Source organism: Triturus cristatus, chromosome 8 (assembly GCF_964204655.1).
Source record: "Triturus cristatus chromosome 8, aTriCri1.1, whole genome shotgun sequence".
NCBI lineage: Eukaryota > Metazoa > Chordata > Amphibia > Caudata > Salamandridae > Triturus > Triturus cristatus.
Window position 1 is genome coordinate 42,969,975 of NC_140591.1, and position 60,948 is coordinate 43,030,922.

Genomic DNA, 60,948 nt, shown 5'->3' on the forward strand with positions numbered 1-60,948 from the left:
AACGAAGGCGAATAGCCTGTAGGAGAAGGCAGAGGAAAGTTAACGAATAGAGAGTGATGAGAGGACAGAAAAACCAGGAAGAAGAAAGAGAGCTAAGACAAGGGGGCAAGAACAGATAGAGCGAAACAGGGGGAAATAGTCACATTGCTTGTGGATTCAAATAGTGGGTGTCAAGGCAATTGCGAAAAGGAGGAGGGTGGCGGGCTGGGGGGGTAGGAATGGGCAGAGGCATTCAATAGTCGGGTCTCCGCCTGAGGCACACCAAGGACGACAAGGGGCAGGGCCAGTGTGATTATGCAGTTAAACTATCAGGTTCAGGTGGAATCACAGCATCCTCAAAAAGGCGTAGAGCCCGGAGCTTCGGGGGCAGAAGACGCGTGTGTTCCATTTTACAAAGGTAAGTGACCAGTGGCTGCCATATTTTGGTGAATCGGGTGTCGCGGGACTACAAGCATGCAGGAAAGAGTTCCATAGTCACTGTGTGCCACAGGCACGCGAACCAAATGTTAATGGGGGGTCTCTGCCTTTTTCCAATACAAAGCAATGAGCTGTTTAGCGGCCCCCAGCATGTGGAGGGTGATATGCCAATCACTACGGGTGAGCGCTCGCAAGTTGTCGGGCTTGAGTCCTAGAAGAATCGTGACTGGGGATTCAGGCAGGGGGAAGCCAAGTACTACTTTAATATGACCAAGTACCTCTTTCCAGAATAGAGTCAGGAGCGGACAGGCCCACCACATATGAATAAAATTGCCCGGGGAGCTCGAGCATCTCCTGCACAGCGGAGAGGAAGCGCTGAACATCCTGTGCAGTCGAGAGGGTGCGTAATACCACTGCGTCATAATCTTGTATGCGGTTTCCCGTTGAGAGACACTGCGATAGACCTTCGGTATGTCCCGCCACAGACAGCTCCACTGGGCGAGTGCAATTACGGCGGAAGACGCCGACTGCCATTGACGTTGATATGGGTGAGGGGCTACCAGCAGAGAATGTTGTAAGATCTGATAGGTCCGAGAGATAAGTCCCTTTGAGTCGTCAAAGGAGCGCACTAAGCATTCAAAGGGGGTGAATGCTCAGGTGGCGGCCTGCATTATAGCAGACGTGGACAACCAATGATGAAGCTACACGTACTGAAGCCTGGCTCCCTCTGGGAGTCGGAACTCCTCCTTGCATTGAGCAAAGGCTTTGAGTGTGTCCCCTGTGAACAGATCTCGGATCGTTCTGCAGCCACCCTCCAGCAAATTAGAGAACACCTGCGGGTTAAGAGCCGGCGGGAATAGCGAATTACCAGCAATGGGGTGTGGGGGGAGGGAAAGGTAGTGAGCCCCTTAGAAACGGCAACCTTGTCCCAGATGTCCAACACCGTCTTGGTGGGTATGGCAATGTAAGCGCTACGGGAGCGTGCGGTCCGGTGGAGCCAGGAAAGGTCCCTAATGGTTCGTCCGGTTACCGCCCTATCTACATGGAACCACACCTTTTCGCTCTCTCTCACCGTCCACTCAGAGACAAAGCGAAGATGGGAGGCCCAGTAGCATTCTAGCAGGTTGGGGCATGCAAGCCCACCCCTGTCCCGCGGAGCATGAGAATTTTGTTGGAGAATCGTGGTCTACGCCCGCCCCAGATGAAGCTAGTGATGTCTCGCTGAAAACTTTGGATCTGGTGCTGCGGAATGGGGGTGGGGAGACATTGGAATAAATATAAAATTTTGGGGAGCACCGACATTTTGATGGCGTTTAGGCGGCCCAGCCAGGAGAAGGTGAGAGGTTTCCAAACCCTCAGGTCCTCCAAAACTGACCTCCTGCAATCTCGCCAGTTCGTTTGGGACCATGTGGCAAGTGAGGGGGTCAGCTGAAGTCCCATGTAGCGAATGCAGCTAGTAGCCCATTGGTAGGGGACAAGGGATTGTAGTGCAGGAATCTCCTCCTCAGGGATCGTGAGGTTCAGGGCCCAGGACTTCTAGTGGTTAATTTTGAGACCAGAGGCCAATTCAAAGGACTGCAACAAAGAGAGAAGTGCCGGGAGAGAGGTGTGCGGGCGGGATAGCGCGAGGATAAGGTTGTCCGCAAAGAGAGCCACTTTGTGTTGTCAACCTCCAAGGGGGATACTGTGTACGTCCGGTGCCTGGCGAATCTTCATGGCCAAAGGTTCCACCACAAGGACAAACAACAGGGGGGAGAGGGGACAGCCCTGCCGCGTGCCCCTTCGTATGGAGATGGGGTTCGTGAGTTGGCCATTGACTTGCACCCGGGCTTATGGAGCGAGGTAGGGGGCCAAGATCCTGGCTATCATGGACTGGCCTAGCCCAATATTGTGCAGTACAGCTCGGAGGAAGGTCCAGTCCACTCGGTCGAACGCCTTTTCCGTGTCGAGCGATAATAAACATACCGGCATGTTCCAATGTTGGGCCTTCCCTACGAGGTGAGCGATTCTACGCACATTGTCTGCTCCCTGACAATGCCGGATTAAGCCGACCTGATCCGGTTCTATAAGTCCAGGCAAATGCGGGTCAAGTCGCTTGGCCAATATTTTAGTGAATATTTTAAGGTCTGTGTTCAAGAGGGCTATAGGGCAAAATAAAGAGCATAGGGTAGGATCCTTGCCCGGTTTGGGAATGAGGGCAATCGCTACCAGTCCAATAGAGGGAGACGGACCCTCCGTATCGGTAAAGGAGTTAAACAGTCGTAGGAGATAGGGTTGGAGCTGTGGCAAGAATAGGCGATAGAAGGACAGTGGGAGGCCATATGGGCCCTGTGATTTCCCAAGGGGCAAATCCTTCAGAAAGCTCGCAAGCTCCCTTTGAGTGAGGGGTTCCTCCAGCTGTTGAGCATGATATGGACTGATTGGAGTCCAGGAGCAATTGTCCAGGATAGCTTGTACCCGGGCCTGGAGGCGGCCCGTCCGCAGCGTAAAGTGTCGAGTAATATGCGTAGAAGGCTTCGCGTTTAGCCGTCTCTGTGGTGGCCTGGGGTTTCAGGGATGTCATTAGTTGCGAAGTAGGAGTCAATGGCAGTTCGCAAGTTTGCCCCATCAACTGGGTCCCGAAGAATGTGCGGAGGCAAGTGTCAGCGTGCGATCCGAGGGGCGCAAGCAGACGGTTCTTTCAAGAGTAGTTCGAGATGGGCGTGATCTGAGACAGAGATGTCGGACATGGAAGCCGAAAGTGATTCGCTGATCAAGGCATGGGAAATAAAAATGTAGTCGATGCGCGAATACGAGCGGTGCCGTGAGTAGTGCGAATATTCGCGCGTATCAGGAGAATGGTAGCGCCAGGAGTCTAGTAGGCCAAGGTCCGATAGCTGCCTCCTGAGAGCCAGGGACATAGCTTCTGTCCCATGGAAGGAGGCATCACTGCGATCCATTGCAGCATCCCACGCCATGTTAAAATCTCCCCCTATGATTAGTGAGGGGTCTGCCTGTGGGACATGTTCCCGCAGGATCGCCCGGAGGCAGGAGTCCTGCGCCTGATTAGGCATGTAGATATTACACAGTGTAAAGAGGCGGTGCCCAATCCTGACCCCAACCTTGACAAAGCGGCCATCCTGGCTACGGAATACCCTAGATTCCCCCTGCCTGATGCCAAGTCTACAGAGTATCGCCACTCCAGCTGTTTTAGTGGGAGCTGCAGCCCAGAATTGAAGAGGATATCGAGGGTGGGCCATACGAGGGATATCAGCCTTTATAAGGTGGGTCTCCTGGAGGAGGATGATGTCTGGGTTCTGTTGCAAGAGGTAGCGCCATATTTGGTGTCGCTTGTTGGGGGAATTAAGGCCGTTAACATTGAGGCACAGGATCTTCAGGGAAGGTGCAACAGCCATGGTTGTGTCAGAGCCTGAAGCAGTCCATCACACCACTGTAAAGAGCAGGGTGGTTCATCAGGGGAGAAGGGCAGAGAGATGACGCTCCCGTTGAAGGGGGAATATCACCTTGAGGGGTACCTCCACCCGCCATAGAAAGGGATACAGAAGAGGTGAAAGAAGGAGGGAGAGAGAAAAAGAGATAGGCAATCAAAATATATACAACCAACATTGGCCAACCGGGCCACAGTGTCCTGTTCCAGTCGTGGGTCAGTCGAGGCCCTGAGGCACAAGTGATCCCAGGAACAGGGAGGGGGCGGGCCTCCAGCCATAGGAGGTGTCATCCGGGTGGACAGTCCAGCACCGTCAGCACTGCAATTGGGGAGCTGGGGTGAGGTCAACTCAGGAGGCAGGACGCCAACACAGCAGGTTCATGAAACAATTACAGAGTTCAATGCACTCTGCCACCGGTGGAGATGGGAATCTGGTCAGTGAAGGAGTTGAAGGCTGGGAGCTGGTTGCAGAGCGTTCCCCCTCCATGGAGCGGATGTGCTGAATAATGTCATTCTTAGCTTGCGAAGACGAATGCTCCCCAGGATGTGAAGGGCGCCGATTGCGGCGTATTGTAGACCAGGATGGTTTGGCAGGGGCCCGAGTGAGAGGTGGTAGACGTGTAGGGCTAGATGGTGGCATTAGAGAGAGGTGGAGAAGTTGCGCCGCGGCCTGGAAAGATCTCACCATCCGATGTTTGGACTCCCACTGGAAGATGAGTGCAAAGGGGTGGCCCCACTGGTATTGGATATTCAAACTTCTCAGCTTGTCCATCAAAGGCCAAAAATCTTGGCATCTCCGGAGCGTGGTTGGCGCGAGGTCCTGGTAGATCTGTATTTTGGTACCGTCATAGGTAAGCTCCGGTTTAGAGCGTGCCGCTTTGAGAATTGTCTCCTTTTCCGTAAAAAAATGGACCCGGGTCAGAATATCAGGGAGGTGGCCCATTCGGTTGGGCGGGCCAGAGACTCAATGTGCTCGATCCAGAGCCAGTGGTGAGGCGTCATCATCGCCCCAGACCTCGTGTAGGAGCTGCACCACATATGTCATGATGTCTGTCCCCTCGGCCCCGAGAGGAACCCCCCGGTTGCGGAGGTTATTCCGGCAGCTCTGATTCTCCAAGTCCTCCTGCTTCAATTGCAGGTCGATATGTTGCTCCTCGAGGGTGGCCAGGCACTGCCAGAGTTGCTCTTGGTCCTCTGTTCGTGCATCCACAGTCTTCTCAAGGCCATCTACTCTTTCCACGAGGTCAGTGACCTCCTTTCTGAGCTCCCGGACACAGGAGTGAACCTCTGTACCCAAGGAACCAATTTCAGTTTTGAGCTCCGCCATGAAGCTAGCCATGAAAGCCTGGGTGACAGGTGGCGAGTCCCCCCCAGTCTGTGAGGCCATCTCTCCAGAGACTGCAGTGCCTGATTTGCCCCACAGCGCGGTAACAGGGTTGTCCTTTGGGGTGCCGCTGCGTCCTTCACTTACTTGGTGCGTGTCATCTCCCGTCTGGGTCCAGTACCCACCAATGCCGGGCGTGGTAGTTAGGAGTGGACGAGGGGCCATGAGAAAGTAGATGAGGGTACCGGCTGCACCCACTCTAGCCCAGATGGCGAGGCACGGGGCGCATCATGTGAGGTCCCACAGTCAATATAGCGGGGGGAGGGAAGGCGGTGGTGCGAAACGCTGGGTTGTATCCAGGTCCTTGCCTGTAGGGCGATCAAGCCCCAATGGTTGGGTCGCGTAGGCCAAGGCCACCCCAGGCAGCACATCCAGCACACTACAGGCAAGCCAATCATGACCCAAGGGGCAAGGGCCAGCTCGAGGCCACCAGGTCCACGGTAGGGAGCCAAGCCGCAGCCACCAGTGGCTTCACTGTAGGAGATGAAGGGAGGGTCCGTCTTCATGTGCCGGCCTGTGGCTCTAGGGGCGTAGACGGCCCGTAGTGATATCACTCCTCCACTATGGCTCACAGGGGCTGCACCTTAAGTGTTGCTCACCTTACATCCACCTCAAAGTGCGATGGGGCCACCCCTCGCTCACGCCTAGGGCCCGGTCCGCGGACTCAAGATGCTGCAAGGTACCATGTCCCACGCCTCGGGGTCAGGATAGCACAGGGTCCCCGAGACCACTGAAGGAGATCAAAAGCCCGCTAGGGCTGCAGCAGTGCAGAGTAGCTTCCACAATGCCCCCAGCCAGCGGGTCAGCGAGGGCCCAGACGGTCCGATGCCAGGATGAGTCCTCCCTGTAAGGTGGGTACGCCGAGGTCAGGCCAGTTCCCCTGTAGGCCTCAACCGCGTGGTCTGATATGGCTGATATGACTGGGAGATGCTTCAGGCGGGCCCCATGTAGGAGAGCCACAGGAAGGCAGCCAGGCAATCAAGCGGGGTGTTTGGCTGCAGCATAGATCGTCTCCCAGGGGCAGTAGTCAGGCCCCCGGTCCCCAGCGCCTCTATCAGCAGACTCTCAGCGCGCCGAGTCCCAGGCACGTCGCAGCAGGGTCAGAGCTGGGCTCTCCTCAGCCGGGGCTCCTCTGCTCGCCACTACTGCCCATGGCCAGCCACAGATTAGCGCCACTCACCGCAGAAAGGCTCAGGGGCCAGGGGGTCTCTCTACCGATCTCCCACCCCGGGCGGTCTCAGTCTCGATCGGGGCTGCGCCTGGGCCCAAGATGGTGGACAACCGGAGTGGCTGGAGAGGGTCCTTCTCCGATCATCGGCGCCACAGAGGTGTTGTCTGTCTCAAGTGCCCACCAGAGCCTCTGTCAGGATAGCGCAGCACTAGGGGTGTCCAGGGAAGTGCAGGGCAGCGCTCACCGGCCACGAGGGAGGCCCAGGCCTGGGAGGCACAAGATGGCGGCCAACGTGATCTGAGCCGGGAGGCCAAAGCAAAGCGGCTGCACCACCGCAGCAGGTGAGCCAAAGTCATCATCCGCTCATCAGGGGGATCCCTCACACTCCGCCACAAATGCGCCGCGAAAAACGGCTCCGCTATAATTGCTTTAGAATGCAGCGAGCAGCCGGAGCTCCCGCGGCGTGCATCTCACTCCATTCGCAGCGAGACCACGCCCCCTGAACTGATTCTTTTATAAGGGTAACAATGAAGGACTTGATGTCTTCCCCTTCCCTCCCTTCCAGGATGTTCAGGAGACGCAGATTATTCCTCCGTGAGTTATTTTCTAACATCTCTAGCCTGTCCAGGAGCATAACCTCCTCGTTCTTGAGCAGTGCGATATCTGTTCTGGCAGCACCCAAGTCGTCCCTGATTTCTCCAATAGAATTCTCCAAAACCGCTGTCCTAGAATTTAGGAGACTCACAGAAGAGCCGTATCTCCCCTTGGTTTGCCTCAGAAACAGAAAATCCCTTCCTAATATCCATCGATAAGGAAGAGAAGAGGGCCTCCAGAGAAGCCGCTCAAGACCTACCAATTCCCTGCTCCTCAGAAACTTTGCCCTTCTCTATGCTATCATTGTCCACCGTGGCTGAACAGCCTGGGCTTACCTCTTGCGGAGAAACACTGTTTGTGTCCAAAGTCATAGTTGGGGCCAATCCCAAAACTGCTGATACAGTTTTAGGAGGAGTCCGCAAAGCCAAGGAGGGGCTACCCGCCGCCTCCATCCTTTCTGGAACAGGAAATAACTCCAACTACCCTTTCGAGCACCTCCTTAGAGCCTCCCCTTGTTTAATCACGTCCAGCTCTAATGGTTGCACTTTGAAGTAAGACCGCAGGGACGGTGTGATCTTAATTCTCGATTCGAAGGAATAGCTTTTGGCTCTACCTGCTTTAATAGTCCTACCCTTTACCTCACAGTGCTGAAAAGTAGAGTAGCTACTGTCCACCGCTATATCTGGGGACGTGTTAACCTTCCTCTCCTTCCCCTGAATTGTACTGCAACTTATGCTGCCACTTATACCAGATTTTCCGACCTGAAGATATTTGTTGTTTTTGCCATCAGTTTTTACCTTTGCAGCCCCCGTGCCCCACCACCACACCTCTTGCCTCTCCTACTACCAGTTGTTATAGGTACTATGGGCAAAATGTCGTTACCAAGATTACTGGTAGGGTTTACCCCCTCCCCCTGACCCTCCAGTGCCTGATTCAGTGGTTTTAACTGCAACTGTGACTGCTGCTATGTGGGAGTAAAGACCAGCTTACCACCCTCGGTGGTCAGCGTAGCACTAACTGGAACTACAGTGGGGTAAACCCCCCCTACATGTCCCCCTTGCACCTGTTCTTGTAGCGGTGATTGTTGTTGATGTTGCCGAGGCGGCTGTAACAGGAATGGCCAGGTACATCTGTCTTTGGAAGGCAAAAACGCGCTCGACTGCTTCAGCGGAGAAAGTTGTCCTCTGCTGCCTCTGCCTGTGTCAGTGCGGAGGAGCCCACAAGCCACTGCTCTGTAGCCCCTCCTCAGCTCCAGGGCGGCAGCAGACCAGCGCGGCAAGTCGGCGGATGTGCCAACACACATCGCCCAGAGATAAGAGGGCGGAAAAACACGAACCTTTGCCCAAGGACGTCAGGGAGAAAAAAGAAACAAGGCCAATGGAGGAAATGGAGGAAACCTCTAAAATCCACCAACAGGGAGACGGAATTCTCAGCCTCATCTCACATCGATCGCGGGACGTAAGTGCCTCCGGCGGCAAGCAGCAGCTCAGCTAGCGGCCGCCAAGTTCTCCTAAGGACTTGCACCTTTGTCCAAGTAGGGACCCTTCTTCCTAGTCAGGATAAGGGAGGTACACTCCAACAATAACCCCAGCTCGCCCCCTTGGTAGCTTGGCACGAGCTTTCAGGCTTATCTTAGAGACAGTTTGTAAAGCATTTGCACATAACCAACAGTAATACAGTGTATGCACTACAAAAGGACACCACACCAGTTTAGAAAAATATCCAATATTTTTATATACTTAAGACAAGACCAAAAACGATAAACAAATCCACAATACGGTACTTAGAAATCTTCAGTTATCAAAATAAACTTGAAAAACAGTTCCTTGAAGTCAATAGCTCCGTCTAGGGCTATCACGGCGTTGTGAACAACAAATCCAAACAGTTCTGGCTCACCGTGGTGTTGTGGGCCAGCTACGGTGTCTGGTCGACATATGTAAAAGAAACAAGTGATGGACAGAATGCTGGACAATGCAAACATTCACCCCCAGTCACAAGGATCTGGGTTTAATCCATCATTCTTTTGCTCACCACACCACACCAGTTTGGACCAAGCCATATGCAAATCAGTCTTAACCCTGTTCCTTGTGGGAACAGTCCAGCCCAAACTGCCAAGCCAGGTCCTCCCTGGACCAGAAACAAGCATCCTGGGACCGGTTTCATGGCATCACCCTTCATCAGCCAGGCTAGCTTAAATCCAGTGGCATAGTGAGCACAGGACCCATGTCTGGGCATTCCCTTCCCACTCATGGCGACATATGCAGAAGAAACAATTAATGGGTGGAATGCTGGACAATGCAAACATTCACCCCCAGTCACAAGGATCTGGGTTTAATTCATCATTCTTTTGCTCACCACACCACCCCAGTTTGGACCCAGACATATGCAAATCAGCCTTGACCCTCTTCCTTGTGGGAAAAGTCCAACCCAAACTGCCAAGCCAGGTTCTCCCTGGACCGGAAACAAGCATCCTGGGACCGGTTTCAGGGCACCACCCTTTATCAGCCAGGCTAGCTTGAATCCAGTGGTGTAGTGAGCACGGGACCCACGTCTGGGCATACCCTTCCCACTCAGGGCGACATATGCAATAGAAACAATTGATGGACGGAATGCTGGACAATGCAAACATTCAACCCCAGTCCCAAGGATCTGGCTTTAATCCATCATTCTTTTGCTCACCACACCAACCCAGTTATATGCAAATCAGTCTTGACCCTGTTCGGGCTGGACTGTTCCCATTGGGCACAGAGTCAAGACTGAATTGCATATGGCTGGGTTCAAACTGGAATGACATGGTGAGCAAACAAATGATGGATTTAGGCCCACATCTCTGTACTGGGCTGAATGTATGACATTGTTCTGCATTCTGTCCATCAATTGTTCTTTTTGCGAAAGTCGCAGTGCAGGCAGCGGCTCGGTGATGGTCGTCCAGTGGCGTCGGCGAGACCTGAGCTGCGGTGTGAAGTGATATGGTGCTAGTCGCGGTGCTGGCAGGTCACGGTTCAAGCAGCGGCGGCATCGTTGCTGAAGCGCTGTCGTCGGCTGAAGAACTGGAGTCGATGGTGGCGGCGTCGGTAGGCCAAGACTGCGGTGCGGGAAGAGGACGGTGTGTCATTTAACTTACGAGCAGTGCCCTCGAACCACGGTGCAAGCAGTGGCGTTGATGTGGGCGTTAAGCAGCGTCGTCGGGAATACCAGGGCAACAGTGTGAAGCGAGGCGGTGCGGAGTGCGGCGCCCACAGGTCACGGTACAAGCAGAGGCTTGGTGGCGACGTCAGCAGGCGTCGTCGTTGAGACCATGGTTGCAGTGTAGCATTGCGGCTTTGCGGCGGTGCCCTCTGCGATGCCTTCAGGACACGGCGGCGTAGACAGCGTTAGGTTGCTTTTTCTTCTGTTGCAGCACAAAACAGACAGTCCCCAGTGCTGAGGGCAGAAAAACTTGAAGTCTTTGCTGTTTCTGAGACTTCTTGAACAGGGGGCAGTCTCTACCTCAAGCCCTTGGAGAAACTCACAAAAAGAGATTGCAGAAAGTTCAGTCCAGTCCTTTCACTGCCCAAGACAGAAGCAGCCACTGTAGGCCAACACAGCAAAGCACACAGCAAAGTGGTAGTTCCTCCTCACAGCTTCTCCAGTTCTTTTTCTTGGCAGTCTTCTTGGTCCAAAAGAGTTCTGAAGTTCTGGGGCCTGTGCCCCAATATTTATACCACCAAATCCTTTGTTCTCTGAAGGCAGAAAGTGTCTGTACCCAGCCAAAACCAGTTCTGTCCTCACTGGTGCAGCTTCCTGGCAGGGGTGCAGATGGCATTGTGCAAGGCAGACCAGGCCCATTCAGGTGCAAGGAAATCTCCTCCCACTACTCCAAATGCAATCCAGGTATATTCAGCCCAGCCCTGCTCCATCAGACTTCTGGAGCCGCTGCCCATCTCAAGTCCCTGTCATCCAAAAGCCAGACATGCAATACACAAATCTAGCAGAGGCCCACTGGATGGTTAGGCAAGAAAATACCTACTTTATAAAAGTGGTATTTTCAAACACAGAATGTAGAAATCAGCCTCACTAAAAGATGCATTTTAACATTCTGAGTTCAGGCACACTAAACTTTATTTTCCTACCTTGTTCCCAGGGCCAGTTATGTTTATAAGATGTAATAAACATACTTCCCATTCTGTCCTATGGGAACAGGCAGCCTTGCAATTGTGAAACACTAAATACACTGTAATTCACCACCAGGACATGTCACACACTGTAGTACATGTCCTAACTCTGACATACACAGCACCCTGCCCAGAGGGGTACCTTGGGCCTACCTTATGGGTGACTGACATGTAGAAAAAGGGAAGGTTTGGGCCTGGCAAGTGGGTGCAGATACTTTGGTTTGACTTAACAAGGGATGCTGTCTCCACCCCCCATCCACGATAGATATGTTAAACTTCAGTTTAGTCAAGCAGCCTGTTGCTGCTGACACTGGTCATGGTTCTGACTTTGCCATGTTGTTCCAACCATTTTTCATCCCTACCCTAAGTTTACTGCTTCTGAGGTACCCGTACTTGGAAATGACATGATGGAACAGCACACTCCTTCAAACACTGGACTCAGACTGCACAGCTAGCTCACGCTCTTCCTTTTCCAGTCAATCAATCAATCAAGTGACTTGCAAAGCGAGATTGCTAACCCATAAGGGTCTCAAGGTGCTAGGGTGGTGCTGCTGATCTGTCGAATGCACTGTGGTTCAGTCGAAGAGCCATGTCTTGAGGTCCTTCCAGAATTGAGGCAGTGAGGGGGGAATGCCTGATGGTGCGGCAGAGTTCAGGGGCGATGGAGGTGCCAGCTCTGTCTAATTTGTGGTGCAGGTAGGGGTCCGAGGGTGCTCCGGAGTGGATGCTGTTCATGATCTTAAGGGTGTTGTCAGTGGTCAGGGGAGTCCAGCTGAGCAGAGTTTGCTGGTATTCGATGTTGTTGGGTGCAGTGGTTGTGGGTGCGGTGAGTGGGTCTTGGGTAGCAGGGCTGTTGAAGCAGTCATAGATCTCCTTAATATTGTGGAGGAAGAAGATGCTGAGGTGGTTGCAGAGGTCCTGGGAAGGTGGTATGTCTGCTGTTTCTGTGCTAGGTTTGGTGAATTCTTTGGCCAAAGTGAAAAGTTTTTTGCTATTGAGTGCTTTGGTATTGATCCTTTTCTGTAGGGCTGCTTTCTTTGTTGTTCTAATGAGATGGTGGTGTGCGGCGACAGCGGTTTTGAAGGCTGAGTGGTCTTCCGGGGTCTTGCTGCTCCTCTATCTCTTCTCAAGCCGTTGACAGGTACATCTGGACTCATGAAGGGTGGGAGAGAACCAGTTGGCTTTTTTGGAGTACTGCTTGCCTGGGTCTTTCTTGAGGGGAGCCAGTGTGTCGGCACAGTTGGAGATCCATCGATGGAGGTTGCGGGCTGAGGTATAAGCATCCGCAAATGTCAGTACTAGAGTTTTTCTGAGGGAGGTGGTGAACTGTTCTTCGGTGACCTTGTACCAACTTCTGCCAGGGTAGCGGTGGGTGTGGTGGTGTATGGTGAGTTTGGTGAAGGAGAAGTGGATGCAGTGGTGGTCAGTCCAAAGGTGCTTGGAGGTGTGGCTGAAGGTGATGTCGCTGGCGGAGAAGATGGGGTTGAGTGTGTGTCCTGCTGAGTGGGTTGTGGAGGTGACCCGTTGTTTGAGGCCAATGGTGGTGAGGTTCTCCAGCAGGGACAAGGTGTTCTTGTCTCTAGGGTTGTCCAGGTGAAAGTTGAAGTCACTGAGGACGATGTAATCTGTGGAGGCGAGAGAGTGGGGTGTGATGGAAGTTGATGATGCAGTTGTTGAAGAGTGGACGAGGTCCAGGGGGTATGTAGATGAGGGTCCTGCAGAGGGTGATGCTCAGGTTGGTCTGGACCTGGAAGTGGAGCTGCTCCATGTTCAAATGGTCGTATGAGTAGGTGGTGAGGTGGAGGGTGCTTTTGTGTACGATGATGATGCGTCCACCAAGTTTGATGTGGTCCTTGTGAAATGATCTTGTAGCCGTCCAGGATGGCGGTGGCGCTATCCGGGGCAGAGGTCGGGTTCATCCAGGTTTCCGCAAGGAAGGTGATGTTGGGTTAGACCAAGTCGAGTAGGTCCCAGATCTCTACAACATTTTTGTGGAAGGAGCATGTGTTAAGCAGGATATAGCTGAGACAGTTGGGTCTGGTATTTGTTGGCCGTGTGGTGGGTGGAGCTGGTGTGCGGTGTCAGTCGAAGGTGTAGCTGCAGTTTCAGAAGGGAAAAGGGTCCTGGATGTCATTTGACAATGCCCGGTGGCAGACGAGGTGGCGTCCGGTGTCGAGGGCGTGGAGGGTGCTGGTGTTGTAGTGGTGGATGATCCAAGGACCAGGGTCAGTGGTGCTGGGCACAGTCCAGGTCCCTTCTGCACACCGGCGGTGCGCCCACTGAGCGCAGCCACCATTAAGTAGTGTGAAGGGGAGGGCTGGACAGCTGGGAGGTGGTAAAAGCGGGAAGTGGGAGAGCAGCACTGGAGGGCAAGGTCGCAGGGGACGAGTAGCAGTTGGGACATGGTGAGAAAAAGGCGCAAAAGTGACAAAAGGAAAAGTGGAAGAATGCCAAAAGTGAAAGAAAGTGACAGAAGAGCAGAAAAATGCAGAACGTGACAGAAAAGCAGAAAATATGAGAGGAGAAAAGAGATCAGGAGAAAAGGCAGAAAGGCAGAGAGACAGAAGGCTCATGATAAAGCAGTCAATGGTAGGCAGTCCCAATCAGCACGCCCCAGCCGCGCGAGTCAGCAGTCACTCACCAGCAGTGGTGGTCTGTGTATGACTTAGGCCCCACTATGCTCCCATTCTGACCTCCACAGGGGACCTACCGTTGGACTGATGTGTTCGTGTTGCCTTATGACAATTCTGATAAGCATGTTATGTTTTCAATATCCTGCCATGCCATATTGTACTGGTAAAATGCATCAATAAAAGAATTTGAAAACGTAATGAAAGTATTATACTGGATAATTTTTGATATAGGTTTATTTTTTTAAATACCATTGGAATGAACTAGCCTTGACAAGCATGAGCTTGTATCCCCAGCACACCACTGATGACAGAAAGAAGACATTGACACAAGACAGACCAAACTCTATTTGCAGTACCTGTACTGGAGCTGAGGAACAGACCCATAAGAAGGAATGCAAAATCTGCTGCCCCATTTTTTTGGGGAGGAAAGACCAATCACTCAGTGTACACGTTCTACCCCATATTATAATGTTGGGGAATCTTTGACTGATAGGCCATAATTAGTGTTTGAAATGTCTGCTTCCAATTGAAAACGTTTTTTCAATGCTCCATGTGCGATCGCCTTAGACATTTTCTGCACTGTGTGAGGTGTTTGGCTAAGATTGTGCAAGAACTTTCTACCTAAATAAGCATATGTCTTTACATATTTCAAATTGTCATTGACCAACAAGCAGTTAAGTTACTTTTTTCTGTCCTACGTTAAACATTAATATTTAGCTTTTTGTGCATTTATCTTGAGAAAATGTTTAACATTGAAATAATCTAATGCCAGTAAATGTTGTTGCTGGCCAATATGTGTGAGATTGAATAAATTCAAATTGTTAGCATAAAAAAGTGCGTAGGAGAGGACAGTCCCTAATTGTGGGGGGTGGGGATTACTTACATTGAATAATATGTTCTGTAAATCATACACATCTAATGAAAACTAAAGTGGAGCCAAAATTCCTCTTTGTTGGAGACCATTCTGTAATTATCTTAGAGGAGAGGACTCTATCTCTTCTTAACAGCACTTTGCACCAGGTGGAAGAGCTATTAGTAAACTCAGCAGAGTGGATGGCATGCTAAGGTTGGATAGTTTTTTCCCAAAGTAATGGTAGATCCACCTGGTCAAATACCATTGAAACATCTATAAATGCTTTACATACACACTGTTTTCATAGCCAAACATATTTATCAAGAATAAATTCAAGAACTGCTATATTATCAGTTGTTAAGCAACTGTGTTTTAACCCAGATTGTTCACAAGCAATGACGTTTTTAATGGGCGGACCCTGAGCCGTGTCTCCCTGATTTTTCAAGCCACAGACTCCAAGAGAAAAGGAGAAAAACCAAACTGAATCGGGGAAGTGACAAACAGATCTGAGAAGCAGATTGACCAGGGGAGAACCTATGTGTAACACGGAGTGCTCAATTGTTTGGCAATCACTTTTGAAAATGTATGCCAACAGAGAACGTGAAAAATTTACTGCTATGTGCCTCGGGATCTGAATTGGCCATGTAAATGAAGAACTGCAAGGAAGGGAGATATTTCATCTGTGCATTGACTTGTTCTCAGATCAAATTAAAGGTTTCTGTTGATCCAACAATGTTTCCAAAATTGGTTCTTGTTCACAAATACATATCTATATATATTTTAGAGGATATGTGGTCATCACAGGAGGAAAATGAGGAATCGCAGAATGATTTTGGAACCAAAAAAGCATTCAAAGTGTGGAACAAGAAAATTTGAATCTGGCAACTGGAGGGATCACCCTGTTTCGACCGAAATCAAGGTATATTCCTCAGATGATAAAGGAAAACTTGGATACTTTCTCGGACAATGTCATAAGAGATTTAAGATATTTTTATCAGACAATTGGGAATACAAAAAAACAACTAAATTTAAAGGAAAGAAAGATATTCCAAACAGTTGATAAGATTAATAACATGTCTGAAGTAATAGTGAAACCGTCTGACAAAGGGGGAAATATAGTCCTTTGGAGTAAAGAACTGTATAAAATGGAGGCATTTACCCATTTAAATATTAGGAATTGCTACAAAAGGATAACAATGGATGAATACGAAGAGGTCAAGGAGAGGTTCACAAGCAGATTAATAACATGGAGAAGTCAGAATCTTTCAAGTTGGGATGAGTTTTGTTTCTTAAAACAAGAGAGTCCAGTTCTGCCTGTATTCTACATGATTCCAAAAATATATAAGGATTTGAACAAGCCACCAGGGAGACCTATAATTTCAGCACAGAATAGCATTTTTGAAAATGTCTCCAAGTATATCGATTTTTTCTTAAATCCCATTACCACTACTCTTCCATAATCCATAAAAGATTCAGCAGACTTTTTAAAGTACTTCTATGATGTTAAGTGGGAGCAAAATATGATGTTGATGACTTTAGATGTCTCAACCCTAGATATATTTATAAGCCATCAGGATGGAATAAGAGCAACTAAGCATTTTTTACGCATGAAGCCTATTAGATTTGCAGAGCATCATAAAATGTTGTTGGAAATGATTAAATGGATTTTGACAAGAAATATATTTCGGTTTGAAAATTAGTTGTTCCAACAACAGGGAACGGACATGGGCACCTGATTCGCCCTCGGTTATGCTAATTTACATCTAGGCTGGTGGGAGGAGCAGGTCCTCGGGGGTCCGAAAATGGAGCACTGGTCAGAAAAAATTGGTGTGACTAAGATTCATTGACGATGTTTTTGTACTGTGGCAGGGCACAGAGACAGAAGCGGATCATTTCATTTCAGAACTAAATGTCAATGATTTGAATCTGAAATTTGTAGAACACAAAAGTAAAATATCTATAGAATTTCTCGACATTAAAATCTGGGTAAATTGGAAACAACAATAATTAGAGAACCAACGGCAGGAAATACCTTTCTCCATGCCAGTCGTTCACATCCAACTGCATTGATAAAGAGTATACCGTTTAGAGAGTTCTGCAGAGCAAATAGGGCATGTAGTACAATGGAAGGGTACAATGAAGTAGAACAGAAGATGAAAACACAGTTTTTACAAAGCGGCTATCCATCTTCAATTTTGGAAGCAGCCTCAAAAAAAGTAAGTGGATTGAATAGGGAGAGTGTATTATTTAACCCTTTAAAAACTGCCTGAAAAAGGAAACATTTGAAGATACACAATGTGTGACCCACTTGTGGAACACCCCCGCGCCGCACGGCCACCAGCTGCTGCGTGTGCCCATTGCCTGCCCTCTGCCTCGCTGCCTGCCTCGCTGCCGGCTGCCGGCTGACTCCGCTGTTGTGTGTTTTGGTTTGTTTTTGCCGTCATTTGTGCCTGTTATTTTCTTCTTTGTGCCCGTGTTAACGTACTGATCTCCATTTGTGCCTGCTGTATTTTTATTGTTGTTGTGTGCCAGTGCCAGCGTTTTCCTTCCTGGTTGCCCGCCTACCTCGCCGCCCTCCGTCTTCCCTCCCCGCTTCCCGCCACCACCGCTGACCCCGCCCCTTTCTTTCCTTCTGTTCCCTCCCCGCTCCCGCCTCCCAGCTGCTCCGCCCACCCGCGCACTTGGCCTTATATGGCGACCGTGCGACGCAGGTGAGTGTGACCCACTTGTGGAACACCCCCGCGCCGCACGGCCACCAGCTGCTGCGTGTGCCCATTGCCTGCCCTCTGCCTCGCTGCCGGCTGACTCCGCTGTTGTGTGTTTTGGTTTGTTTTTGCCGTCATTTGTGCCTGTTATTTTCTCCTTTGTGCCCGTGTTAACGTACTGATCTCCATTTGTGCCTGCTGTATTTTTATTGTTGTTGTGTGCCAGTGCCAGCGTTTTCCTTCCTGGTTGCCCGCCTACCTCGCCGCCCTCCGTCTTCCCTCCCCGCTCCCCGCTTCCCGCCACCACCGCTGACCCCGCCCCTTTCTTTCCTTCTGTTCCCTCCCCGCTCCCGCCTCCCAGCTGCTCCGCCCACCCGCGCACTTCGCCTTATATGGCGACCGTGCGAACGCGCAGCGGTCACGCGCAGCGGTCACGCACAGCGGGCGCGCCGATTGTGCGCCGGAAGCGCGCCAAAGGCAAGCCCGTCTACGCCCGTCCGCGCCTGGACCGCGCCCAGTGCCAGGACCCCTGGACCTCGAAGACCCCGGCCGACCCGCCAGACGTACTCCGCCGCCACCCTCAACGCACTCAACACCGGCCGACTCCCAGATTGCCATCAAGCTACACCACGACGCACCCACGGACCTTTCAGCTGCCACGCCTGCAAATTCACCTGCATCCGGACCTGCCCCGCACCAGCAGCCGCCAAGTCGAACACCAGCAGCACCCACCTCAAGTGCATCCTGCTCAACACCCGCTCCGTCCACAGACACGCCATCGAACTCTGGAACCTCCTAGACGCCACAGCCCCTGACGTTGCCTTCCTCACAGAGACCTGGATGAACGCCTCTTCAGCTCCCGACATCGCCATCGCTATCCCGGAGGGCTACAAGATCGTCCGGAGGGACCGCAACGCCAACCAGATGGGAGGAGGCATCGCCATCATCCACAGGAACACCATCCGCATCACGACCAGCACCGACGACACCCTGACCACCGCCGAACACCTGCATTTCCAGATCCACACCGACCCGAAGACCACCCTCAGAGGCACCCTGATCTACCGACCCCCGGGACCACGCACACAATTCAGCCAGGACATCGCCGACTTCGTCAGCCCGCATGCCCTCCCCTCCGCCGACTACATCCTCCTGGGGGACCTCAACTTCCACCTGGAGAAGAACAACGACCGCAACACCAGCACCCTGCTCGACAACCTCGACAATCTTGGACTCAAGCAGCTGGTGTCCACCCCCACCCACCTCGCCGGACACACACTCGACGCAGTCTTCTCGTCCTGCACAGACATAGACTTCAGCCACGCCACAGAGCTACAATGGACGGACCACAGCTGCGTCCACTTCACCTTCAAGAGAACGACGACTCACCACCACCAGCAACAGGCCGCCTGCAGAAGCTGGAACAAGATCACAGCAGACCAGCTCGCCACCTCCCTGAGCCAGCACCCTCCTGCCAGCTCAGCGAACCCCAGCCAGGCCGCCGACAACCTCACGAAGTGGATCAGCAACTGCGCGGACGAACTCGCCCCGCTGAGGACCCCGCCCAGCAGACCCGGCAGCAAGAAAGCCCCGTGGTTCACCGACGAACTCAAGAGCTCCAAGAAGAACTGCCGAGCCCTCGAGAAAGTCTGGAGAAGGGATCCTACACCGGACAACAGAACCACCTTCAAGCTGGCCACCCGGAAGCACCACCAGCTGATCCGCGCCGCCAAGAAAACTGCTTTCAAGGACCGGCTGGACAACAACGCACACAACTACAAGGAACTCTTCAACATCGTGAAAGAGCTATCCAACCCCAGCGCAGGAAACAACGACATCACTCCATCGCAAGACCTCTGCAACTCCCTCGCTTCATACTTCCACAACAAGATCGCTGACATACACAACAGCTTCAACAACCAACAAACGCACACCAAGCCCGAACAACCACCCCTCACCACCACCCTCCACGCCTGGACCCCGATCAGCACCGAAGACACCATCCGCACGATGAACTCCATCCACTCCGGATCACCGACCGACCCCTGCCCTCACCACGTCTTCAACAAGGCTGACGCTGTCATCGCACCCCACCTGCGAGACATCATCAACACATCCTTCGACACCGCCACCTTCCCGGAAAGCTGGAAGCACGCCGAACTCAGCGCTCTACTCAAGAAACCCACAGCGGACCCCACCGAACTCAAGAACTACCGCCCCATCTCGCTCCTCCCGTTCCCAGCCAAAGTCATCGAGAAGACCGTCAACAAGCAGATGGCCGCCTTCCTCGAGACGAATGGATCCCTCGACCCCTCACAGTCCGGCTTCCGAGCAAATCACAGCACCGAGACCGCCCTCATCGCCGCCACCGATGACATTCGAGCCCTGATGGACAACGGAGAAACAGCGGCCCTCATCCTCCTAGACCTCTCCGCAGCATTCGACACTGTCTGCCACCGCACCCTAGTACAGCGCCTCAGCAACGTCGGAATCCAGGACAAGGCGCTGGAATGGATCATCTCCTTCCTCGACGGAAGAACACAGAGAGTCCGTCTACCACCGTACAAGTCAGAGGCCACCGAAGTCTTCTGCGGCGTCCCTCAAGGATCCTCACTGAGCCCCACCCTCTTCAACGTCTACATGAGCCCCCTCGCGGCCATCGCACGCCAACACAACCTCAACATAATCTCCTACGCCGACGACACCCAGCTGATCCTCTCCCTGACCAACGACCCCGCCGCCGCCAGAGCCAACCTGCACGAAGGGATGAAAGAGGTAGCCGAGTGGATGACGACCAGCCGCCTGAAACTGAACTCGGACAAGACAGAGGTCCTCATCCTGGGCTCCTCACCCTCCGCCTGGGACGACTCCTGGTGGCCTCCTGCCCTGGGCACCGCACCCAAACCGACAGACCATGCACGCAACCTGGGCTTCATCCTGGACTCCTCCCTCTCCATGACCAGGCAAGTCAACGTCTCCTCGGCGTGCTTCAACATCCTACGCATGCTACGGAAGATCTTCTGGTGGATCCCCACCGAGACCAGGAAGAACGTCACCCAGGCCCTCGTCACCAGCCGACTGGACTACGGCAACGCCCTCTACGCCGGTACCACCGCCAAGCTCCAGAAGAGACTCCAGCGGATCCAGAACGCCTCAGCCAGACTCATCCTCGACATCCCACGAACCAGCCACATCTCCGGACATCTGAGAGACCTGCACTGGCTCCCCGTCAACAAAAGAATCACCTTCCGCCTCCTCACCCACGCACACAAAGCCCTACACGACCAAGGCCCGAGCTACCTCAACAGCCGAATCAACTTCTACGCTCCCAATCGCCACCTCCGATCAGCCAACCACGCCCTCGCCGCCGTCCCCCGCATCCGAAGAGCGACTACAGGAGGAAGGTCCTTCTCCTACCTGGCCGCCAAGACCTGGAACTCCCTCCCGACCGACCTGCGCCTGACCCAAGACCACCTCTCCTTCAGGAAGAAGCTGAAGACCTGGCTGTTCGAGCAGTAGCGGCACCCCCCCCACCCCCAGCGCCTTGAGACCCTACGGGTATGTAGTGCGCTCTATAAATGTCTTTGATTGATTGATTGACACAATGCACACAGATTTATAACTACATATTGTGAGGATCATATGAAAATTCGTCAGATTTTAAACAAGCATTGGTGCTCTATTAAGGAGTACCCAGTTAAAAGTCAGATGACAACAAGGCAACCTCAGATTACATATAGAAAATCCAAATCGCTAAAATATTATTTGGTGACAAGCAAGCTTTCAGGGGATGCACATCAAAAACTTGGCTTTAACAAAAAGAAGGCTTTAGAAAGTGTTTAAAATGCAAGGCCTGCCAGCATGGGGAGAATATCTTGACATTAATAACAGCTTTTAATAAAACTATAAAAGTAAAGGGAATACTACCATGTAAAACAGGTTTTGTAGTGTATACACTCAAATGCCCGTGTGAGAAATAATATGTAGGGAATACCACATTACCAGTACACAAAAGAATTTTACAGAATAGGAGGGCCATAGTTAACAAAAATCATAGTTATCCAGTGGGCAGGCATTTTTAGAAGGACCATCAAATTAACCCAACATTACTGAGAGAAAAGGAATTGAGGAAATTAGAAACTTTCTTCATTTTAGAGCTAGATAGCAAGGCACCAAATGGTTTTAATATGGATGCAGAACTCTTCACCTGCTTATATTGAAAAATGCATCCCATGAAACACAATCCTCAGAGGGAGCAAAATGAAATTATCAGGATAGGGAAAGGAAAATAGGAGGGGCTAAGTTTATAAGCACTAAGCACTTTATAGAGTACAGGTCCTTTATGTATAAAGCACTTTAAACAAGTTTTAGTTATTTATTTTATAACCTCAGGTAATACATTATGTAAGGCATTAGCCAAGTGTAAAGAATGATATGCTCATACTGCTCTTTTAACATTGAGGACTGCCCTTTTTTTTTTTAAACAAAAAGGGGGAATTTACCAGATTGAATACATTCTAGTACAAAGATTCCAAGTAAAATGAAGGGGATTTTATCCAATAAGAGAAGTTCATGAAGTTGAAGAAATGGAGTATTCATGAAATGTCTTTTTTAAGGGTAAAAGTAAAAACTGGAATGAGATAGGTCACTTAATATGAGGGAAAAAAGCAATTTTGCGTATTGCAGAAAATGGTGCTGGTTTTAATCAGCTAAAATGTATGAGGATGTTTATTAGTACTGTGCACTTTATACGGTTTCTGCACTTTAAGTATAAAGCACTTTATAGAGTGTATGCACTATTTGTGTAAAGCACTTTATAAATCTAAAGAGAACATTATAGAATGCACTAAAAAAGGCACTAGCCAAGGAAAAGACTTACATGCATGCAACATTATCTTAATATGGAGGATAGCTTTTTTATGGGAACTTTCCCAGTGGAATATATTGTATTATAAAGATTATATTTGTAATGAATTGATCTTTATTTATTGAGTAACATTCATGGAGTTAAAGAAATGTATCATCCATGAAATGTCTATGTTAGGTAAGCTTTTAAACTCTGTATCAATAAGCCACCTGACAAAAGAAAAAAGAAGTAACTATGCATGTTTCAAAATGGTGCTTGTTTTTACCAGCTATAGTGTAAGGGGATCTTCCACATTTGTCCCCTCTCTCTCTCTATGTTAGATGTAAACAAATTTGAACATTTAAAAGGTTTCAAAAAATTGGTGCTCATCGTCGTGAACAAGGCTGCGCCTGGCAGCCGAAACGCTTAGATGGTTATGCCACTCATGAAATAAACTCGAGTGAACCCTACAGGAGTGCCGATTTCATCTTTGTTTTACGAAGGGTGATTTTGGAGGGTGATTTTTTTGTGATATATACATACACAACTCCCTTGAAAGAAGAGAGCACGCACAGAGGGACTGCAGGATCAAAGCTTTTTCTTTAATGTGTTGGGCCTCCCCTGACCCAGCAACTCAGAGAGACGAGATTTGGCAGATCAACTGCCTTTCTCAATATATGCATGCAGCACCTTGAAGGCAAAATCTCAAATACAAGCACTGGCGGCTGGTAAGTTCTGGAGGGAGGGGGCGGACGGGACACACGCACACATACACATAACACTCACAACCAGGCACTCACATGCACGCACACACACACACACACACACAAACACATTCATTCACAACACTTTCTTAAACATTCATACATGCACGCATGCACCAAACAATTTAAAAAGAAAATAATTTACACTTACCTTCAGCCAGCTCCGCGCTGCCTCAGCGGTTCAGAATGCTTGAGACTGCTGCCTTCCCTCAATGGCTGACCTAAGGTCAGCCAATGAGGGAAGGCAACAGTCCCAACGTCATCACAGAGTGGGATGGGGTCAGTGAGACTACTGACCCCACCCCACTCTGTGATGAAGTGTCACTGATTGACACTTAACCATGGGCGCTTCAGGGCTTAAAACTGAAGCGCCCAGGTGGGAGGCAATCAGTGACGCTACCCCTTATCACGGAGGGGAGGGCCTCAGCAACCTTTGCTGAGCTAAGAACGTCACGCTCCCACAGGAGCTCTGGCTTTCTCAGCCCAGCAAAGTTCAGTTCAGGCAGCCAGGAGCTAGCGCTAAATGCACATGTCTGGCTCCTGGCTGCCTGAACCGAAAGTGAACAGTGTCTGTCAGGCTGACTTTTGTTCAGCCTGACAGACACTGTTCCTACGGGGAAAAAGGTAGAAGGGTGTGGCCCTTCCGCCCAAATGGACCAGCTGCACCTAAATACAAGCACTCTTTAGGTACATAGAATACTTTGATGCTATAAAACTTGTTCTTGCTTTAATGCAGAGTGTTGTGGTGAAAAAGGAGTTTTGAAGTAATTGTAATTTCATAATTTTCTGTAGCTCGTGGTTCCAGTGTTTCTGCCATACTGCAATATAGTACCTGGACAATATCTGAATCTTGTTAAGTGTGATCACCATCTAATGCATCTTTCCTGTATTGCAGATTCTGCATCTTTCTAATATTCCGTTTTTCTATATACATTTAGTACATCTAAATCATCTAGTAGAATGCCACCAATAGAATGTCAACAACCCACTCATGTTTTCTTTTTTTTTTAAACAGTTTTTATTAACATCATTGCAATACAGAGTTAAGTGATTCAGGTTACATTACAGTGCACAATCTCTTCAAAGGTAGTGCAGCATAACACCCTTGCTTGGTTTTAGATGTTAACTTCTGAGAGTTCACCCATCCAAGGACAGGCGGTTGAACATGTTATGTAGAAGCTGATATATCAGAAGAGGAGGTGAAGTAATGCCCAGGGTGAAAGGATAATAGTCTCAAAGCAACTACAGCACACCCCATGTTGCATACCCCCCCCCACCTGCACTAAGCCAAGTAATAAAGTTCTAGATCAGGGACTGCCAAACTGCTACTGTCAATGGGGAGCTAGAGTTTGACCAGTGCCAGTCGTCGACATCCCGCCCCACAAATGAGATAAGCCGAATCAGGAGTGCTACAAAGTAGTACAAAAGGTGGGCAAGAAATACCATTTTTGACAGCACAAGTATATTGGCAACCATATGATAGATACGGACACCCAGGTAGCGAAATGAGCATGGTTCCCAACCGAGATCAATTCCGGCAGTGAGGAGTTGTCTCTGAGGCACGTATCGGGAAAGCGTTCGATTTATCCCGAATCACATGAAGACCAGATAAACAATTAAAGATCTCCAGGGCGCGGCACGCACCCTCAACATCTGAACGTTCCCCTCTGAGATATAGTAAGATATTGCATGCATGTAGAGAAACATAGAGGGGATGGCTATCCGTTGGTTCCAAGTATAAAAGCTGTGTCAAGGTAAGGCAACCGCTCCCCAATACCATACTGGCCATAGTGGCATAGAGAAAGTCCCAGCACAAAGAATCAAAAGCTTTCTCCATATCTATGGATATCGCAAGAGCCTTACGATAGTCTGCTGGAAAGGTGTGAGAATATACAGTAATTGACAGGTGTTAGGAATCATGCGGCTTATGGGCATAAATTCTGTTTGATCTGGATGTTTAAGCTCGCTAACATGTTGGAGAAGTCTGGTAACCAGGATTTCGCTGAGTATTTTATAATCTACATTTAATATAGAAATAGGTCTTTAAGACGTCACTTTTCTTTCCCCATCTTGGCCCTTCTTGAGCAGGGGCACCAATAGCACCACCAGCTGTTTTTACCATACTATAAAGCGTGGTTAAGACTGGGGCCAGGGCATCAGCACACATCACCCAGAATTCTAGGGGAATCCCATCCGATCCTGGTACCTTGCCCCTGGCCAAGGCCTTAAGTGCCCTCCTGAATCCTTGGACCATGATTTCACTTTCCAGGGAAGCAGCTACTGTTGGAGGCAGCTGTTTGTGTCTGCTGCTAGTATATAGTCGTAGAGTGGAGGTTGTGTTAGGATAACTATAAAAGAAGTAGTAATAGGTCGAGAAGGTTGCATTTGCTGATCTCAGTATCAGGGACTGTCCAAGACTATGTCGGGAACACAGTCAGGGATTCGAGCAAGGACTGGGGACTGGGTAGAAAATGTACAGTGCACAGAAAGAGTAGTACAGCGCTGACCAGGATCACACAAGGAGTCAGAGGAGAAAAGGGGATCCAAAGGGGAAGCCTGTACAAGATGGCTAAGACTCAGAAAAGAAGGGCACTCACAAGGCAATTTAGCATTCAGACTAAATACACCCAGGACGGACGTGCTAGACATATATATGATACAACATTAACAATAAAGGGAATGTAGGTTAAAGCACTCAGGAGCTCCACACGGTAAGACTGAAGCTCAGTAAGTTCCTCACCCACAATTGCTGTTACAGATACTGACTGAAAATACCTACATATAGGATATGTATGCAAAGGCAGGATGTGTGGAGCTTATACCTATGGTGATGTTATATCTGTAACTCAAAGACAATACACACAGTGAACAAGAAACACCACCTAGGTAGTCAGCTGTGCCCATGCATCCTGGTGATCAAACAAGAACACGCAAGGCAGTAACAGCAAAGGGGTAGAACTAAACACAAGCACAATAGACAAGGAGCTAGCAAGGAGGAGTGCTTAACAGGAAAGGAAGGAAATCACTGGGCACACTTGGCAGAAAGCAGTTAACAAACATACAAGACAACAGAAGCAAGACAGCAAAATAGAAAGACAGCAAATTAGAACTGGAACCAAGAAAATAGGAAGAAGGGCAGGAACTGGAAAAGGATATACAGAAGAGGAGGCTACAAGGGTATATTAGAATAGATCAGGTTTAGGAATCAAGAAAACAAAGTAGCATAGAAGGCAGTGCTGGGGCAGGAACAATAATTGAGCCAAGGCTCAGAAGTCAAGGTAGCACTGCAGGCAGTGCTGGTTCAGGAGCAGGGAATTACTAAAGCTTCAGGAGTCAAGGTAGCACTGCAGGCAGTGCTGGTTCAGGAGCAGGGAATTACTAAAGCTTCAGGAGTCAAGGTAGCAATGCAGGCAGTATTAGTTCAGGAACAGGGAAATTACTAAAGCTTCAGGAGTCAAGGTAGAACTGCATGCAGTACTGGTTCAAGGAAACAGGAAAAAACTATACAGCTAAGGAAACAAGGAATAGCTATAGCTCAGGAACTCAGGAAACAAGGTAGCACTTCAGGCAGTGCTAATTCAGGCACAAGGAATAGCTATAGCTCAGGAATCAAGGAACAAGGATTAACTAAATCTCAGGAAACACTGGAAACAAGGATATCAAAGGCTCAGGAAACACTGGAACAAGGATCGGTCTCACCGGTATACAGCTACAATGACCAACACTGGGTTGAAGGGAGCTGGGTCTTAAAAGAGCTCACAGTATTCATGCGCATCAGGAATGAGCAGGCTAGCAGCAGCCAGCCACAGGTGAGCTGAATTTCTCAACCCATACTTGGCCTGCAGGGGTGGAGACAAAGCAGTGAGCAGGGGATTATAGGTAATGGAGTTTCCAGCATGTGCAGACTGGCTTCCACAAAACCCGGCATGGATTGGGAATGGATGTCAATTCCTAAATGATGTCCAAATGCCTGGAAGTCAGGATATGCATACAGGGCAGTGTCTGGAAGCATATTAGAATACTGGAAAGCCCCACAATTCAGCCCCCTGGTGGTAGGAACGAGAGCACAGGGTGTGAATCGTGACACTCAGGCTGACAACAGACTAGGTCACTCCCCTGTTGTTCACACATGAAGTATATGGGAGCCTTGGAGATTAGGGCAAGCCAACCATGCCAACAGACTGCCAGTTTTGTTGCATTCCCAATGAGCCCTAGTGATGTAGGCTTGATAGTCATACACTCTAGGTGTTCTACTAATTCAAACTGCTTCTCCCTTTAATGTTGCATCCGTCCTGAGGCATTGGTCGGCCCTCTGTAAGAAATGTCAATCTTGTTATTAGCTGTTCCTGGGTCAAAAGTCAGAATTTCCCTGTGCAGTTGGGCTCAGGTCCCCACTGTGGCCAAGATGCAGTGGCCTTGTACAACGGTTTGGAATGCTTCCCATTCCATCAGCGGAGAAGAGTACCAGTGTTTTTCCAGAAATAATTACAATTTTTGTCCCCTAATATTGCTTTGAAGATGGGGTCATCAAGGGTCACGCTACTGAGCTTCCAGATTGGGATGCAGGACCTGGCTTTTGTCCAGTTGAGGGACACTAATAGCAGGTTATGGACAGAAGATTTGTATTGTTATAGAGTGTTCTGTTTTCATGATGAATTTTTCCTTGATCTTGTTACCATAATTCGATACAATGACAGAGAGAAAAGGGCCTTGAGCTATGGTCGTTGTAATTGTATTCTTTTATTTGATATTTGCAGGTTATCCTGCATAACTTTGCGCTATATTCCTTATCCTTGCTCAGTAGCTTTAATGATTATTTTTTGTTATTCCGATTGCGTTACTGTTTTTTCATGTACCACCGATCTTCAAGAATAGCAGCACATTAGCACTCAATCATATCCTCGTAACACTGCTGAGTATTCAGAACATTTAGGTCACTGCTGTTGTCAGTACCTCTGTAGATTTAGGATGGTTTCCTGTAGTCATGCAAAATTCCTTAATGCCTCTGTCTCAGTCTGCTCTGTCAGCAGTAGCTTTTCAATGTAATTATTGTTGAAATGCAGACTTTTTACATGATTTACTGATTTCTATGATGGGGACTTTCTGATGCCATAAGAGAGGACTCTTTTACTAGTAGGACTTGTCACATTCAGAACACGTATATGGTTTCTCACTAGGGTAAGTTCTCATATGTATTATTAGCTATATCTCTGTAATGAATGTTTTATCACATTCAGAATATTTACATGATTTCACTCTGCTATGAATATCACAGGATATGTGTTCCCTATCTATTCTCAGACGTAGTGATAGATGACCTTTTTAGCATTGTCACATTCAGAACGTTAGCATGGTTTCTCTACTGTAAATTATCCCACATCATTGGATCTCCCACTTTAGTGTAGGTGTGTGGGTTATCAGATGATAGCATAGAAGACTCATGTGATTAAAAGCCATATCACATTCAGAACACTTAAATGGTTTCTCTCCAGTGTGAATCCTCTGATGAATCGTTAGTGCTGCCTTTGTAATGAAAGCCTTCTCACATTCAGAACATTCATATGGTTTTTCCCCTGTGTGGATTTTCTGATGAACTGAAAGACTAATCTTTTGATTGAAGGCTTTGTCACACTCAGTACATTTATAGGGTGTTTCCCCAGTGTGGATTCTCTGATGAACTGAAAGCCCACTCCTTTGCTTGAAAGCCTTGTCACATTCAGTACATTTGTATGGTGTCTCCCCCGTGTGAGTTCTCTGGTGTGCATACAGATTACCATTTTCCTTGAAAGTCTTTTCACATTCAGAACATTTATATGGTTTCTCTCCCGTGTGAGTTCTCTGATGCATTGTCAGCATGTTCTTTCTAACAAATGCCTTGTCACATTCAGAACATTTGTAGGGTTTCTCTCCAGTGTGGTATCTCTGATGTACCCTTAGTTCACCCTTCAGATTGAAAGCTTTGTCACATTCAGAGCATTGATGTATTTTCACTCCGTTGTGAGTTCTCTGGTGTAATGACAGCCCATATTTTTGCTTGAAAGTCTTGTCACATTCAGTACACTTATAGGGTTTCTCCCCAGTGTGATCCATTTGATGTAGCATTAGATTACATTTGTTTTTGAAAGTCCTATCACATTCAGAACATCCATAAGGTTTTGTCTCAGTGTGAACTCTCCGATGTAATGAAAGCTCACCTTTTTGCTTGAAAGCTTTGTGACATTCAGAACAGATATATGGTTTCTCACCGGTGTGATTTCTTTGATGCATTATTAGCTCATTCTTTGTAATGAAGCATTTGTCACAATCAGAACATGTATATGGTTTCTCACCAGTGTGTGTTCTCTGATGTCCTGTCAGTGTTTTCTTTGTAATAAATGCCTTGTCGCATTCATAACATTTGTAGGGTTTCTCTCCAGTATGATGTCTCTGGTGCACCATTAGTTCACCCTTCAGAATAAAAGCCTTGTCACATTCAGAGCATGTATATGGTTTCTCCTGATGATGATTTCTCAGGTGTAACGACAGCACATATTTTTGCTTGAAAGTCTTGTCACACTCAGTACACTTATAGGGTTTCTCCCCAGTCACATCCATCTGATGTTGCCTTTTATTCTATTTGTTTTTGAAAGCCTCATCACATTCAGAACATCCCTACGGTTTTGTCTCATTGTGAACTCTCTGATGTAATAAAAGTACACTTTTATGCTTGAAAGCTTATGGACATACTGACCAGTTATATGGTTTCTCACCGGTGTGACTCCTTTGATATGTTATTAGCTGTTTTTTTGTAATTAAACACTTGTCACACACAGAACATTGATATGATTTCTCACCAGTGTGTGGTCTCTCATGACTTCTTTAATTAGTTTTTTGACAAAATCATTACGACATTCAGAACTGTATGGCTTGTCCACAGTGTGAATTGTCTTCTGTGACAATAAAGCATTCTTTCAATTGAAAATTTTAGCACATATAGAACATTCATATGGTTTCTCACCAGGATGATTTTGTTGATTTATCATCAGCTGGGTTTTTGTAATGCATAGCTTGTGACACTCAGTACATTTATATAGGCTTGGTTCAGTACAGCCTGACGTTTGCCAGTGAGAGAGCCATTTGTGATCAAATATCTACATTCAAGACATTTAAATATTTTTTTCAGAATGAATTTGTTAGTCTACCATTAAATAGCCTTTTCTAATAAAAGTATTGGTAAACACTGTATATTTATTTTGTCTTAATATGCTATGTCTTTGATGTTTTCCAGATGGGTGTTTATATAGAAATCTCTGTCACATTTCATGCGTTTCTGCACCTCCTCCATTATATACACATTATGTTTAAATAATTATGTCCTTGTAATAAAGTCCCATAGACACTGACTAAATGCATGTACATTCTCATGTGTCTGTCATAGTACTTTCAAGTCAGGTGCATTTTTTCAACATATATTAATGGAAATGTAAAATCTCAGCACTATTGTAACTTAAAAGCTGGCCAGTGATATCAGATGAAGTGCAAAAGTGTATTTGTTCTATATGGTGCTTGATGTGTTATAAGACAGCCATTTCTCAGGTTCTGAACATTTCTCATTTGCAGTGTTTATTTATCAGACATAACTCTTGCTAGCCTCTCATTAGGAGATATACTCATGTGTTATTAATGAGTTACCTTTTATACAGAAGGCAGTAATAAGTAGTTCCTAGTTAATTTAGCCTGGAAAGATTTATCACATTCTATACATTAGTGTGGCCTTGTTCATTTGTATGTCACGCGATAGCTTAGAGTTCCCTGGAATGTTAATATGTTGTCATATTCATCAGATACTCCTCACACCTTTGCTGTAGAGCACTATGTCACATTCATCAGACACATCCTTCAACTGGAGTCTAGTACCAACTCTGTAACGAAACGGGCTGTTTGCATAAGGAACACACATCAGTAACAATCGTAGAGCTTCTTTGATGGACTACAATCTTCAAAAGCACTTTCATCCTTTTCAGGGGGTTAGTGTCTCCAAAGTGGAATTGTAATTTCTGGTGTCCACGATATTTCTGTGACTATTGCTTTCATTCTGGAACTCTTTCACCTATGTGACAAAAAAGGCATTAGCATTCTATGAGCCTCAAAATACACATTTCAGCATTGAAATAAACTATTTGTTTTTCCTATATGGAACTGAAGTACTGAAAGCCAGGAACGGTTTTTAAAGTGACATTTACAGCACAGATTAGCATAGAAATAGTATAAATATGATTTAATGACCACAGTATTTTTCACACATAAACCAAAATGTTAGCAAACCTATTAGAGCATAGATTAAACGTCATCCACTGACAATGCCCACAGCTCAAAACATAACAGCCACTGAGACACCTGTAAATCCAATGACCATTCGTGCAGCAAAAAGAATATGCAAAACTTTTAAACATGAGTCTCTGGACAACATGAATTAAAATTAAACCCTGGATATCCAATGATCACAGCAAATTAACACTGACATAAAGACAACTGACATCAAACGGTGACATGCACTGCCTATACCGAGATAAATAAGAATGTTTCTATGAAATTATTTAAGTTATTCGTAGAGCATGCAAATACCAGTTACCATTTTCAGACATTAAAGTAGAGGAAGCTGCACCAAGAGGGTAAGGATTTAATGAATGAATGACTGAATTTGAAATTGTAATATGCATGGCGGGTCATAGGGCTTCCCAGTGCTAAATCAGAGCATTGAGGCACCCGCAATGGTTAAAATAGCCACGTTTTGAGTTTCTTATGGAAAACCTCGAGGGGGGGTGGCAGTTCGAACTTCACAGGGAAGTATGTTCCACAGCTTGGGGCCGAGATCTCTAAAAGACCAGCCTCCTAGCCTAACCAGCTTTACTCTAGGGACATCCACAAAGCCTAGGTTACCTAAGCCTAAAGCTGAGGAACATAAGGGGAGACCAGCTTTATTAATAAGGTCAGGAGCACTCTGGGCCATTGCTTTGTGCATGATACACAATGCTTGAACTGAATCATTGTTTTAATAGGTAACCAGTGAAGCTCATGCACGTGAGCAGAGACTGAAATATGACGAGGACATGACAGAGTAGCCTAGCGTGAACTCCAAAGCTAAGGCTAGTTGCCTACCAACAGGACCTCATTTTTATTTCCATTTAATTTTAAGCAGTTGTTTTTTATTCAGAGTGACACTGCTGCTAGGCAGGGCCATAATTCAAGGCCACTTTTCCTTATCCTTTGTAGGGGATAAATAAAAAAATATTTGAGTATCATCAGCTTAAGAAAACAAGGTAATGCCAAAAGCCTCTACAAGATCTTCTAGGGGTTGGATGTATACATTGAAAAACTTGGGTTTCAGGGAAGACCCCTGAGGAACCCCATAAAGCAGCTTGTGAGGTGGGGGTATTCAAGATCATTTGAAATATTCACTCCTGCAAAAAGGAGTGAAAGCAGAGTAGGGCACAACCCCTTTAATATATAGAAGGCTGGATTCATAGAGCAATTTATTCTTTTATTGAGATAGTTCGCACACGTGTCTAGTTTCAATGAATTCAAGTACTTCAACTTATTATCACTTTCTGTGCCAAATACATTCAACGTGTTTTCAAGGTTTCTTTTGTGCAAGAAGTTGTGCAGTAAACCAGGCTGCCAGGACCCTGGACCTATTCTTCATAGCTAAACTCTTCATGAGAAGATTGCCATGCATGGATTCCACTCAATCATTAGCTCATTAGCTTGCTGCGCGACATTATCGATGGAGACCTCCAACCTCGGGCTGCTATTAGAGGTGAAGATTAAATGCCAATGTATCAAGCCGCGCCCAATGAGGCCTGGAAACACTAACATTCTTGTGTGTAGTAGCCACAATCTTGACCACCAACTTGGCCAACATAGTGAAGTGGTCTCTCCATGGCCAAGAACTGGGCAGTTCAACCTCAAGCAAACGTAAGTTCGAGAACATTGGATTTAAGGTATGTCCAGCTATAAATAGCCACGTTTTTAGAAGCTTCCTGAATCCAAGGTGATCAGGCATAAATCGGACATATAAAGGAAGACAATACCTGAGTTTGGCAACAGTGACTGAAAAGGCACATCTGCTTTACTGGAATGTGCAATGGGAAGGCTGAAGAGAGTGAAAATTCTGGATCAGAGAGAAGTAACAAAACAACTCTATGATGAATACTGCCATGTAGATTTTTGTCACAAATGCAAGACCGCAAAAGCACAGATTAAAACACGAACAATGAAACATATGATCTAAATAACACAACATGGATAAGCCATGGATGGGAGACTGGAGCCTTGGGTGTTCTTCCCCTTGTGATGTTCATTTCCCTGTAGGAGGAGGCAGGCGAGGGACAATGACGTGGGCTGTTTTCTTTTATTAAGCAGAACCCAAGGAAGGTATCAATACAAGTGAACCTGACCAAGTGCGGACACTGATCACCGTAGGGAGAACTATCTCACTGTGGTGGACTGCAATTTGATTGTTAGTGCTATTATAGCTATATGTTGAAGCATCTACTTCTTACCGCAATATTGTACTATGCCAAACTGCTCTGAATATGTCAAGGCATTCCATCGCTAATTGTCTCAACATTGTATGTCATGATGAAAACAATAAAAATTGAAAAAAGTGGATAAGCCATGGAAAGGCATGGTCAGCATGGATACATTTTAATACAATGATCAGAGCTTCAGTTAACATAAAAACGAAGGGCCTGATCTAGTGTTTGGCAGAGGGACTACTTTCTGCCAAATTTAAAGTTTGCTGCCACCCCAGCTGTGATTTCTGTACCTTCACAGGAACCACTGTTATGGCAGTTCCAGTCAAGGCCAAAATGTTTGCTGGACAGCCACTGTCGGTCAAGACGGCTGTTCATCAAACTTAACTATAGAGTTTGTTTTTCAAAAACAAACTTCCAAATAGGGAGTTGTTATAAAAAAATAAAAAGAAACATTAAAAAAATATAAAATAAATCGAATGCCCCTCACACCTCGGGAGTTTTTTATCCTGGGTGTGGGCGTCCTTATCTGTTTTTTACTATCTCTCACTGCCAGGTTTTATTGCCAGGTGAAAGACAGAAAATAAAACATCACATTGTCCACCCTAAATTGGACTGGCAGTGCAATGTCCTTCCTTTGTCGGCCACCACTCTGCCGGGCTGTTGGAGGGTGTTTTCCTTCACAGCCAATGAGGACACTGTCAACAGAAAGCTGGTGATCCTCCCAACCCTAAATAGGGTGGGGGAGGGACCATTAGTTTGGCATACAGGGTACTCCATCACATATATGATGTAGTACCCTGTCCACCAAACTCTAAATGTACCCATTAGATACCTGCAATCAAATGTACACAGAACTGAATTACAAAGAAACCAAAATATCTGTAATGCAATCAGCAAGTGAACAGCATTGATTTTCTCATCATTTACAAATTGTATGACTCTGTAGCAAAGAAATTCAGTTAAAATGTTATTTATTCATGCACATATGCTGCATACAAGCCATAAAAAGGTTAGCACACATTTAAGACGAACATTAAAAATTTTAACCATCAAGTTGTTTCTGATACTCACCCTTTCTTAAGTTTCTCTCACCTCATAAACTATTTTTTTTTTTTTAAGAGTTTTATATAGTGCGAACTAGACCGAAAGATATCCGGTATCGGAGCGCTTTACATGAGCACTAAGTTTTGTTACAGACGGTATATCCTCTCTATGAATCGTAAGACTCCGAGGCACAAAAACTCTACTAAGATTAGATTAATTCAAGGTTATATGAATGAAAAATGAATGAATACAAGCCATAAACAGATTAGCACATATTCAAGTCTATCATTTACATTTTTTACCCTTATGGTGTCTTTAATACTCGCCCTTTTCAATTGTTTCTGTCACCGTATTCCACAACCTTCCCCTACTTTTATACCCACATCTATTCCTTAAGCTTATTCTTTTGCGGTCCCTCTCCAGTTCTCTGTTCAAAACCCGAATATTACCCATATCCTTAGTTTAATTAACCTTAAACTATTGCCAACCACCTCTTTCAATAAGTATCCCCCTCCAGGCAGCATTTTAAAGATGTTAACTTTGTCAGAGTAAAATCCAATATAACGTGTCAATCGTCATAATGTATCCATGTTAATATTAATGAAGACTCAGAGGTAATGGATGGGATGCTTGCAAAAGCCTGTGCCATTGGCAATCATTCTGGCCGCATTCCAATCTATCAATTTTCATCAACTATGATCCTCTCCCAGAGACCAATTATATGCAAATCAGCATTTGCCCTGCGCCAGTAACAACAGTCCAGGCTAAATGGTCAGGCCAGGTCCTCTCTGCATGGAAACACAAACAATCTCAAACTAGTTTTGGCCTACTTAGCAATGAGCTTGTGTCCTGTGGCGCAATATGCCTGTGGTCCATTTCTGGGCATACCGAACTTATGTCATCACATTGAAGAAAACACAGAAGTGATGCGTAGGATGCAATGCGCTTTCAGCTACTGCCAATTGCTTGGTCGCACATTCCAAACTACTGTTTATCACCCACTTTGCCACTTAAGACCAGCCATATGTGCTCCAATAGGAGCACTTCAGCCCAAACTGTCAGACCAGATCCCATAAAAACGGGAGCACAGGCAACACCGGCCACTTCTGACCTAATCAGACCTCATCAATTTTAGTGCTCTTCCATCTTGGGCATAGTGCCTCTGCCCATACAGCGTTCCAACTTTTAGAACCGTATTGCGCATGTGCAGAGGACCCTCAACACATACAAGATAAACCTTTCTGTGATTGTACTGAATTCTCGTTCACAATGATTACGCTTTTGCTGATTAATCCTATGGTGTAATTTAGCCGATCTGTTAGTCTACTGCCAACCTACAGGCAACAATCTTGTGCTGCTATTTTTAGTCATCTTAAGTTGTTTGCCTATGTTTTATTTGTTGGGCTTATTTGCTGTTTATACTGCTTCTTTTGACTTCCTACCATAGTGCTGTTCCGATCTTGACAGTAATACCTTTTAGTAGCTTTTAGGACTATACTGAGCATATGCAGAAGGCCCTCAACACATATAAGGTCTAATGCTTCGCAGAATGTCCTCCAGTGCACCAACTGTGCTTTTCTGTCCCTAGTCACCCCCAGAAATGCTGCACAATGGTCTGGGAAGGTTTCAAAACAGTACTGAATAGTTGCTCGTGCATACCACGAGGGAAAGGAGAGCTAAGATAAGGGAGGTGAAGGCTCTTGAGGGCTGACTGGTTTTCCGTGAGGCTCAATATGTGGTGACCCCCACACCACTACTCCTATATCAGGTCCACATGGCCAGGGTCGAATTCCAATGATTGGGGGGATACAGCAAAGGCACATTACAGAGCACGCCAACACAGACTGTAGGAAGTCAGAAAGAAGACCGAGAAACTGCTGAAATGGGTAGAAAGATTAGTTAGGGACAGAGGTGGATCAGAACGCTAGAAACCGAGGGGGTATGATAGTCAGCAGGGCGCTGAGATACCCCAGACATTTGCGTTGCACTTAGTCGAGCTGTACTGGGCCCAGTGTGGGGGACCAGGGGAGCGAGAGAGAAATTTGTAGTGGATACTTCCCTACCGATCGTCAAACAGGATGACAGACCAATGCTTAACTGTGACCGTGGGGAGGTAGAGTTAGGGGAATCAATCAGACAACTTAAGAGGGGAAAACTCCAGGCCCAAATGTTTCTCTTTCTGAGTTTTTGAAAGTGTGGGAGGGAAGCTAATGGGATCACTCCAAGGCATATTTTACATAGTTAAAGAAAGGGGATGACTTCCGTGTGATCTACAATCCACAAATGTAGTTCGTATACATAAACAGGGCAAACCAGTGAAGCACTGCTACTTTTACAGGCTGATTACGCTGCTTAACACAGAGGTTAAGATTCTGGCGAAGGTTCTTGCGAATCGTCTTCTACTTGTCATAGATTAATTGGTTTTACAAATACTGGATTTAATGTGGGAGAGCTACTTTCAAAACTTTTAATTTAGAGGGAGCTTCAAATAGCAAGCAGAAACAGTGGAAAGCCTTTCACATGCACTCTGACCAGCTGTGCACTTCGTGGTACATTTTGCGTGTAATTTTATATCTTATTTAATTTGCTTAAAGCTGCAAGGACATTCTAAACCGTTGGTTCAACCGCGTCACTGAAACTCATCATGGTTCTCGGCATTGCATGACGCAGCACAACGCTGACGTCGGTGTACTGCCATCTTGAAAGGAACAACAACTACATCGGTTCGTATCACTGCGGTTTGCCGGTTGTGTGTGCTTACATCAGTCTGATGACGCATAATGCTGACGTCTGCGTGCTGTCATCTTGAAAGGAACAAAAACAACACTGCTTCGTATCTTTGCAGATTGCCAGCTGTGTGAGCTCACGCTCAGTCTGCAGAAAACGGCCTGGGTGCTGTTCTGTGGCACCTTAACAGGTTTCTGTGGGCCTTCACGTTTCACAGTGATACAAGCATGTTCCAGCAAAAAGGTGTTGTTCAGTGGTATGCACACTTGATGATGTTATCACATATCATGTTGTTTGGTGGGTATTTCTGTGGTTTGAGCGTATTCACAGGTTTTCTTTGAGTTTCTCGTTATGTTTTCGAGCTTGTAATTCTGTTCGGGTAACATTATTATTTTTAAAAAATAAGAAGAAGAAATAAGAGACTTTCTATATTGTCATGTGTGAGATACTGCTTAGTCCAAATTACTGCTCCTCATTTATTTTTAACCAATCCAGGAACTCCACCCATAAAACAGTAAAACTGGAGAAACAATTTCAACGATATACAAAGGTATGTGGGACGTCTCTTAGCGCATAGAGAAAAATATCACTTCTCCTTCATTGTCTGGGGACAGAAGGTCAAGAATTGTTTGATCATCTCCCGGAAATCTCTGACACTGTGAGTACCATCTTAGAGAGGTAATACTTTGGAAGAAGGGTTCAGAAGGAAGGATAGTCGATTGAGTCCTATGTAACTGATTTAAGGAAACTGGCTTCCTCTTGTAAATTTGCAGCCTTGCTGGATGAAAGGATTTGCGATCAGTTTATGCTAGGCTGCAATATTGAGAAGGTGAGAGAAGAATTATGGTTAAGAGGAAGTTCTAATAGTGGCTAAGAAAATAGAGCATTCGATAAAACGTGTTGATGTTATTAGAATAGGGAATGGTAAAGAACAAAGTGTGCATGTTGTAAGGGACACATTCAAAGAAGTTAATTATAAAAATGACTATAGAGATGATAAGAGTAAAGATTCTGTAAGGAATTATTACAGATGTGACAAAACTAGTCATTTGGCTAAAGACAAAATGCCCCTGCTCTTAAAGCTACTTGTACGATATGTAAAAAGAAAGGTCATTTTGTGGTTCTATGTAAAATGAAGAAACCTAAACAGAAAGTCAGAGAAGTAGCTATAGATGATGAACAGGATAGTGACGACACAGACTTTGAATGTGGGCAAACTGTATTGCAGATAGGTGACACAGTTAAGTCTAGTCCAGTAGACACGATTTTAGTGGAAGGGGAAAGTACAAAGGATCTCTTTGATTCAGTTGCATTAATCACAATAATCCCAAACAAGTTTGATTGAGATAAACTTGAAGATAAGGTCACATTGCACAAACCTGGCATTAGACCGTGTGCAAAAGGGGGTAACCCCATTAAGTTGCATGGGTATTTCTGTGGTCTGATTGAGTCCAGAAAATGTTATATATCAAAGAAAGGGAATAGCTCAATCAATTGGCTACATCAAGGTGATTTAGGAGTGATGTTAAACCATAATGGTGACCCACCTATTTCTCTAAAAGATAAGATAGACTTAAATGAAGTGGATGTGCTGCCTGGTGGGATTTTTTGGAAGAGACTTTAAAGGGTTATAAGCATAAAATAAGTTTGATTTTGAGGGCTCAACCTGTATGTTGTACGGTAAGGAATGCTCCTATAGCTGTCAGAGAGGAGATGAGAGTAGAGATTGAAAAATTAAAGGCTAATGGAATTATTGAAGAAGTTAAAAGGACAGAAAGGCTTGCAACAGTTGTTGCAGCGAGCAAGTCTAAGTTAACAATTATTTGTAGATTTGAGAGATCTCAATAAAAATGCAATAGTTGGTGGACAAATATCCCTTTCTGAATATTTCAGAATTGTCGATGTTGTTAGGTGGGGCCAAAGTTTTTAGTACAATAGATCTCACTTCAGCCTACCACCAGATATAGTTGGAGGAGGCGTCCAAGGACATGACTGCCTTTGTTATGCTTTTTGGAACTTTCCGAGGTTGCCTCTCGGCCTAGTGTCCACGGTGTCTGTGTTTTAGCGAGTCATGGAAAAGATTTTAAAGGGTATGAAAGGAGTTTGTGTCTACCAAATGCTATCCTGGTCTTTTGCAAGGACACTAAAGAACGTAATAGTCATGTCAGAGAAGTTCAAAAGAGACTGAGTGAGTAAAATCTTACAATAAAACTGGAGAACTGCAAATTTGGGACAAAAGCCATAGACTATTTGGGTCACATTATTACTGGAGATGTTGTTGTACTGAATAAAGGTTTGGTTGACATTATTCATAGAGTCAGCTCACCCACTTCAAGAGAGGAGCTGATGAAATTCCTTAGGAATTACTGAACATATTGGTGTTTGTCCAGACGTTTGTGGAATTAAGTGTCAGCATGAGACATCTGTTGAGGAAAGGTATTAAATTTGTTTGAGATGTGGCTTGTGAGAGAGAATTTCATCTGCTAAAGAAAGAGCTCAACCAGGCAACCACGCTAAAAGATTTTGACCCTAAAAAGAGATCTGTAATAACAAAGGATGCCAGACTTAAAAAACTGGGTGCTGTCTTACAGCAAAATGGACATGATGGCATGAACACTATTATGTTCATCTCACAAGGGTAAAAAGGTGCTGAAACAAGGTATTCAGTTGTTGAACGAGACATCATTGCTGTATATTGGGCAATAAGGAAATTGAAGAGGTTTTTGAGGGGAGGTACCTTCTTTTTTTTAAAAAAATACACGCATGAGCTTATTCACTTATTCAATGAGACTACTGTGCACCAAATGGGCGCTGCTATCAAAAACCAACATATCTTTTTATTGTGCTAGTTTTTTTTTCATGTCTTACTTTTGAAAAAAAAAGGAAATTATTTTGCATTTCTACCAAAACAAGGAATCAAATGAGCATGTACATACAATATTTCAAAATTAAGACCGTCACAGCTTCTCGGAGTCATCATCCACAGCGTTAATAATTTGTTTGACATAGCACCAACTAATAAGACCAGTGGTTTTAACAAGAACATGACACAATGGGGTCCGCAACCCGTCCCCACCCACAGAGTAAACGTTCACGATAATTCACCCCCGACAGTCATATCTCCCGCTTTTCACAGCCCATTCCAATGTCTCAACGTAGCGAAGTTGCTGTTGTGAATATTAAAAACCTGTAACCCAATAACTCGGACATGATCACCCCACTCCCGCTGGGACTATTCCCTGCTCCAGTTGCGATTCATTTTCTTGCCTGAGAGTCTCGACATACGCCCTGTATGACCCCCAGATATCCTTTGGATGAGACGTACTGGGCATTGTATCAGCATAAAGCTCACTGTTCACATTACAATATGCAATACTGTGCAACCATCCCTGAACATTTGGGGCAGTGGGCCGTCCCCCGTGTAATGCCATCTCACGCTTAGCTAATAGAAGACATAAAGAGGATAACCTGCACGTTTTCATAGTGAACATGACAGTGTTGCCCAGGAGTGCTACCTCCGGAGTCGGGGTCAGTGGGATATGTAATATCAGACCAAGCGTGTGGTGAACTCGCTTCCAGAATTCGTGCAAAGTCGGGCATGTCCAAGTGAGGTGTGCGAAGTCAGCACAAGATGCGGAACATTTGCGACAGATATGAGGCTTAGTGGGATCTATTTTAAGTGCGAGCGCCGGAGTAAAATAGATGTGACGCAAGAATTTGAAATGGGAGGAGCTTGTGTCTGCTGTTTAGGGATACGTCTTGTGTAACCGAGCAGCAGTGGGCCCACTGTTTGTCTGTGATAGTGATTCCCAGGTCCTGTTCCCAGTCGCTGCGAATTTTGCTATCTTGCACCAATTTCAAAGCAGCACTAGCCTTGTAAAGCTTAGATGTCAGATGTGTGTTGTCTTCCTTCTCTATGAGTAGCGTTAAAGGAAGGAACGAGACCGGTTCTAATGGGAATGTTGGGTAGGTGGAGCATAGTGCGGAGAAGATGCGGCACAATACAAATTTATCCATATAGTCTGCTGCGCTAAAGCGTGTGTCTTCAGACGCGGAGAAAATATGTCCGTTCGGATACAAGTCTCCCAGTTTAGTCAGGTCATACTTTGCCAAGGTACGCTGCATCAGTTGTTCTGATGTAATGGGAAGCAGACGAGGATTAACCACAGGTAAAGCTGAGGAGTAGAGTTTCTCCATTCCCATGATCCGGCCAAGTTTATGCCATGCCCAGCTTGGGGAGGACACAGTCTGAATGTCAACAGGGTCTCTGGGAAAGCCCACAGGCAGCACCGCCGAGAGGTGCCCGGGTAATACCAGGTCTGCCTCTGGTTTCAAATAAGGGATACGGGCGTCAGGATGATACCAGGAATATGCATAACTACATTGTACCACCAAATAATAGAGTTGAAAATCCGGCACATTATAACCCCCTCTCTCATAGGGCAACGTGAGGACTGCCCAGCGGACACGTGCCCGCTTACCCCCCCCCCCAAACAAGCTTACTCAGAAGCGAATGAAGTGTGTCGAAAAAATTATTGGTGAGGGGAATCGGAATGTTGTTAAAAAAAAAAAAAAATTTGGGTAGGACAACCATTTTTTATAATGGCTATGCAGCCGGCTATCGACAAGGGTAACTTCAACCGTTTCTCAATCTGAGTGTCGAGTGCGTTAATAGCTCTGCCATAGTTGAGACTAAGTATTTGGGAGGTGTCCAGGTGGATGTGGATGCCTAAATACCTTACCGATTCCGTACACCATGCAAGGGGGAACTCTAATTCCCATGGTTTAGTACTGAATGTAAGTGGACCGATTTATGCCCAGCCCTGAAAAACTTCTGAATAGGATGATTTCTCTAATCAGCTCTGACAAATTATCCAGTGGGTGTCTAACGTACAATATAGTATCATCGGCATATAAGGATACCAATAACGGGCCAGTGTTGAATTGTAATCCCCTGTGGAGATGTTTCTCTTGAAAATGACGTATGAGGGGGTCCATGGCCAGAATGAACAATAATGGGGACAGTGGACAGCCCTGCCTGGTTCCTCGCGTTAGCTGAAAGGGGTTGGAAAGAGTCCCATTCAAACGCAATCGGGCAGTCGGTGTATTATATAAAAGGTCTGTTGTAGCAATAAAAGCCATGGGCATGCCCATGTGGCGCATTATGGAGAGGAAAAAGGACCATTCCAAAGTATCAAAAGCCTTCTCCGTATCCAGTAGGATGGCAGCACCGGCATCTCGGGGTCAATTCTGTGTAAGACCGAAAACAACGTGCGTAGATTCAGGGAGGTGGAGCGATGAGGTACAAATCCGGATTGAGCTGGGGAGATGATGAATTGCATTCATTGAGAAAGCCTATTGGAGATGACCTTTGCCAATATTTTATAATCTAAATTCAACAGGGACAGCGGGCGATAGGAACCACACTGCGTAGGGTCTTTGCCAGGTTTGGGGAGGAGGATTATGACTGCCTCACGTAGAGTGGGGAGAAGTATCTGCCGTTCCAGGGCCTCCGCGTACACCTCAATAAGTTTAGGGGCCAGTATTTCTTTGAATGTTTTGTAAAATTCTCCTGTGAATCCATCTAACCCAGGGGCCGAGGAACCCCGAATTGAGTCAATGGCAAGCAGCACATCTACTACTGAGATAGGTTCAGCTAGGAAGTCCTGCATATATTTCTCCAGGTATACTAACGCTACTTCGTCTAGGTAGGCCTCCTGTGCAGTTTTATCTACACCGAGAATAGATTTGTATAAATTTGAAAAGAACCTCAGGAAGCTACTTTGAATGTCTTTTGTAGTGGTGTAGGTGTGTGAGTCGGGGGACCTAAGCTCAGTGATGTATGTTTTGTGGTAGGGTAGACACAGTAACTGTGCAAGAGTCCTACCGGGCCTTTACCCCTCTCCATATCGTCCAGCGGTCTGGTGCTTCCCCATAAATAGGATTTCCCTGCCCGCTGATTCCCTGTAGTCCTCCAACAACACCAACCGTCTCTGCTCATAAGTGGGAGATGTGTGCCGTGTCGATGTCTCGTCTAGTATCTTGACATCTTGCTCCAATTTGGATAGTGTGTTACAAAGATCTTTGCGGACGCCAGCGTGTTTTGCTATGCACGTGCCCCTGAGGACAGCTTTGAACCCCTCCCACAGTACTGCCCATGAATCTACCGAGCTGGTGTTTAAATCAAAATAATCTACAATTGCCTCTTGTATTTCTGCTCTGAAAACTTCGTCCTGTAATGCGCGGTTCAAATCCCTCCGGGCGGGGGAACTGCAGCTGTAGTTTAACCGGGGAATGATCAAAATAGGTCCCAGGCAGTGTCTCCAACCATAAACCATAAATGTCCGGCGAGAGTAACCAAAAGTCTATTCTAGTCCATGTGTTGTGTTGCCCTAAATAGTGTGTGTATTCGGTCGTGTTTGGGTTGCGTTTCAACCAAACATCTAATAGAGAGAACCTATCACATAGCTCTTGGAGTGCCCGACGAGCATGGGGTTTGGTGTCTTGTGCCCTGGACGTGCTGTCCTTGACAGGGTCAGGCAGTAAATTAAAGTCTCCGCCCACTATCAACGTCTGTGAGTCCAGCTTGTCTAGATGAGAGGACAGGGCATGGAAGAAGTCAGGAGAGTCTACACTGGGGGCATATATACACAGAAATGTCATTTTCATACCAGACAGGGTTCCAGTAACTGTTAGATAGTGTCTCTGTCCTGGTGAACGGAACTCATGCAAAAAGGCACCCTATTATGAATTAAGATGGCTGTCCCTCTAGCGTAGTTACTATAATTCACAAAATATCTATTCGCTCCCCAGCTAGACCCAAAATGTGCCCTGTTAACCTTTGGCAAGTGTGTTTCTTGTAAGAGTGCAACATCTACCCTATGCCTCGTTAAATAATGTATGATCTGTCATCTTTTCTTGTTGTCATTCAAGCCTCGTACATTCCATGCGAGTAGAGAGAGGCTCAATGGACCCTCTACGTTACCGAACCTGGTCATCTGGGTGTTGTGACAATCTCATTGGTGTAAATTGGTGACAATTAATAGCAGTGATCAAGTTATAACGCTGTAAACAAACCTGCAGCAACTGTCTCATAAATGAAATACCCCACCCCCCTCCCACCACCCAGCCAGACCCCAACCGGGGAATGGCCAAACCCCAACTGCAAATGAACGTGGAGTACAAAATTACTTTACACACAAATAACATTCCCCAGAAACAATACCCCAATTTGAACCGAACCTTACAAAAGGATATACCATGGGGGGAAGCAACGCCCCAGCTGGCCTCCAGTCACTGTAATGTCATTACAAAATTATGCGACATGCTCCTGCAAAGTGAAACAAAAAAGGAATGTCTAAGAAATGCACCGGTCATCCCATGCAAGCACTCGAAAACAGGTCTGCGCTTGCATCTGAGCCTCTGTGTGGTGGCGAAGGCCTAGAAATGGCCCAGTTTGCGGGATTGTTCCTCTATTTGTACGTCTTGCAGAATTCCTGTGCCTCCAAAGGATTGTCTAAGACTCGGCCCTACCATCCACATCCACCTTCAGTCGAGCAGGATACAGCATACCGTAATGCAAATTCAGGTTTCTCAGGGCGTCCTTGACGCTATTGAATTTCCGCCTGGCATCCTGTACCATGGCGGTGAAGTCTGGTTAGAAGGATAACTTGGAACCCTGCCGGTCTACGTTTCCCTCATCTCTTGCCATGCGAAGGATCGTGTCCCTGTCCCTAAAGTTCATGACGTGTGCCACAATAGGCCTGGGAGGAAGACCAGGATTTGGACGAGAGCCCAGTGATCTATGTGCCCTTTCTATTACAAAGCCAGGGGTAAAAGATTCCCTGCCGAACAGTTCCAGTAGCAAAGTTTCGATAAACAGATCCATGCGGCCAGTGGGGGTGGACTCAGGGACACCGAGAATTTGTACGTTATTTCGTCGGCTTCGCGCTTCCAAATCCTCATTTTTGATGGCCACTTCTTTTAAAATGCGCTCCACCCGTTCCAAACGTTTAACTGACTGTGCCGTACCATCCTCAATGTCCGATATGCGGGCTACTGCGACATCCAACCTTCTGTTTTGCGCTTGTACCTTGGTGCCAAGGCTTGCAATGGTGTTGTCCAGTGAGTCGAAGCGACTGTCCAGCGCCTTGAAGCCAGCATGCATCTCCTGAAGTAGTGAGTGCGTCGCGTCCAGGGATCCACCTCTCAAAATCGGGCCATGCGCTGCTTCTGCCATGGTGGAGCTTTGCGCTGTGGAGGTGTCAGCGAGTTTCTCAAAAGGAAGCGTTCTCTGTTTCGGGTCCTTGCGGCCCATACCGTGCGAGGTGGAGCCACTGTACTCTGCCAGGTCCCAGATATGCTCTCAAGGTGTACTTGTCCCAAGTTTTCAGCGTATTCGTGATCAGGCGGTGATTCAAAGTCTACAGCGACAATACTTGAGGGGCCCAGTCCTGTCCGTGGGAACGCTGCGCCTATGTAACACAAGGAGGCGCACTGCCTCGCGTACTAGCCCATTGATTGCATGAGGGAACACCGCAACCCAGCCGTCCGCGACCTCTGTGCATTAGATGTCATTGCCGCTGCGGGGAACAGGCACCAAGTTTCAGCAGGAAACCAATGACCGCCCTGTGCGAATTGTACCGTAGATTCTAGAAGGGACCTTGTTATACTGCGCCCGGATATGACCTCTCCGTACTTACAGACAAGCAATGGAGATGCATTTGTCACTAGTCTATCTGCAAAGTTAAGCGTGGCTCTATTACAATTGGTCTGTGGAGGTCAACTCTGCCGGCAACAGCACAATGAGTGCACCTTCCTCTGTGCCGTGGGCTCATATCGAGCGGCGCCTCTAATGTAAAATGGCGGCGCACGCCATGTCTATCGTGCGCCCCTCCCCCTGCGCGTCCCATGTGGTTGGGAGTGTAGCTCCGCTATGCTGGTACCGATGCGACTCCCGATCGGCAGCGGAGGGAAAGACGAGCTGTGGGAGGTCGTCACTGCGGGGGGAGAGGCGGCACTCACCGGAAATCCATGCAATCCAGGGCACTCCGAGCTGTTGCGGCCCTGAGCATTTGGCCAGAGACGTGCGCCGATCTTGCGCGGGCAGGACCCTCGCTACCGGGCCTTAGCGGCCTTCATCAGGCATCAATCGACTCTGTTTCTCGACCAGATGGTCCCCGGTCGTTGTGCGCTTCTATAAACCCGGTGCTCGCATCACGATGACGGCGTGGGCTGCAGGAGCATGCCAGGATACTGGAGAGCCTTACAGAGCCTCAGAGCCGTGTGGCCATCTTGGTCGCCGGCTTGGCCACGCCCCCTCGTGGGGAGGTACCTTTGAAGTCAGAATTGATTACAAACCTCTTTGTGGAATATTTTTTTTAAAAAGGATTGAGTCCGTTTTAGGGAGGATACCTAAATGGGTAATTGCTTTACAGGAATATAGTTTTTAAATTAAATATATTCCAGGTGTGGAAAATAAACTAGCAGGCACACTTTCTTGATCGGTTTTTAGAGAAGATTGTGAGGAAGATGGCAATGGTGAATTTGATAGCGAAGAAGCAGAGTATGTTTGTGAGGTTGATTGTGTGATAATTCCTGAGGGAAGGTAACATGAGAAGTTAAAGTCAGATCCCATACTTAAGGAGATAATGCAGTTAGTAAAAAGTGGATGGATTGACAGGAAAGCAGGCTCTGATGGTCGTAAAGGATTTTGGTGTCTAAGAGATGGGTTGTCTACCCATAATGATCTATTGTTTAAAGGAACAAGACGTATTCTGCCTCCTAAACTCAGACAGAAGTTTATAGCTTTGGCGCATAAATGTCAAGGAATGTAAAAAACAAAGGAGAGACTGCAAACCTCATAATGGTGGCCAGGTATGGACCTGTAGGTAGAGAGAGTGGTACAAGATTGACTGCCATGCACACTTAGTGAAAAATCCAGGAAACCAAGGGGTACAGCCCATGATAATCAGAGAAAGCCCGCCAGGTCCATGGAAGGAGATAACCCTGAATATTTTGGGTCCAATCCATGGAGATGGGCAAGAAACATTTGCAATAGTGGTGAATGACATGTTTTCTAGGTTGCCAGAGATAGTTTTCACAAAAGGAATAGAGATTCACTTACGGGGACACCTGTCTGATCACTCTGCAGTTACGCTAGCTCTGAAACTTCCAACTACATTGACCAACAGAAGATGGACCTTAGATCGAGCCATCCTGCTAGAGGAAGATGTGATCGAGCAATTAGTTATAGAAACAAAGAACTTCTTCTTGACCAACATGGAAAGCACCTCAATAGAAATGGTATGGCATGCCTATAAAGCTTTTTTGAGAGGCTGTATATCGTCAATTCAAATTGTTAGGCAGAAGAAATAAAGAGCAGAGGTAGAGGAGATAGAGGGCAAAATTCAGAAGTTAGAGCAAGAGCTTATTGCCCAGGGTGATATGGCGGTTGGGGATACTCATGGGGATTTACAATCTCTCAAAACAGAATTGGCAGGGGTGCTAGATGCAAGGCTGAAAAAGAAGTGGCAGGCTAGTAAGCTTGCTCACTTCGAGTATGGGGAAGGCTGTGGGAAGCTTCTAGCTTGGAAGACCAAACAGGAACTAGCGAAAGGTGATATAAAAGAGGTAGATTGTGATATCTCTGGAAATTTACTCAAGAGCCTCACAGAGATCGAAGAGGCTTAAGAGGCTTTTCAAAAGCATTTTGATAAGATATATATATATATATATATATATATATATATATATATATATATATATATAGAGAGAGGATCTAACCCCGCAAGATGAGGCAAGAGGGGTAGGCTAGACCAATTTCCTCTAAACAAAATCAGTGAGATGTTTAGTAATCTCAATAGCTCGATAAGCACAAATGAAATCAAGAAGGCAATAGAGGCAGGGAAAAGTGGCAAGGCGCCGGGACCAGACGGCCTGCCGGCAGAGCTCTATAAATCTTTGATGGAGGTTTTTACCCCCGTTATGGAAAGTAATTTTCCTACATTTTCGAAAAAGGCAGGAGTATGCCTCCTCGTGGAGTGAAGCTGCTGTGGCTCTGATTCTAAAACCATCTAAGACACCTAGTCATTGTGACTCATACAGACCAATCTCTCTGTTTAATCTTGATTACAAGATCTTTGCCAAGATTTTAGCAGAGAGGTTGAATGGAGTTATAGGAGGTCTTTTGCATAAAGATCAAAAAGGCTTCATTAGGGTGAGGGGGATCTGAGATTTAACATACAATCTGATCGGAGCTATAGATCTAGCGACACTCCATAAATTACCAATTGCTATTATTACACTTGATGCCACAAAGGGGTTCGATCAAGTCAATTGGGTCTATTTAACTCATGTATTGAGAAGGTGCAATTTGGGGGAAACGTTTTGCAGGGCAGTCTCCTCGATCTATCAGACACCTACAGCTAGAATTCTAGTAAATAGGAATCTCTCCTCTCCAGTTGAAGTTCAGAGGGGAACAAGGCAAGGGTGTCCCCTATCACCGCTGCTCTTCAATTTATATATAGAGCCTATAGCTGAAAGGATCAGAAGGCATGCTGAAATACTCAATTTTAAGTATAAAAACTGGGGGAAAAAGGTATCTTTATATGCCGATGATATGATGGTGTATACATCTGACCTTGTTACGGCAATTCCAATCATATATAGCATAGCACAACAATTTGGCCATATTTCTGGTTATGAGATTAATGAGTCTAAAACTGAGTGTATGGTTTGGAATTTGAATGTCTGTCTCCCCACAATAAAAAGAGAGATCAGATATTTGGGTATCAGGATCACGCAGAATATTTAAGACATCACAGATACCAACCTACGTAGAGTTGACAAGGAAATTTCCAACTCTTTAACGAGTTAGGCCTATCTGCCTTTGACATTAATTGGCAGAGTTAACATAGTAAAAATTATGCTCTTACCAAAACTCATATTTTTATTTCAAAATATCCCCTTAGCATTTAAAGAGGAGGGTTTAAAAAACTTCAGGCAAAAATCAATACCTTTATATGGGCCTCTAAAGGTACAAGAATTTCATGGAAAACGTTACGGAGAAAGAAAATCAAGGGAGGTTTATGTACGCCCGACCTAGTCTTTTATGCATGGGTATTTCTAATGAGGGCAGGGAAAATGCTTATGAGTGAACCAGACAGATCCGATATTGGGAAAATGTTTAAAGAAATGCTGCAAGACCTAAAAGGAGGAGATCAAGTCTTCATATACAAATTTGAGGATCCAAGGTTTTTCAAGAAGGTACGACTAAAGTCTCTAAATGGCCTAGCCTCTATTTGGTTCAAAATTAGAAAGCTGTTGAAAATCAGCTACTACAGTGCTATGGCGCCTATTTGGGATGCTCCAGGCTCACCTGAGTGGACTAAGGATTCTTTGGTAACTCCGCTAAAAACAGCTGGGATACCATGCTGGGCACAACTTATTCCCGAGGGCTCATTGTTATCATGGCATGACCCGAGGAGCATTACAGGCAGTGGATTATAAATTCAAATATCTACAAATAAAAAGCTGGACTCAGGCAGTGGGTACAACTGTTGGTTTTTCCAATGATCTGGAGACGGCTCTGAGGAAGAGAAATCAGAATAAGAAAGAGGTGGCAAATTTATACTGGTTCCTGATAGACTTGGCAGACGGTGATTTCACCCTTCCATCGCAGCTGTGGGGCGAGTGCTTGCCTGGATCCAGTACGGAAGAACTATGGCAAGTATCCTATGATCTTTTATACTCTACAGTTCAAGCTGCAGATTTATGGAGAAACCATCTCTTTTCTCTTCACAGGGTATACTGAGCTCCTTTAAAACTCTTCAAGTTTGTGAAGGGACCTATTCCGCGCTGTCCGAAATGCGATCAGGAAAAAGCAGATGATGAGCATATGTTTTTAAACTGCCCAATGCTACATCAGTTTTGGAGTTTCGTTACTAGAGGTATGGAAGCCAAGTTTGGTTTTGACATCCAGGTGAGCATAAGTTTAATATTTTTCGGGATTTTCCCAACTTATGAGTTGTTATCGTCAGATAAGAATAAGTTGTGCTTTTACCTTATCCTACTTGCTCGGAGAGAAATTTGTAAATGTTGGATTACGAACACTCCTCCGACATTTTTTAGACTGGGTAAATTCTATTAAGTATACAATGAAGTTTGACAGGGCCATATGGAAAAAGAATAGCAAGAAAAGAAAAGATTTTTGGTTGCCTTGTGTGGACTGGCTCTACATATTTAATACCAGGGGTACAACAGTCCAATGATTATGCCTTTACATAGGGATACTTTACCACTCTGGTCAGTTCTGGGGGCTAACCAGAAAGAGGAACAGAACAGACTGAATAGGAGAGGGTTTGTGTGAAGTGCATCCATTTAGATCAGAGCTCTCTTGCTGGTGCCAATCAATTGGGGGGCCGCAGAGAAGGTTAATTGGCTCTGGGTATATCTAATGGCGTATGAGGACTAAACAATAAAAAATAAAAAAGGAATAGAGATTAGACATGTGACAAACATTCTAGGGGAACTAATGGGAAGGGAATTGTTTCCTGAAACATTACACACAGATAATGGGGTTCAGCTAGTTTCCAGGGAAATGGGAGAGTTTCTTGAGAAAAGAGGGATAAAACACACATGTGCTCTCTATCACCCTGAGACTAATGGATAAATTGAGAGGCTAGAGTACTTATGTTGGCCAAATCAAATTCATTGAATTGGAGGGATGAAGTGGAAAGGAGAATAGAACGCTAAAAAATCGCACCTCATAGCAAGAATGTGGAGATGTCACATGGAATGGAGTGAAGAGAAGCTGGGTGGTGTTGCTAGGAGATGGTTGGATGGGATGTTCCACTACTAATAAAGCACCAACTTTTCTTACACCTCTACCCTGATGTACATTGTGATGATTGATATTACACCCTCCTCTGGTAAGGTATGGGGTTCAGGTGAGGCCTCTTTGTTGGTCTTAAAACAGATACTTTGAAATTATCTTTCAAATAATATTACTCATATGTATCCATTCTTTAATATGCTTTCTATCTCTCTTGATCCCTTGGGCATTGAAAAATCAGACACCCTAAATCAAAGCAGTGTACCTGGCAAGAGATTCTGTTTAAAAAAAAGATACGCAGATGGAAAAGCTTTGTAAAGACCCTGCTCATGGCCTAAACATTAAATGATTGCACTTCAAATTTTGTGAGAGTGGGAGAAGCCCAGCTGTACCTAAAAACAAATTTAAATTCAGAAGGAAGAAGGTTTTGGATGAATTTTAAATTATGGTACATTCCAATGGTGAAAACATTGGCTTCCCTCTGCTAATGGTACGAAACAACTGGGTTGTTGAAGTGATGAGGTACACGTAGTTCCAAAACAAGTACTTTATTCCACAAGTGCAAGTACAGGGTAACATGTCCTTCTAGCGCAGTGTAGCAGCAACTGTTCACCGGACAACACTCCTAACATTCCCAGAATTCAGAACTTATTACAAACCTAAACATATGACGCACACAAGGCTAATGCGCGCAACAAATAAACTCGGCACAAGCCCAAACAAGCATGAGCCACAACAGTTGTTCTTACCGTATTTGAATGGTTCTTTTTTAGCCCAGGTTTTTTATTTTACCAAAATCTCTAGTTAAAACCTATTTTTAGAGGGTACGTTTCTAGTACACTTTCCATTGCCTTGTCTCTTTTGCATCGCCCTAAGTCAGCTAATTTTTATCATTTGTATGCATTTAAAAAAATCTTTTCTTGTAATGCAATTTACATGCTATTTATCTGTGAAAATGAAATAAATATTTTTATGGAAATATTTGAATCAATAATGTTGAATTTAATTGAGAACTATACTGTATTGTATTGGAAAACAGTTTTAAATTACTATAATCATTAAGCAAAATGTGATTCTGATACTCAGTTGTATCTTCAAGACACATTTTATAGTAAGCATTACAAAAGTAAGAAATTACAGGAGCGCATATGTTGCCAATCAGAATGGATCGAGTGTGTACAGCCATCATTACTTATTAAGAAGTACAACTAATAATCAATTGCCAACATCTCTGTATGATGACACTGCAGTATGACCCAGCTATGTTTAATCTGACAGTGTAGCTAAGGTAGCAAATACATACAAAAAAATGAAAACCAAATTTTATAAAACACAGGCTCTAGAGAGAAAATGGTGTAATATATGTGGATTATGTGTATATTCACGGAATTTCTAGGACAACAAAATGCCATTCAAGGAAAATGAAATCCCTGTTTTACTAACCCTTTGTTTTCCTGAGCTGAATTTAATGTTGTGCAAAATCATTTGGGGCGGCCGTGGATCAGGAGAGAGAATGGGAGGCTACTTGTAATTGTCAAATCAAATGAGGTATGGAATGTTGACTACTAGTAAGCGCCACTTAGGATATTTTACAATTATGGTGATGTGTTGGATCTATCCCCTTTAAAGTGTGTGTGATGCATGGAAATCTGATTTTAAAGCCACTAAAGAATTAGCAGGGACTCTTTAGACTGCCTTTCACAAGTCTGGTTATGACCATAACATAACTAACTTATTTTATGAGTGGGATTGAGAACATCCTTAATATTGTGGAGGTGTAACTGGTCAATTTGAGAATTTGGTGATAGTGATGGTTCAAGTTAAGTTACAAAACTAGGATGAATGCTAAAGATTTGGACAGAGAGGTATTTGATATATTTGATATTTAATAATTTATACAGCGCCTGAATAACCCCGTCAGGGGTATCTCCGCGCTAGGACTGCTAACTTCAGCCAAGTAAGCACACATCAGAACAGATAAGTCTTTAGCAGCTTTCTAAATTGTAAGAGTCTGGGCATTGATGTAAGTGAAGGGGAAGTTGGTTCCAAAAAAGGGGAGTTGGATGAGAAAAGGCTTTGCCACCCATGCAAGCTTTTTTGAACCGAGGGGTGCAAAGAAGGGATTTAGATTCTGACCGTAGGGTCCTGGAAGGTAAGTACCTTACAAATTTGTCTGATAGATAATTAGGACCCAGGTCATAAAGAACTTTGAAAACAGTGCAGCAGATCTTAAATGTAATCTGCTTCCACACTGGGAGCCACTGTAGTTGTTGCAGAAGGGGTAAAGATGCCGAGGTGAAAAGGATTTTGCTACACTGTCTGATGGGCCGTTCGTTTGTTATTATCAGGATCATGAATCTGAGTGATCAATGTACATTTTCTGCCATCAAGCATTCAGTTTTATTGTGGGACATTTTTCAATGTAAATTAAATGCTTGCATCATATGTATTGACATATTCCTAGATGTGTCAGTGGCTCTTATCTGAACTGCAGGACGGATGTGACAAGTCCGATATAAGGAGGGACATTTTCCAAGATCGAGAGTGCATGACTGGATTAGCTTTGCCTTCAAGACATTTTTTTATTTGAAATTGTTCTCTCTTTATGTTGGATTAAGATGCAGTGGTCCTAGAGGTGTTTAGTTTTACAAATGGGAGCGAGAGGGGTCGGAGGGCTAAGTGATGCAACAAGTCCAGAAGAGGATGCAGATTTGAGGGGGCAGCCATTGTACATCTACCACCACTGGATGGATGTGATCATAATTCCTTTCTCCTTTAATCAGATGCCCACGCATCTGGTGGTCGCTCTTCTATCAGGTGAACTTCCCATAAAATTACATAGATCGCACTTTACACACATTACCAGTTTCAATATTTCACTGCATTGTGTATTAACAGATATGCTGGGCTCCTTCAGCTGTGATCACTAGACATAATGTAACTTTTGTTCGCCAGATATTAATTTACATCGTCATAAATACACTAAGTGCAGTGAAATGAATCACCATCAATATCCAAACTTTATTTAGAGCCAAATAATGTCCCATTGTCTAAGATGATGACATTCTTATACTGATGAAAATAAACTACAGAGATCAGAATAAAAAAAAAGAAGATGCGCATTTTGGACAAACTTCACTTAAGAGCACTATATAACAAATGGCGAACCGAGGGTTGAGGCACAAGGAAACAACCACACCTGACAAAATCCAAATCTGGGGAAGTAGTATTGGTGCAGGAAGACCAGGGAGTCCACCCCTCTCTACTCCCTATTTGGAAGACCCAAAAACAAATACAATAATGAAGGAATTCCGCACACAAAGAAATTCTCCTGAACAATTATAAAGAGCCCATCAAATAACAGTCATTTCTGGCGATAAGAAGAAATTCACAGTCAAAGGCTATTGGATTTTATCAGGTTTGATGTATCATCATTGTCAATAAAGAGAGAAATTTGGAAGAATTTCTTCTTATCGCCAGAAATGACTGTTATTTGATGGACTCTTTATAATTGTTCAGGAGAATTTCTTTGTGTGCGGAATGCCTTCATTATTGTATTCACTTAAGAGCACCTTTACTTTGTTTCTAATTGTACCTACACTCTCCACTGTGAGCCTCATATTATGTTCACGACTGCACAAAGGATCACGGCCTGGAAGGATGGGCCATCAGAGGCTGCCTGATCTATGCTTGCCACACTGCCAAGCACACCACACTAGAAAAGCATGTCCCCATCCTCCCCCCCCCCCCCCACCACCACCACCACCACCACAGGAGATGCAGTGAAACAGTGTGATCCTCTGCAGCACCAGGCGATCAGACGTGGCCTATGTGTCCACCCCATGAAACAACACTGCTTCCCCCACTGAGAATCCGCTTGCTGTAAGCTGAGCAGTAGTTTAGTTATTTAGAAGAGGTACATTTAAATTCAGTGACCTTTACTTACCGAATCTTAACGCGGCTGCGTTACCTCTTCTCTGTTTGCAGAAGACAGTTTACCATCAGCCTAGGACAGCGCAGAGCTGATGGAAGTCAGCCAACAGGACCCTAGGAAGGCTTTAAATAAGGATCGGAAAAGCATAACACTACACATTCTCAACAACAGACAGAAGGTAGAACGATTTAGCCGTGGGTTGAGATTTGCTCTTTAGAGATTCTCCAAAACAGGACATGTCCATGCAAGTCAGGATCAGGCACAGGTTACTGCCCATGCGCAGAAAAAGGATACGAATTAAAGCGCATTCGTACAGAAGACTAAGAAGTCACCGCGTTGCAAAGCTTGCGTATGCGTGCGCTATGGCTCATCAGAGCATGCGCACAGAAGATCCAGGACCATATTTGACATGCGCAGAAATGAAATATTGCTCATTACAGCATGCGCAGAGAAGCACGATTCCTGATTTGACATGCGCAGAAGTAACGTGCCCATCCTGTGTGCGTGCGCAGAGAGATGTTACTGTGTTTCGGAAAATTGAGGCACTACATGGTAGAGCGTGCGCAGTAGTGTACAGTTGTACCATGAATCAAATCAGGTGCACTGTTTACTCGTCCTCTTGACCCTGTGCAGTGCTTTAGCGAATGAGGTTTAAATGTGCTTTCAGACGCGCATCACTCGGTTTAGGTCAGGCACGCCACGTTTAAAAATCCCCAAAATAACACCTTTTACCATTCCAGCAACTTCAAGCTCAGTGGTAAATTTATTTATTGCATAATTTAATTAAAACCATTGCATATCAATAAAACCATTAAAAGAACACAACAAAGCTCAGTGTTTAAAGAACTCTAGGCTTTACTAAATATTGTGTACGGTCATTCCTGGGTTACTTGCCTAGGTCATCACTGGATATACATCAATTTTAGCGTGAAAAGTGTTTTTATTTCAAAACAACAGTGTTTTGATACAGCCCCAAGAGTGCTGCCCTTCTCTCTAGGCGTGGCGTGAACAAGAGGTCGAACTGCATTAAAAAAACGATAAGGGTACTGGGATGCTGCATGCAATGTGGGCGGGGGTCAGTGAGGCAGAATAGTGACCTGAGTATTTTTAGTGCTGCGAGGCCACAGCCTGTGACAGAACGCACTGTGAATATGTAAGTCATTATTTTAAACTTGTGTTACACGCAGTATAAGAAACGATGCTACAAAATATGCAAAAAGGTTTAACATCAAAAGGTGCTTTCAAAATATAGATTTTAGTAATAGCTAGACTGTGGGAAGTGCAATAAAAAAAAAAAATAACTGCCCCTTAAAAGCACACACATACTTGCCAACATTTTAGGACAGGGAAGTGGGAGATTTTGAAACAGTAATCAGAATAATGTAATTTCTCCATTGACTTCTATTGAAGAAAATTTAATTTCAGGCGGGAGACAGCTAAAAGAAAGCAATGTTGGGCCTGAAAAATCGGGATTCTCCCGCCTGAACAGGGCTGGACTGGCCGAAGCGGGCACCGGGCAATCCCCTGGTGCGCCGAACGTGTGGGGGCCGGTTTTGGGCCCCTGGGGGCCGTTTCTGTTATGGGGCCGTTTTTGCAGCATAGCTGCAAAATCGGCCCTGTAACAAAATCGGCCGAAAACCAGCCCTGGCAAAGAGCTCGGCGGCACCCCAACCGCCCCACGAGGGGGGACGGGGCGGGGAGGCGGCCAAGCACTTTGCCAGGGCCGGTTTTGGTTCCCAGTACGGCTTTGCGCCTGAATCGGGTCTATTGGCATGTATGCTTGCACTACCATTTAAAAATAATACGTTTGTGTTATCAGGAAGCTTCAATTGCATCAATTAAAACTATACTGGCTTCCAATCACACTTTACATTTGCAGATTAACCAGTTGCACACATTTACATTTCTTTCAGGCAAGCAGCAGGCACCTTGGCAAGAAGGATTGTTTCTTTTTTAGCTGTCTGTCCGGTCTACCGTTTCATAACAGAGGAGACTCCCTGTCTGACACTTCAGCTGAAGCACTTAAACTATCGGAATTGACCATCCGTGGTCTGTAGTCTTTTTATAATAAGTCAGGGAACTGTTTTTCATAAATTAAAAAAAGTTTGGACCTATCGTGCCCCTCCGATCACTCTTCTTCGACATCTGAGGTGACTAGACATCCCGGATTTGGCTGGAGGATTGTGTTTTTTGAAGATTATTTCCCAGCATCCCAACAGTTCCCATTAAAATAAATTTGTGTCTTGGTTTTTAAGAGACACTCATTAGCACCTTAGGAAATAATATCATACATGCTCATGTTTCTACTGGTCTTTCGGGTCGCTGCTTGGCCGGTATCTTTCCAGCACCACCAGTAATTTCAAGTTCAAGGCTATACTGATAATTATCGAAGCACAGCAATATATTGCCCTGTATTTTTTTACCTTATACTTTTTTAGTTACTGTCACTTACAAGGAGCTGCCTGTCTGCAGTAGCCAGTCTGGCAATGATTTAACTGTTGAAGTAACAGTGTAGGATGGAGATTGTAGGCATTACTGTCAGCCCCTCTCTAGCTTTACAATATACACTTCACACTACACTCATAGCCATAGTAACCTTGAGTTTATTTCATGAACAAAATGCTAAAATTATCGCGAGACAAGACTTCATTCCTGACTTTATTCAGTTGGACTCCCAACCACTGATCTCCATTCACGAAGCGACAAGTGTCAAGCATGAAACCTGCATTCAAATGAGCACAGCTTATGAAAAGGCGAATCAAATCAAATCAAATCAAAACTTTCTTTATTCGGCCTTCCGAAGAAAGGTCATAAAAGATACAAGTAAAAATACATAGTAAAATGTCACATAAAATCTCATCAATTTAAAATTCATCACAGACAAGAATGATCACAGTGATTTCATTCACAAATTTAAAGTGGCAATGCATACAAGGTATCTGGGTAAAGAGCATCAATTTAGTTTTTAACAGTCAGTTTGACAGTAAAATCAGATGGATAAAATCAACCTAAGTTCGGTCTATGTCGCATGATATTCTGTAAGAAATTAGAAACAATATAGACCAGCCCCTCCCCCTCCAGTGACTGTAAAAAGAGTAGAGCTGGGCGACAAGTACGGAAGCCCAAACGTTTTAATAAGGGGATTAGTAATTTTCTCAGTTGATCCATATAATATTTACAAAAAAGAATAGTATGGATTGTGGACTGGGAGGAACTCCTGTCACAAGGGCAAGGTGATAGTGTTTTAGCCCAATTATTTTTCAACGGAAAAACCACTAGACGATGGAAAAGATTCAGCCTAAACCTAACTAAAAGGAACAATTCATAAGAAGTAATACTATAAGTTAGGTAAGGCTGGATCCCAAATACCGTCTGGACTGTTAGACTGTGCCTGACTGTTTGCTTCATAACCTCTGAGTTAAGTCGTAGGTCTTCAAGATGATTAAAACAAAGTTTATAGAAAACCTTCCTCGTTAACTCCTGAATGAGAGTAGGGTCGTGATAGTATTTTACTAACCCGAAGTCAGTTAAAATTTTTTTGACATAGACCAGGGGTACTCACAAACTTTCTCTCGGGGGCCAAATTTACAGTGTGGTTTGTGGCAGAGGGCCGCACCGGTGGGGGCGGGGTCAGTGGGGGAGGGGGCGGGGCTAGAGCAACAAAAAAAAACTGTGACCATGAGGTTGAACACAGGCCCCCGCAGCAGACGCCTTCGTCCACTGAGCCACCAGATTCACACATCTCTATCTATCTATCTATCTATCTAGCTCTGGCTCCCTCCCTCCCTCTATCACTCTCCCTCTATCACTCTCCCTCTCTCTGTCTCCCCCTCTCTCTCTATCTATTGCTCTCTCTCTCTCTCCCTCTGTCTCCCTTTCTCTCTCCCTCCCTCAGTCTCTGTCTCCCTCTGTCTCCCTCACTCTGTCTCCCTCCCTCTCTGTCTCAGTACCTCCCTCCCTCCCTCCCTCCCTCCCTACCTCCCTCCCTCTCCCTCCCTCTAGTCTCCCTCTCTGTCTCCCTCCCTCTCTGTCTCTCTCCCTCTCTGTCTCCCTCCCTCCCTCTTGTCTGTCTGTCTCCCTCCCTCTTGTCTCCTTCCCTCTCTCTGTCTCCCTCCCTCTCTCTCTGTCTCCCTCCCTCTCTCTCCGTCTCCCTCCCTCTCTCTCTCTCTCCCTCCCTCTCTCTCTGTCTCCCTCCCTCTCTCTCCGTCTCCCTCCCTCTCTCTCTCCCTCCCTCTCTCTCTGTCTCCCTCCCTCTCTCTCTGTCTCCCTCCCTCCCTCTCTGTCTCCCTCCCTGAAGGACCACACAGTGTTCGTGTGTGTGCAGTTCTCCCTGTAGAGTGCACGTGTGCAGACTTCCAGCCTACAGGCTATAGATATGCAATCTTCCCTCCTGCGCTCTATGCATGTAGAGCCCTTCCCTTTGCAGGCTATATGTGAGCCGTTAAATGGCGTTCAATCCTCTGTGCAGCGAACACATACATCCCTTTCCTGCAGTGTTTAGTGTTCACGTTTCCAGGTGGGAATTCCCTCAGAGTCTTCAAGTTCACCCCGGTATGGAGTCTGGGCAATACTTTTGTGGTAGATCCTTGTTTGATATAAAATCGCCTCGCCTGCAGTCAGCCCTATCCAGAAAATGCAGACGTCCATAGACACGTTTTCTTTTTTGGATCCATTTCACAGGGCAGCAAATAAGGAAAGGAGGAAAGAGAAGGCACTACCCGTTTCCTGGAGTCTTGGTTTTCACTGAGGAGCGAGACCGAAAGAGAGGGAAGACTCGGAGGCTTAGAGGCCGTCACCGGGGCATGCGCTCACAGTTTAATTTATAGGGGCTTGGGGAGGCTGTGCGCAGGAGCCAAATGTACATAACGATTAAAAAAACATACCTGTGCAGGCGCTGCTGCGAAAGTTCTCCGGGGCTGGAAGGACGTCGTGACACCAGGGGCACAGGAAGCTCACCAAAAGGTCCTTTAAAAGTCAGCTGTAACTAGCGCTAGTTACCGCTGACTTTTAAAGGGCCTGAGCTTCCTGTGATGTCAGAGGCAGGCAGGCCAATCGGAGGAAAGCAGAGACGATGGCCGCAGGAGGAAACGTTGTGATTACGTATTAAACGCGTATTCACAACGTTTGCTCCTGCGGCCATCTTCCCTGCTTACTCCAGAGAAGTGCACTGTACTCGATCTCGATCAAGGTCCGCGGGCCGCCAATGAAGGCCTGGCGGGCCGCCAGCGGCCCGCGGGCCGTACTATGAGGAACACTGACATAGACTAACCACCTAGATCTATGTACATTATCAAGGGCCTTACAGTCTTGGATAATTTTTTGGGTAAAGACTGTTCTTTCTGATGACCAGATTCGGTGCCACAATAACAAAGGCTGGATTCTCGCCAGGTCTGTCACGTACGGAAGACCCAGTTCCAGATGGCAGGAATAATTTGCGGCTGTAGTTGGTAATGCGAGAAGGTATTTCAAAAAAACATTCTCTACTGCCTGAATGGGGCCCACAGCTGCGTGGCCCCATACACCCGCTCCATATAAAGCCACTGAGATGCATTTGGCTTTATAGATTTTAACCATTTCCACAGGTGCTTTTCTCTCGAGTTTCCTAGAGAAATTTACAAGTGCGGAAGTGGTTCTTGCAAATTGGAGTTTTCTCACTTCGACTGCCGGTTTCCAGCTTAATTTTTCGTCGATCATGACGCCTAAATAGGGATATTTATCAGTGGTCGATAGTCTTTCCTTATTCAAGTAAATGGACCTGGTTTTATTTTTCTTGCCAACGCCCGCCTTCATAACGAAGGTTTTCCCAATATTGACTTTAAGGTCCAGACTGGCCATAAAAAGTGCATAGCTACTTAGGGCCCTCTGGAGTTTGTTTGGGGTATGAGCCAATATCACCGCATCGTCCGCATACAGGAGAGCCGGTATGCGGCGATTGGCTACCATA

General features: G+C 45.9%; 1 protein-coding gene across 1 annotated transcript; it reads right to left on the reverse strand.

The window, feature by feature from the left end:
- Positions 1-23,963: 23,963 nt before the first annotated feature.
- LOC146799966 (uncharacterized) lies at positions 23,964-55,323 on the reverse strand. Its single transcript, XM_085620902.1, has 2 exons — positions 55,017-55,323; positions 23,964-31,037 (listed from the first exon to the last, which is right to left on the reverse strand). Exon 2 carries the CDS (start codon positions 29,540-29,542, stop codon positions 28,328-28,330), a length of 1,215 nt encoding a protein of 404 aa, XP_085477028.1. The 5' UTR covers positions 29,543-31,037; positions 55,017-55,323; the 3' UTR covers positions 23,964-28,327.
- Positions 55,324-60,948: the final 5,625 nt, after the last annotated feature.

Bases quoted from the DNA above. Each gene is read 5' to 3' on its own strand.
- LOC146799966 (XM_085620902.1), bottom strand. From the start codon at position 29,542: ATGGATGTGACTGGGGAGAAACCCTATAAGTGTACTGAGTGTGACAAG.